The sequence below is a fragment of the Bubalus bubalis genome, chromosome 13, assembly GCF_019923935.1.
Source record: "Bubalus bubalis isolate 160015118507 breed Murrah chromosome 13, NDDB_SH_1, whole genome shotgun sequence".
Taxonomy (NCBI): Eukaryota; Metazoa; Chordata; class Mammalia; order Artiodactyla; family Bovidae; genus Bubalus; species Bubalus bubalis.
The window spans coordinates 64,728,999-64,801,087 of NC_059169.1; the positions used below are offsets into that span (position 1 = coordinate 64,728,999).

General features: G+C 42.0%; 1 protein-coding gene and 1 long non-coding RNA gene across 6 annotated transcripts; one reads left to right on the forward strand and one right to left on the reverse strand.

Annotated features, from left to right (window-relative positions):
• The first annotated feature begins 10,457 nt into the window (after positions 1-10,457).
• On the forward strand, positions 10,458-35,077 carry SERTM1 (serine rich and transmembrane domain containing 1). 5 transcript variants are annotated; one of them, XM_006057539.4, is made up of 4 exons: positions 10,458-10,691; positions 11,929-12,078; positions 12,483-12,548; positions 32,189-35,077. In XM_006057539.4, exon 4 carries the CDS (start codon positions 32,358-32,360, stop codon positions 32,679-32,681), a length of 324 nt encoding a protein of 107 aa, XP_006057601.1. In that variant the 5' UTR covers positions 10,458-10,691; positions 11,929-12,078; positions 12,483-12,548; positions 32,189-32,357; the 3' UTR covers positions 32,682-35,077. The 5 variants fall into 5 exon arrangements, with proteins under 5 accessions (XP_006057601.1, XP_006057600.1, XP_006057603.1 ...); XM_044927365.2 differs by lacking the exon at positions 10,458-10,691 and adding an exon at positions 11,391-11,527; XM_006057538.4 differs by lacking the exon at positions 11,929-12,078.
• Positions 12,441-28,295, reverse strand: LOC123329010. The gene is made up of 2 exons (XR_006544169.2): positions 28,167-28,295; positions 12,441-12,610 (listed from the first exon to the last, which is right to left on the reverse strand). It is a non-coding gene; the product is annotated as an uncharacterized LOC123329010 (long non-coding RNA).
• Positions 35,078-72,089: the final 37,012 nt, after the last annotated feature.

The following is a 72,089-nucleotide window of genomic DNA, read 5'->3' on the forward strand; positions in this document are numbered from 1 at the left end:
TTTCTCCTACCTGCACCCTGATGTGACTCACCGCTATTCTGAGAAGAGTTCTACCCACTAATCTCAGAAGAAGAAAAACACCAAACCCTGAGGTACATTTTAGACTTCGACAAAATAAATAAACCACTATAGAGATAACTTCAGACTTCTGCTTTCATTAAAGCAGTTTCAATGCATTTTCTCTCCCTTGAAACACAGTAGCGTGTGTAAATTCATTCCTTCCTGTGTCAAGTTTCATTAACAGAATCACTTTTTTTTTCTAGAATGTGTACCATTCACTGATTAGATGAGACACATAGACACTTCCTTTTGCACAAGCCATGAGAGGGCACTGTATGTTTCAAGAGATAAAATGAAGGCTGTGGTAATGAATTCAGGAAACCCCAAGGCACAGCTGATGTAATTTCTGAGCAGAACTGCAAAGCGAGCAGACAAGATGGCCATCTTATGCTGCCATGTTAGCTCAGCCCAACTTGCTACGAGAGCTGAAGGGTACCGGAAACCATGCAAAGTCACACTCTGGAGCGGGCAGAAGGCAGATTGTGAAGTGCACGCCGGCTGCCATTCTGGCCGCGCTGCCCCCAGCACTCCACACTTGCTGCCCAGCGGGACATCCCCCCATGGGGAAGTGTCCCGGGACCTCTCACCAACATTTTCTATCATCCCCTCCCCCACCCCACCCTTGTGTCCGATTTTTCTGCCCTATAACTAGCTCATCCCCTCTCAGACCTCTGCTGCTGCTGCTGCTGCTAAGTCGCTTCAGTCATGTTCAACTCTGTGCAACCCCATAGACGGCAGCCTATGAGGCTCCCCCATCCCTGGGATTCTCCAGGGAAGAACATTGGATCTCTAAGTGTTCAAATTTAAGAACGAACTCATTTAATTTGCTCAGGTGCTAATAGCTAATGCAGAGAGAAATACCTCTGGTCCTTCTTTCCCTCCGAGGAATAGAGCACATTTTACACAGGGGCTTCTTATAAACTATTATCTTCTGGCCCAGAGGAAGGGTACTCCTGCTGGGAAACTTCCAGGAAAATAGGAAACCAAAGGACATCTTTGGAGAGGCAGGTCAGTGACTACTGAAGTATAACACTTGACAGTTGTTGACTGGGGCCTGGGTCATAGCATCACTGTAATCTTTAGGATCCTTTGATCATATGGAAAGTCTTATTCTGGTTACCTCAAATAATAGTGGAATTGTTATAAGGATATACATTGAAAAGACAGCACCTGGAATTTCAAGGAACCATGAATAGCTATGGCTAATCAGTTTCATAGAAATGGAAATGTAGTTTGGAAAATGGAAAACAGTTCAAATTCAAGGGTGATCTAAAGCTTGGAGAGCAGGGGTTCATCCATTCCTTCCCCATCATGGGGACTCAGTGCCTCTGACTTTTGCTTCCTTGCAGCTGTCAGCCAACCACCTCTTCCTCCCTTCTGCATGTGCTTTGATTTCTGCTAGCGTATAACTTTTGCTTGTTCATAACTTACTCACAATTTCAGCCTACACACAGTCCCTGCTATCTCATAGCCCCTGGGTGTGTGTTTTTAGCTTCTGTTCTGGGTTCTGATTGACCAACTCACATATTTCCAATTTGAATGTCCTAGAAGGAGAAGTTACCTGGATCAGTTAGCTAGCATTCTCCTTGTTGAGGTAGAGACTTTGTATCAGGAGTCAGCCAAAGCATTCTTAGTTGCTAAGAACCAGTTTGGCTCATTTAAGAAAAAAGTATATATTGAAAGGATATTGGATCAGAGAGAGGTTCAGAAAATGAATAGAAACAAATGGAGGCTGAGAAGCCAAAACAGCAGCCAAGTCATACCTCCAAATTAGCTGAGGGTGGATACTCCTGCCATTCCTGAACAGAAGAAGCCATGACATGTAACTGACACTGGGTGCTGGAAACCAGGTCTCACTGCTTGTCCCCCAGCCCCCCTGGAACCTGGACAGTGTCATGGTCACTTCCAGAAAGCACTCTCCTCATCTCAGTTCTTTTGTGTGACCAAGTTTCAATTCCAGGTCCAAGGGAGGTATATTTGACTGTCCAAGCCTAGCTCACATGCTGTCACCCCAGCTACACTGGTGTTGGGTGGTGATCAGAGGATGGGAAAGCGTATACGGCCTTTCAGGCTTCATCAGTGATAGATGGGCTCTGCCTCTCACAAAGTTTGAAACAGTGGCGCGATGATGGGTGGCTAAGAAAAAAAAATGTGGACATCCATCACGTGAAGACAAAACCAATAAGCTCTGCTCCGGGGCAGCAGAACAGGGCTCCCCACTCAGCAGGGACTGTGGGCAGGTTGAGTACTTTGACTGGCCAGCCCGAGACAATCTCATGACCACAAAAGCACAGGGGATTCTTTCACATGCACTGTTTGAAGCCTCACAAGGCACACTTATATTCAAAGTAGGTATTTATATGTCCATCTGCCCGCTTGAACTGTAAGCATTTTAGAAGACTTTGGCTTTATTTTTTATCTCCCTAGTGCCTGGGGCACTGCTTGGCATATAGCAGATGCTCAAAAATGTCTGTCAAATTTAATAGGACCGTGGTCCAGGAATTTTTCCACAGCATTAGATAACATAAATTTCTTCACACTTTGGGGCAATACTATGATTTAAACAAGCAAATAAACAAAAAGGACTATTGATAGTTCATGAAAGAGCAAAAGAAGTAAGAATTTTTATGGCCCACAGTCTTCTCTGAGTTATCTTAGCTTCTTTACAGGGCCCAGATTTCTGAAATTGCGGCAGATGGAAAGGGGGAACTGCTTGAAAGAAGAGAGATGGAGGCATGAGAGAGAGGACAGAGTTTGAGAAGGAATCATTATAAGAGGGGCAGAAATGAAGGAATTAAGGAAAAGAAGCAGAGTATCTGGGGATATTAGACACAGAACGTACGATTCCTGATAACCTAGAAGGAAATTAGAGAATGGACAAAGTAATTCTGAATGTTGCTTTGATGGTAGCAAGGAAGAAAAGATAGAGCTAATATTTTTAAGCATTTATTATATGCAAGGCAATTGCTAGGAACTCTGTGTGTATGTATATATGTGTATGTGTGTGTGTGCAAGCTCAAACACACATTTAACCCTCACAACAACATAACAATGTGGACACTATTATATTGAGGCTTAGAGAAGTGACTGGCTTAAATCACAGAGGTAATAAATGAGAGCATCAGAATTTAATGACGCTCCATCTGATTCCAAATTCCACACTTTTAAAAAAAAAAAAACATTCGGAGGAGGAGCCAAGATGGCGGAGGAGTAGGACGGGGAGAACACTTTCTCCCCCACAAATTCATCAAAAGAGCATTTAAACGTCAAGTAAATTCCATAAAACAACTTCTGAATGCCGGCAGAGGACGTCAGGCACCCAGAAAAGCAGCCCAACTCTTCGAAAGGAGAGAGAAGAAATACAGCTCCATCCACCAGAACATCGACACAAGCTTCCCTAACCAGGAAACCTTGACAAGCCACCTGTACAAACCCACACACAGCAAGGAAACGCCACAATAAAGAGAACTCCACAAACTGCCAGAATACAGAAAGGACACCCCAAACTCAGCAATTTAAACAAGATGAAGAGACAGAGGAATAGCCAGCAGATAAAGGAACAGGATAAATGCCCACCAAACCAAACAAAAGAGGAAGAGATAGGGAATCTACCTGATAAAGAATTCCGAATAATGATAGTGAAATTGATCCAAAATCTTGAAATTAAAATGGAATCACAGATAAATAGCCTGGAGGCAAGGATTGAGAAGATGCAAGAAAGGTTTAACAAGGACTTAGAAGAAATAAAAAAGAGTCAATATATAATGAATAATGCAATAAGTGAAATTAAAAACACTCTGGAGGCAACAAATAGTAGAATAACAGAGGCAGAAGATAGGATTAGTGAATTAGAATGGTAGAAATAAATGAATCAGAGAGGACAAAAGAAAAACGAATTAAAAGAAATGAGGACAATCTCAGAGACCTCCAGGACAATATTAAACGCTACAACATTCGAATCATAGGGATCCCAGAAGAAGAAGACAAAAAGAAAGACCATGAGAAAATACTTGAGGAGATAATAGTTGAAAACTTCCCTAAAATGGGGAAGGAAATAATCACCCAAGTCCAAGAAACCCAGAGAGTCCCAAACAGGATAAACCCAAGGCGAAACACCCCAAGACACATAGTAATCAAATTAACAAAGATCAAACACAAAGAACAAATATTAAAAGCAGCAAGGGAAAAACAACAAATAACACACAAGGGAATTCCCATAAGGATAACAGCTGATCTTTCAATAGAAACTCTTCAAGCCAGGAGGGAATGGCAAGACATACTTAAAATGATGAAAGAAAATAACCTACAGCCCAGATTATTGTACCCAGCAAGGATCTCATTCAAGTATGAAGGAGAAATCAAAAGCTTTTCAGACAAGCAAAAGCTGAGAGAATTCTGCACCACCAAACCAGCTCTCCAACAAATACTAAAGGATATTCTCTAGACAGGAAACACAAAAATGGTGTATAAATTCGAACCCAAAACAATAAAGTAAATGGCAACGGGGTCATACTTATCAGTAATTACCTTAAATGTAAATGGGTTGAATGCCCCAACCAAAAGACAAAGACTGGCTGAATGGATACAAAAACAAGACCCCTGCATATGTTGTCTACAAGAGACCCACCTCAAAACAGGGGACACATACAGACTGAAAGTGAAGGGCTGGAAAAAGATTTTCCATGCGAATAGGGACCAAAAGAAAGCAGGAGTAGCAATACTCATATCAGATAAAATAGACTTTAAAACAAAGACTGTGAAAAGAGACAAAGATGGACACTACATAATGATCAAAGGATCAATCCAAGAAGAAGATATAACAATTATAAATATATATGCACCCAACACGGGAGCACCACAGTATGTAAGACAAATGCTAACAAGTATGAAAGAAGAAATTAACAATAACATAATAATAGTGGGAGATTTTAATACCCCACTCACACCTATGGATAGATCAACTAAACAGAAAATTAACAAGGAAACACAAACTTTAAACGATACAATAGACCAGTTAGACCTAATTGATATCTATAGGACATTTCATCCCAAAACAATGAATTTCACCTTCTTCTCAAGTGCACATGGAACCTTCTCCAGGATAGATCACATCCTGGGCCATAAAGCTAGCCTTGGTAAATTCAAAAAAATAGAAATCATTCCAAGCATCTTTTCTGACCACAATGCAGTAAGATTAGATCTCAATTACAGGAGAAAAACTATTAAAAAATCCAACATATGGAGGCTGAACAACACGCTGCTGAATAACCAACAAATCACAGAAGAAATCAAAAAAGAAATCAAAATTTGCATAGAAACGAATGAAAATGAAAACACAACAACCCAAAACCTGTGGGACACGGTAAAAGCAGTCCTAAGGGGAAAGTTCATAGCAATACAGGCACACCTCAAGAAACAAGAAAAAAGTCATATAAATAACCTAACTCTACACCTAAAGCAACTAGAAAAGGAAGAAATGAAGAACCCCAGGGTTAGTAGAAGGAAAGAAATCTTAAAACTTAGAGCAGAAATAAATGCAAAAGAAACAAAAGAGACCATAGCAAAAATCAACAAAACCAAAAGCTGGTTCTTTGAAAGGATAAATAAAATTGACAAACCATTAGCCAGACTCATCAAGAAACAAAGGGAGAAAAATCAAATCAATAAAATTAGAAATGAAAATGGAGAGATCACAACAGACAACACAGAAATACAAAGGATCATAAGAGACTACTATCAACAACTATATGCCAATAAAATGGACAACGAGGAAGAAATGGACAAATTCTTAGAAAAGTACAACTTTCCAAAACTCGATCAGGAAGAAATAGACAATCTTAACAGACCCATCACAAGCACGGAAATTGAAACTGTAATCAAAAATCTTCCAGCAAACAAAAGCCCAGGTCCAGACGGCTTCACAGCTGAATTCTACCAAAAATTTAGAGAAGAGCTAACACCTATCCTGCTCAAACTCTTCCAGAAAATTGCAGAGGATGGTAAACTTCCAAACTCATTCTATGAGGCCACCATCACCCTAATACCAAAACCTGACAAAGATCCCACAAAAAAAGAAAACTACAGGCCAATATCACTGATGAACATAGATGCAAAAATCCTTAACAAAATTCTAGCAATCAGAATCCAACAACACATTAAAAAGATCATACACCATGACCAAGTGGGCTTTATCCCAGGGATGCAAGGATTCTTCAATATCCGCAAATCAATCAATGTAATACACCACATTAACAAATTGAAAAATAAAAACCATATGATTATCTCAATAGATGCAGAGAAAGCCTTTGACAAAATTCAACATCCATTTATGATAAAACTCTCCAGAAAGCAGGAATAGAAGGAACATACCTCAACATAATCAAAGCTATATATGACAAACCCACAGCAAACATTATCCTCAATGGTGAAAAACTGAAAGCATTTCCTCTAAAGTCAGGAACAAGACAAGGGTGCCCACTTTCACCATTACTATTCAACATAGTTTTGGAAGTTTTGGCCACAGCAATCAGAACAGAAAAAGAAATAAAAGGAATCCAAATTGGAAAAGAAGAAGTAAAGCTCTCACTGTTTGCAGATGACATGATCCTCTACATAGAAAACCCTAAAGACTCCACCAGAAAATTACTAGAACTAATCAATGACTATAGTAAAGTTGCAGGATATAAAATCAACACACAGAAATCCCTTGCATTCCTATACACTAATAATGAGAAAACAGAAAGAGAAATTAAGGAAACAATTCCATTCACCATTGCAACGGAAAGAATAAAATACTTAGGAATATATCTACCTAAAGAATCTAAAGACCTATATATAGAAAACTATAAAACACTGGTGAAAGAAATCAAAGAGGACACTAACAGATGGAGAAATATACCATGTTCATGGATTGGAAGAATCAATGTAGTGAAAATGAGTATACTACCCAAAGCAATCTATAGATTCAATGCAATCCCTATCAAGCTACCAACAGCATTCTTCACAGAGCTAGAACAAATAATTTCACAATTTGTATGGAAAAACAAAAAACCTCCAATAGCCAAAGCGATCTTGAGAAAGAAGAATGGAACTGGAGGAATCAACCTACCTGACTTCAGGCTCTACTACAAAGCCACAGTTATCAAGACAGTATGGTACTGGCACAAAGACAGAAATATAGATCAATGGAACAAAATAGAAAGCCCAGAGATAAATCCACGCACATATGGACACCTTATCTTCGACAAAGGAGGCAAGAATATACAATGGATTAAAGACAATCTCTTTAACAAGTGGTGCTGGGAACTCTGGTCAACCACTTGTAAAAGAATGAAACTAGAACACTTTCTAACACCATACACAAAAATAAACTCAAAATGGATTAAAGATCTAAACGTAAGGCCAGAAACTATAAAACTCCTAGAGGAGAACATAGGCAAAACACTCTCTGACATACATCACAGCAGGATCCTCTATGACCCACCTCCCAGAATATTGGAAATAAAAGCAAAAATAAACAAATGGGACCTAATTAACCTTAAAAGCTTCTGCACATCAAAGGAAACTATTAGCAAGGTGAAAAGACAGCCTTCAGAATGGGAGAAGATAATAGCAAATGAAGCAACTGACAAACAACTAATCTCGAGAATATACAAGCAACTCCTACAGCTCAACTCCAGAAAAATAAATGACCCAATCAAAAAATGGGCCAAAGAACTAAATAGACATTTCTCCAAAGAAGACATCCAGATGGCTAACAAACACATGAAAAGATGCTCAACATCACTCATTATCAGAGAAATGCAAATCAAAACCACTATGAGGTACCATTTCACACCAGTCAGAATGGCTGCGATCCAAAAGTCTACAAGTAATAAATGCTGGAGAGGGTGTGGAGAAAAGGGAACCCTCTTACACTGTTGGTGGGAATGCAAACTAGTACAGCCACTGTGGAGAACAGTGTGGAGATTCCTTAAAAAACTGGAAATAGACATGCCTTATGATCCAGCAATCCCACTGCTGGGCATACACACTGAGGAAACCAGAAGGGAAAGAGACACGTGTACCCCAATGTTCATCGCAGCACTGTTTATAATAGCCAGGACATGGAAGCAACCTAGATGTCCATCAGCAGATGAATGGATAAGAAAGCTGTGGTACATATACACAATGGAGTATTATTCAGCCATTAAAAAGAATACATTTGAATCAGTTCTAATGAGGTGGATGAAACTGGAGCCTATTATACAGAGTGAAGTAAGCCAGAAAGAAAAACACCAATACAGTATACTAATGCATATATATGGAATTTAGAAAGATGGTAACAATAACCCTGTGTACGAGACAGCAAAAGAGACACTGATGTATAGAACAGTCTTATGGACTCTGTGGGAGAGGGAGAGGGTGGGAAGATTGGGGAGAATGGCATTGAAACATGTAAAATATCATGTATGAAATGAGTTGCCAGTCCAGGTTCAATGCACGATACTGGATACTTGGGGCTGGTGCACTGGGACGACCCAGAGGGATGGAATGGGGAGGGAGGAGGGAGGAGGGTTCAGGATGGGGAACACATGTATACCTGTGGCGGATTAATTTTGATATTTGGCAAATCTAATACAGTTATGTAAAGTTTAAAAATAAATAAAATTAAAAAAAACAAACAAACAAAAAAAAAAACAAAACAAAACAAACAAAAAAAACATTCATCTCTCTCTCTGAATAAGGCAGAAAAGGGTTGGGGGAAAGATAGGGTGATCATGCTTGCTAGAAGCTGGTACTATGTCTCTAAACTGTGCCCACAAACTCCCAGGACCTTGAATGGTGCCTAACCTACTTTTGAAGACAAATTTGACAATTAACATTTTCTAAATCATTTATACATGAAAAATTTTAAAAATTAATAGAAGAGAAGCTTTGCCTCTCACATCAGTTTTGAAACAGTTTTTGGAAATTTGTTACAGCAGCCCTAGGAAACCAAGTTCAGGAAACACCAAGAAAATCCTCACAGATTATTTATTACTTATTTTGTATTGAAATACAATTGGTTTATAACAAAGCAATGATTTCATGGATGTTACTGCTTATGAGGAGGCTAAATAGAAATCTAAGTACCTAATAGAGCAAGTGGTAAGTGGATGCAGGACAATTCATGAAAGCAGCATGTGGATGGTAAAGTTTAGGATACAAAAGCAAGTGTGTTGGGAGAGAAACACGTCTCAGAATATGCCCTCTGGATAGTGCAACTCATTCCAGCATCCTGCTTTTTAGATCTATACGCAAAGAGTCACACAGAAAAGGTGAACATATGGACAAGCTCCCTGGAGAAGGAAATGGGAGAGATAGAGCCTTTGTTCTCTTACCAAAGGGGGGTCGGAGTTAAGCCTGCCACCCCCATCGGCCTCTACCTGGAAAACCACTGAACAAGGGTACAGCTACCATGACCACAGGAGCTGGGCGCTGGTAGGTGGCAGTATCTAGGCAAGTTTACATGGTCACCAAGGCTTGAGCAGCATCTTTTTATATTGGTTTGTGCTCCTGGCCATCTCATCAGGGAGATGACACCAAGGTGAATGCAGCCCGGCAGGCAGAGCAGGGACCGGAGGCCACGCCAGGGACACCTCCCAGGGCTCAGCCCTTCGCAGGCCATAGAGGCCAGAGGGCCACCTGGATTGTTGATTGTCAAAGTGGAAGAGACCTCAGACATCAAATCATCCAAGCCTCTCGCTTTCCAGTTGAAAAAACAGGAATCCAGAATCACTGGGGGAAGGTCACAGGGCTGAGTGGTAGGTAACCGGTGTTAGGCATACCAGTTAAAGGCTCCCTGTATAGAGTTCTTTTAAGATGTGTGACTCTCTGAGCCAGTGGCCCAGTAGGGAATTTCTAGGATTGCCTGTCTCCCTGTCAGTGATGGAAACTGCAATCCTATTCATTTCATCTGATGATCTGGCAAAGGTCTCGGAAGTGGGAAGAAGAGAAACGCTGGAGGAGAGAGGTCTGAGGCGAGGCACATCACAGGACCGGGCGATGCCCCCAACGCAGCTCAGAGCTGGGCTTCCTGTGATGCACCGAGACTCGTGGTTTGGAGTGGGGGCTGCGTGGGATTCACAAAAGAGGGGAAGAGTTGTCAGAAAGTAGATGCTTTTGCCTGAAGAGAAAGGTCCCTAAGTCCCCAGTCGCCTTCCTCAATGCGTGCACACACACACATACCCACACACACGCACAAAAGTTAAGGCCACCACATCTGCCTTCCCCAGATGGGGTTCCCTGCGCAAGAGTCTCCTCCCGCTCCAGGATTTTCCGACGCTGGCGCAAGCTCCTCCCTTGCCGGAGCCTGGCTCCAGTCCTAGCACAGAGTGTCCGCCCGAGCAGCGGCTGGGGGGCGGCGGGGAGTGGGCCCCGCTCGCCGCCATTGGCTGTGCGGCTGCCGGGCGGAGGGAAGCCTCCCGCTGCGCCCGCCGCCAGCCCGTGCGCCCCAGCCGCGCGCAGCACCGGTGCGCTCCACCATTCCCGCCGACCGCTTCTCCTGCGCAGATCGGCGAGACCCGGAGCGCCCGCGAGGAGCTCGACGCAGCCCGTCCCACCCCGAGCTCGGGAGCCGGCAGGGGACATCCGCGCGCCCCGATCCGCAGGTCAGTGAGGGGCTCCCGACGCCGTCCGCGAGCGCAGGCAGAGGAGTGGGAGCCGGGGAGGCGCGGGGTGCCGAGCGCTGGAGGGGGCTTGCCCTGTGCTACCGGCACCCCGACTCCTCTCCTGGGGTGGCCTCGGGTCCCAGAGGCTTCGCTCCCTCCCGACCTCCCTCGCCAACTCTCCCCGGCTCCCAGCGGTTGAGCTCCTTGTTCTGGTCACCCCCGAATGTGTCCACTTCGCGCAGGCGAGCAGCTTCCGCTGCCCGTCTCTGCCTATTCTCCGGGTGACTCCTCGGGGCTACAGTAGGACGCCGTGTCCTTGGTCCCGGGATGACCCGCTTCTATCCCGGACACGGGGCGCCGGGGATGTCTGCCCTCGCGTCTGCGGCTGCAGAGATGGGTTGATTCACCCGCTCAAGTGCAGGCACTTACACACTTTGCGGAGTGTGTCTCGGTGCACGCTCGCCTTTGCGAGAAAGGTTATTCTCGCCTTTGCGGTGTGTGCGGTCACGTTCGTATCTGTTGGGCGCCCACCTGGATTTCTAGGGTCACCCCTCCCTTCCTGAGGACTCGCGGCGCGCACACTGACCGCCCGCGTTGTACCTTACCTGCCTCGCGTGCGTCTTCACCGGTCCCCGGTGGCTCCAAATCCGAGCAAGTTCTACTGGCGCGGAACAGGCTGCCATTCCCCAGCGGCGGTTTTCCGAGTCCTTGTTGTTGGAAAACGCGTCGGCTTCCTCCCCGTTTTCCCTGATCTGGTGAGATGCTGGAATCCCGCGTTTTCCTGACGAGGTCCGTGGACCATGGGCAGACTGTCTGATTTCTAATTGAGGAGGAAGGTGAGTCCTGCGGGGAGCATCGGACTCCTCCATTCACAGACTCGTCTCGTTGAGTCCCAGGCACCCGCTCGCTTTCCACCGCCAGACGCTTGGGGCCCCGCTGTTGCTGGGTTTGGTGCCAGACTCCAGGGATGGGGTCCGTTTCTTACTGTCCTTCATTTCCTCTGCTTGTAAAATTTCCTTTGGAAAATTCTGTGCTGAAGTAAGCACTTGGGTGGTTCTTTGCGGGCGAGAATGGGATCGGACGGCTACAGGACGTCTCACAGCCTTCGCATTTACTTCAGCCCAGACTACAGGTGCCAAGGGCGGGAAACAGGCGGCGATTATGTCCTGAGCATTCCCGGGCCCACCATAGGGACCACGCCCCGAAAGGCCTTTTTTTTTGTTTCCTTTTCCCCCAGGTGCTTTTCACTTAAGATTTTCCAGATTCACTGTCAAGACAGTTGCCTATCAACAGGAAAAGAGGCAAAATAAGTGATACCCTTTTCTTCAAAGGTTTAACCCCCTAATGCATTAAGCCCAATGCATCCTCCTTAAAAAGACAAAAAAAGGTATATTTAACTAGTTTTAGCTTATTTGTGATCTGGCTCCGAGGCATGCTTAAATATATTGGCACTATTTTACTAAGTATAAAGGCATTTTACCCCCACCCTCACCCGCGCACACACATGCACACCCTTTATAATCCGCACACAGTTGATCTATAATGTATTGACAAATGGCCTTTTGAAGTGTTAGTGAGGCTGTCTTGCATCGACACCAGCCCCACAGAGGATGCCCCAGTCACCTTCAAATGCTGGGCATCAGGCATGGGGAACCGTTTGCCAACCTCAGAAGTAGTCTGGGAATAGTGAGTTCCAGAAAATGGGTGGAGTGTTCCATTTCTGTGTTTGGGTTGGAGGCTTATTATTTATTTGGCTTATTTATTTACTATCTTTGATTCCTCTACATAAAGGCAAAGCGCTTTGAAGAGCTCACCACACACACCTTTATGGTTCTCTTTAAAGAAGCCTCACCGAAGGTAAGATCCATTCTGTTCTCTCTGCCGCTGGTTAGTTCAATTCAGCAGATTTTCCTGGATGTCTGTAATGTAAAGAGATACATAATGTGCTGGTGTACATCTGTACATCCACTGGCCTTTTCAGGTCCAGGGTAGCAGACTACTGAGCCACATTCTAGGGCCTCAGCACCTCTGATTCTGACTTGTAGTAGATATCTCTGTGGGATCAAGTGTTCTGAGAAGCTCAGTCTCATGACACAGAATGACTCCTTCAAGAGTTCCCTATGAACAGAACCCATGCTCACCTTTGGAACCAAGACACCGTCATTGTTAAGTCTACACTAAATTTTGGCAACAAAAAAATGAGGGTTCTGAATGGTCAAGCAGCCATATACAATTTAATAGTATATCTAAACATGAAATGGCACAATCTAGCCAAAACAGTGTCTGAATTCACATCAGGAACGAGAGACTGTCATAAATACTTTCTGAGTTTCTAACTTTTAAATTGTCATCTATTAAGTTGTGATGGCATCACTGACTCAATGGACATGAGTCTGAGTAAGCTCCGGGAATTGGTGATGGACAGGGAGGCCTGGCATGCTGCAGTCTGTGGGGTCGCAAACAGTTAGACACGACTCAGAGACTGAACTGAACTGAACTGAAGTTGTAACGGCTTCCCAGGTGGCGTTGCTGCTGCTGCTGCTAAGTCGGTTCAGTCATGTCCAACTCTGTGCGACCCCATAGACGGCAGCCCACAAGGCTCACCCGTCCCTGGGATTCTCCAGGCAAGAACACTGGAGTGGGTTGCCATCACCTTCTCTGAGGTGGCACTAGTGGTAAAGAACTTGCTTGCCAATGCAGAAGACATAAGAGACATGGGTTTGATCTCTGGATCAGGAAGATCCCATGGGCATGGCAACCCACTCCAGTATTCTTGCCTGAGGAGCCTGGTGGGCTACAGTCTGTGGGGTTGCACAGAGGCAGACATAACTGAAGTGACTTAACATACATGCATAAGTTGTGTTAAGATGGGAGATCAAACTCTTCCCTGGTGGCTCAGATGGTAAAGCATCTGCCTACAATGCGGGAAACCCACATTCAACCCCTGAGTCGGGAAGACCCTCTGGAGCAGGAAATGGCAACCCACTTCGGTACTCTTGCCTGGAAAATCCCATGGACGGAGAGCGTGGTAGGCTACAGTCCATGGGGTTGCAAAGAGTTGGACACGACTGAGCGACTTCACTTTCTTTCACTTTTCAGTCAGTCCAGATTTATTATTTGTACAATATTACAGGCTTGATCTTGATGTTGACATTGTTATAGACAATAGTGAACAGGTGTGGAAATTATAAGCCTATAATAGTTGTTAAAAAGTGTAACTTAAGAAGGTAACAGACCTGAATACAGTTTTTGATGGGAAACAAAAGGATAGGTGGCTGTTAAGAACCTATTTCAAACTCACAAAGACAAGAAGTTGACTTCAGTCGCAGTCAAAACACTAAAGATATTCATTCAGGGAACATTTAGAGGACAGATTTGCCCCCTGGGGTAGCCAAGACAGCAGCTTTCCTTTGCCATGGTCATCTAGTACTCATCAGATGTGACTGGCAATTTGCCAACTATTGCCAATCATGCTGGTTTGGTTCTTACTCACTTTCACTTTTCCTGTGACCAGGATTATAGCAGAGGGACTTACTCGTCTCATTTCTTAAACAGAACATTCAGAACATGCTGTAAAATGCAACTGTAACAGAAAGTATAGTCACGTCTTTTTGGGCAGGTTGACTTACTGGCCTCAGCCTGAGAGTCTTAAACTTTGAAATAAAAGGTACATATGAACCACTTTAAAGGCTGTGTTAAGCATATACGTTACAAAAAAGAAGGAAGGGGAGAAAGAGAAAGAGTTCTGGGCTTAATCAGGAATATTTTACTGCATAAGTTATTATTAAATTTTACTTCTATTTCTTAATGAAAATACCTGCATTTTCTGATTAAGATTCATTGTCTTGTACCAACATTCAAATGCAGACATGCACAAAATAGAATGTGAACATACCCATAATATCACCTGCTAACAAAACCATATGTTAGCAATCTGGTACATAACCTCTTATCTCTTTTAGTTTAGTTTGGTTTGGTTTTTGCATGTCACTAAAATTTTGTGTGTGTGCATAGCAGCAATAGCCAGGCTGGTAATCATTTTACAAAAACAGAATCATACTATGCACAATTCTAAAGTTTACTTTTTTACTTTGCCAGACATGTCCAGCGTCTTTCCATGTTAGAAAACATAATTCTTTTGATTATACCAGAATCCCCTATTTGTACAATCTTGCCATCATTTGTTTAACCAATCCTTGACTCATTGGTAGTTCCAGTGTTCAGCTACAGAGTACATATTTGTGCATGCACCCTTTAAATTTGTCTTATTTTTCCCGATAGGGTAAATTCTCAGAATTTATTATTTGTATTATTGACCTATAATGCTGTGCATTTTTTCAGTAAAACAGAAAGGACTCAGTAATTCATCCAACAAGTAGTAGATATTCCCCTGTGATCCAGAGTATCTTCTATATGCCCAACATATTTTTCACACTTAAAAAGATAATTTTTATTGTTACTTAACATCCATAGTGAAAGTACACAAGTCATAAGCACATAATTTATGATTTTTTGTGTTCAATTTGAACACACCCATGCAGATGGAACCCAGGTCAAAAAATAAAATACTTAACAATACCATCCCTCGTGCCTCTCACATGCCTTGGCAACCAATTGATTATTCTAACAATTCCTCATGAGAAAGTCGTTGGTGAGCTTGTTGACCTCAGTTTTCATGATTCAAGTGCTAGATTACGGGCACCATGCCGTTTAGATTGACAGTGTAATATTGATTGATGCTTTTCAGACCTTCAAAGATTCCTTGTCAACAAAGGTGGCCTAGTTCAACTGAAGTTTCCAAAATTCTTCATTCTGTCCTCATCACTTTATCATTTCTATCAAGTTTGATCTTATATTTATCCATTGGACCGTGCCTGGCACATATTTCAATTGGTATCATGAACTAACCTCTGGATAACAAAAGAAATTGACTAACTTGTTTTTCATCTGATTTCCTATTGTTGGCCACCCAGCCCAGCTGAGTTAGTTGGATTTAAAATTGGGAAAGGAGTCCTAGGCTCTCATTTTGTGGCTTCTTTCTTCTGCCTTCTTTTTCCATTAGGAGTATAATCAATAACCTTCAAAATTCAGTTAACTTTCAGAGACATCAGTTTCTTGATATTTAAGGACTTCCAACTCCTTGATTCTATTAAAAAAAATTATCCTTTAATGTATAATTAAATACATATAACTTTCCCTTCACGGAGGAAAGTCAATATTGAGAGTAAACGCAGGAAAGAAGGAATGCATTAGATGCATGAAAAGTGTCTTAAGTTAGTTCAGTGAATGAGGAGAGAAAATATTTGCTCCTTTTGTGCTCCACTGTTTTCATCCCTTTTATTATTTTCTAAGAAGCAGAAGTCTGGATCAGTTTCCTAACACAATACTGCTGGGGAGATCACTGCTCACATTACCATGGCTGCAATCGAGATGAAGTGCTACTCAAAGTACAGTTCACGCACCAGCGCTTGAATTGTTAATTACTCATTCACCAGGAGAGATGGAACTTGAGCCAGAATATAAATCAAATAAGGCATGAAAGCACACTTTTTAGTTTGGATGATTTTTTGGTAGTAAAACCTTCTTGATGAAGGAAGCAGTGCTTTGAAGTTCCTCTTCTCACAAGGACTCATAACCCACCTATTCCTGAGGGAGTAAAGTGGTTATTTGAATAGTAGCACTGATCTCTAAGGTGGGCTTTGCAGTTAAATTGAGAAATTTGTAAAAATGTAAACATTTTCTCTTCCTGTGCTCATTTTCTATTGAAATTGGTTTTTTTTTTTTAGTTTTTTTTTTTTTTTTTTTTTTTTGAGGGGAAAGTGTATTTAACTTTGAGACAGAGTGACTAATAGCACCACAAAACATGGTGTTCCTGTACACAGCTAGTTATAATACCCTTCCCTACAGTGATCAGCGTATTGCCCTTGACCCTTTTTACTTCCACAGATGAGCAGAGAGACAAGGACTGTGATTGTACAAGACTTGGTAATTTTCAAAGAATGGGATTATCATAGACTTTAACTTTACATTTAAAAAAAAACAATGCATCCTGTTTCCATATCCAGTCACATCTTCACTGAGTCACTATGGTAAACTCCCTTTTGATTTTTATTGTGCTCTTCAGAATACATTCATTCCAGCCACTCAACTACGTTCATGATAATATATTTCAGTGTTGACAGCAGATTCCTCCATTATCCTGGTGGACAGGAAACTCAATAAAATCTTTGTTGAATATTGTTGAGAGACACAATTGCTTGATAAAAGTATGGTCCAAGTTTGCTCTGGAGCATGGAACTATTCATTTTATTGCCCTAACTAAAATATTTATAAATTTAGGGCATGTTCATCATTTTTTTTTACTATTGAATAGCTACCCTTTGCCTTATCAGTATGATTTAATACAAGATCATTTATTCCTTCATTCAATAAATATTATTGTGAATCCAAAAGTAGAATAGATAGAAACTACCTCTCCAAGAAGCTTCAAGTTTCTCATTTCTTTTACCCTTTGATTCCTTCATTCCTTCAAATACTTATTGAGCATCTTTATAATAGAGATTGCTGATTGATAGATAGAAAGATTAGTCCTCTATTCTAAGAGTACATAGTCTATCAAAGCAGACGAGTGGGTCAACAAATATAACAAGTATAATAAAATGTGAGAAAGGCTATTGTAGAAAGGTATAGAAAGTATCCTGAGAATACAAAAGAAGGAGCCAGAAACTTGCTTAGAGAAAAATAGGTAGGGATTTATATTACCTGTGAATTACCAGATGAGGCAGATGCAGGAAGGTTTGCAGAGTCTTAAAGAATGAACAGATTGGATTTGGGGTGGAGTTGGGGAGAAGACATACAAATGTAAGAATTCAATATAAGAATTCAAAATATATGGGGACTCTATAATAGTTTGATATGCCTGGAACACCATTCTCAGGGACAAGAGAAAAATGAGACTGGAAAAGTAGCACATGGCTATGTAGCAAGGGACATATAAGGTAGGTAATATAAGGGAGGATTTTTAGAATTTTTAATCAAGATGGTCACTATAAAAATATGCATGTGCATTAGACTCAATCACATATAGTAATATTTTATCACCTTAACTTACATAGTACATGGTTAACAAGTTGTTGAGTGAATCATTGATTGTATCAAAGAATAGTTTTCTTAACCAAAGTCACTACCACTATCCCATTATTTGTATAATGAGTTGTTTTATCCATTAGGGGTCTTGAGTTAGTCTTCATGTCTTTATTGTCTCTACCCTAGTCCCTCTTGAGGGCTTCCCTGATAGCTCAGTTGGTAAAGAATCTGCCTGCAATGCAGGAGACTCTGTTCAATTCCTGGGTCCGAAAGATCTGCTGGAGAAGGAATAGGCTACCCACTCCAGTATTCTTGGGCTTCCCTGGTGGCTCAGCTGGTAAAGAATCCACCTGCAATGTGGGAGACCTGGGTTCAATCCCTGGGTTGGGAAGATCCCCTGGAGAAGGGAAAGGCTACCACTACAGTATTCTGGTCTGGAGAATTCCATGGACTATATAGTCCATGGAGTCGCAAAGAGTTGGACATGACTGAGTGACTTTCACTTTCACTTTGGTCCCTCTTGAAACCATTTGTGCAGGTTAAAGTGACAGCTGGGCAGGACTGTCCATATACAATAGTACCTCTTCATGCACCCTAAAGGAAATCAGCCCTGAATATTCATTGGAAGGACTGATGCTGAAGCTGAAACTCCCAATACTTTGGCCACCTGATGTGAAGAACTGACTCATTGGAAAAGACCCTGATGCTGGGAAAGACTGAAGGCAGGAGAAGGGGATGACAGAGGATGAGATAGTTGGACGGCATCACTGACTCGATGGACATGAGTTTGAATAAGCTCCAGGAGTTGGTGATGGACAGGGAAGCCTGGTGTGCCACTATCCATGGGGTTGCAAAGAATCAGACATGACTGGCCAACTGAACTGAACTGAACTAAATGCTCCAGCTTGTCAGGGAATGTGTGTAGCTGTATCAATAGCTCACTCTCATTCCTTTAAACCTCACTCTTGTATGAAATTAAAGCTAACCAAAAACATGCTTTACAACCTACTTTCTTAGCAGTGCCAAAAGAGAGTTTTAATATAATATATAGTAATTCATGCAGCTCTCCATTATTCAGAATTTGACTGCTTTAAAGTCAGTTTGTTATATACCATTGTAACCTCTGCTGTCATAGTGAGTCAGTCAGTAGAAGGTAGATTATGCTACAGTACAAAATAAGCGAGTCATCTCAGTGGCTTAAAACAACAGAAGTCTACTTATTGTTCACACTAAGTGCTCACACAACCAGAAAGGGGTGAATGCACTGGCTTAGGCCACCCAGGAACCCAGATTGGCAGAAGCTGGCCCAAATCCACAGTTATTGCAGCAGAGGGAAGGCAAATCTCACATGTGAAAGAAAGGTGAAAGTGAAAGTTGCTCAGTTATATCCAACTCTTTGTGACCCCATGGACTATACAGTCCATGGAATTCTCCAGGCCAGAATACTGGAGTGGATGGCCCTTCCCTTCTCCAGAGGATCTTCCCAACCCAGGGATCAAACCCAGGTTTCCTGCATTGCAGGCGGAATCGTTATCAGCTGAGCCACAAGAGAAGCAAATTCACACAGTGATTGGAGCAGAGGGAAGGCATGTGGCAAATCTCACATGTAGTCTTGCATTTTATACCCATAAGTAACACATGTAAAATTTTCCACAAAGTTTACTGATCAAAACAAGTCATGTGGCCACCCTAGTTTCAGAGGGGGTGGAAACACGCAGCCGTACAACATGCCTGGACAGAGGGAAGGACAGCAGAAACATGTAAGCATCACTGATGACCACAGGTCTCAAATGTATTCCTCCTTTATCTTCAACCTCCCCGGAGAGAAGAAATGGAATGAACATAAAATTTGGAGACATGGGGATATAGATTTGAATTCCAGTCTGGCCTCTAAGTGTCTGGGTAACCTTGGGCAAGCTTTTGAATTCTCTGATCCTTAATTTTCTCATTGGTTAAAGCAAGGTAAGGGATAATAATAACTATAGTACAGAGTTGTGAAGATTAAAGAAAATACCCCTGTGCCATACACATACACACATACATATACACACAACTAGTATATGCTTTTATTGAATACATATCAGCTGCTGTCATTCATTGTGCTGCTGTTTTTCCAAACTCGTTTGGACATCCTTTCTCCTATACAAGCACGTCAGATCCAGCTTCCTCTGCCTGTCACATTCTGAAGACCTCCTTTCATTCCACAATGACTTGGGGATCCTTGCACCAACCCCTGCTACTTCTCACCACTCTTCTGGCACGATGTTGCCTCTACATCCAGTGCACATACACTGAAATAAAAAAGCACTCAGATATAAGAGAAATGAGTCATGTGTGAATGTGTGCTTCTGATTAAGGGTATTCCTACAACTTTAATTAAAAAAAAAAAAAACACAAAGCACACAGCCTGAAAGGTAAAGTGGAGAGCTCAACCTTCATAAAGGGCAAAGCCAAAGTCTGATAAATCTTGTATAAAAGATCCTCGTGATTTTCATGAGTAAAGCCATATTTATTTGCACTTTTAAAAGAATGTATAAGTCTTTTATATAGGCCATTAGTGTGGTAGTCTGTTTTCTACAAATAATGACTAATTATTTTTCAGTTTGACCTCTTCCCATTGTTAAAAGTGAAATACATTCTGGGAGCATTTGAGCCTACATTTGCTTATTGCTTCCATATTGTCTTTGACAAATTCTGGTCCTGGGTTGTTATCTCAAATAACAGGTTGCCAGGGACTTGATTTCCTCTACATTTGATAGTCTGCCATGTCATGGTGCTCCATGTTACAAGGAACACATAGACATTGTTTTTGTTAGCCAGACTTTTGAGTGTATTGTGCTGCCTGAGAGAGAAAAAGGAAGGACGAATGAGAGAATATTAAGGCAAGCTCTGCTGCTCTGTTTACACAAAGGATTAGCAGGACCATGGGAAGTTTCTTGAGGGAACATGCTTTCCTGATGAAGGACACACTGTCCTCATTTCTGTCTCCTGCCTTCCCTGGTGAACTTGGGAATCCTGGTAGAAGAGTAATTTCAGAGCCATGAGAGGGCACTTTGTCTCCTTATATGCTTGGTGTTTTATGTGACCTCTGCCTAAAATCTGACTCATCTGGTACTCATCAATTTAGGGTACCTACCTACAGCCTCAGTCATATGATTGCTTATGACTGAAGAAAAGCACTATTAATATCAATGCTCCATATTAAAAAAAAAATTTGCAGCTGCATTTTTCAATGACTAGTTTCATTCTTCAGAGAAGGCAATGGCAGCCCACTCCAGTACTCTTGCCTGAAAAATCCCATGGATGGAGGAGCCTGGTAGGCTGCAGTCCATGGGGTCGCTGAGGGTCGGACACGACTGAGCGACTTCACTTTCACTTTTCACTTTTATGCATTGCAGAAGGAAATGGCAACCCCCTCCAGTGTTCTTGCCTGGAGAATCCCAGGGACGGGGGAGCCTGGTGGGCTGCCGTCTATGGGGTCGCACAGAGTCGGACACGACTGAAGCAACTTAGCAGCAGTAGTAGAAGCAGCCGTTTCATTCTTTAAAAATTGTTTACTGGCTCCTATTTCAAAAGATGCAGACCCTGAACTGTAAGAGAGTTCACGTATTTGGGTTTATTCTTCTTGCCACAATAGTATTAGAACTCACCCAAACCAGAGCGATCAGGGAGGTGGCTGCTAAATTTGAGATGCAGGAAGCATGAGTTCTTTGATCTGCTGAACTTGGAGTTTGAAGACCGATGCTTGATGCCTAAATCAAGTCTCCCGCTTTTGCTGAGTTTATTTGCTTCTGTGTTTCCTGTGGGCCCTGTGTGGAACCTGGACCTCATTGGCTATTGGGAGTCTCAGTGACCTTCCCCAGAGCCTGCCAACATACTAGCCCTCAATAGAAAATGACTCTCTCTTGGATCTTGAGGGCACTATACTAAGTGAAACAAGTCAGACCAAAAAACAAATTCACACAATCTCACTTATATGTAGAATCTAAAGAACACAAAAACAAGCTCATAGAACAAGTTGGTTGGCGGGAGGTGTGTGAAATGTGAGAAGGTGGTCAAAAGGTACAGACTTCCAGTTATAAAATAAGTAAGTCATGGGGATATAACATTTGTCATGTTGACTGTAGTTAATACTACTGCATTGTATATTTAAAGTTGCTAATATCTTAAAAGTTCTCATCGTTAAGAAAAAATTACAACTGTGGGTGGTGGCACATATTACCTTCTTGTAGTGATCCTTTTGCAATATACAAATATCTAATCATTGTTGTACAACCAAAAACTAATACCGTGTTATATGTCAGTTACTACTACTATACTAAAGAATAATGCATGCTCAGTTGCCCAGTCGTGTCTGACTCTTTGTGACCCCATAAACTATAGCCCACCAGGCTCCTCTGTCCATGGGATTTCCCAGGCAAGAATACTGGAAGGCGTTGTCATTTCCTCCTCCAGTGGATCTTCCCTTCCCAAGGGTCAAACCTGCGTCTCCTGCATTGGCAGGCAGATTCTTTACCAATGAACTACCTGGGAAGCTATATGTCAATTATATCTCAATTATTTTAAAAAAGAAAACTACTCTTTCTTAAATCAGGATACCTACAAAGCCCCTCCCTTTGACTGGGTATTTAAAGTGCAGGAAAGATATCCTGGGCTGCCTCTGAGGATGACTGATGGCGTAAGATGAACATCGAACATCTTACATTCATCTGGAGGTCCAGACAGAGATTCAGACCAGTGAGTGGTAGTGGAGTGAAGTCATGAGCAAGGCTGGCTGGCCAGTCACCATTCCTGGTGTTCAGGCAGCCTGTCCTGCCACTATGGATCTAGTTCCCTAGGAGTATCAAACCTCCTCTCTCTCATTCTCTGAGACTTCACTTCCTGTACCTCTGGGCATCATAAGCTGATGGTGCAGCAAATATTTGAACTTCTCCAAAGCCCACTGAAAAGTCAGGCTTAATCAGGCTTATTTATTTAGAAGCTTCTAACATTTTTACTGACTTACTGCATATTATACCAAATATATTTTCTTAATACCCTTGGGGATAAACCATCTTTCCCTAACTTATATGTTAAAGATCACCAATCCTACTGAAAAACTATGAGAATAATAACAATGGACACCTATATATCCTTTAATCAGTTGCTAATATTTTAACACATTTGTTTCATCATCTTTTCTTTCTGTATGTGTGTGTGTACTTATTTTTTTTTTTATTTTGGCTGACCATTTGAGGGTTAGTTGCTGCTATTGTGCTATTTACTTTGTACATGTATTTCCTAATAACCAGAACGTTCTCCTATATCACACTTAGGAAATTTAACATTGCTACAATGCAGTTATCCAATGTACAGTCTATACCCAAATTTCCCCAGTTGTCATAATAATGTCCTTTATAACAAAGCTATTTTTCCTTTTAATGGGTCCAAGGATCTTTCATTGCATTAGAGGATAAATCTCGACATCTGCATCCTACTTTTTCTTCTCCGAGTATTCAGCTGAATACTAAATAATGTAATACAGCCAAAACTGGTTGTAGCCAAAACTTAGCCTGCCTAAGCTGCCAATTACCAAGCATTATTATTTTTAAATACCCGTTTCACTGTGGAAAGCATCATCATACGTTGACTCTCAGCCATGGAGGACTGGAAGAATGAAAGAATGTATTTAGTAGAATCCGTATGTATGAATTATGCTAAGCACTGGGCTAATATCCAGGAGGGTTGGGCAGTGTACACACTATGTAATCAACTAAGGTTCTATTTGTAGTTGAATTATGAGGGGCGATGGTTTATTAATTCAAGTAAATGCTTTGTTGAAAATGTCATCAGATGGAAGACTCTGTGAGTCTGAGTCCTTGCTGGGAAATGAAGGACTTAAAACACACATACTTGTCATATTCCAGTCCATTTCTAAGAAGAGGCTATAAAGCATCTTAGTTTAAACAAATACATGACTATAGTTGTCAACAGAGAAATATAAATAAATCATGGCCTGTTTAATTAATTTGCTAATACTGAAGTTCTTTTCAAACAACCTATATCATCACTTTTTTTTCAAATTGTATCGTACATGTGATTTTTATAGATAAGAGAATGGTTTGTTAGGTTTTGGCATATTCTTAGGTGCAAATTTTAGAAGTGGATATATTAGATAACTTATTTTCTGTCTTCCGTATGCCTCAATTACCAAGATATTTCAATGGAAAATTAAGCTTGGGGTTTAATTTATGAAGTGACTAAAACATTTATTATATATCCATTCTTATAAGCTGAAAATTTACAATACAGATGAAAAATTACAAGATAATGTATACACAAAACAATAATAGACATATGCAGAAGCATATGCCATCAGAAAAGTTCTCACTGAACACATTTGCCTAGATACCTATGGGAGATGGAAGGAAATGTAGAGAAAGAGGGATCAGGTTAGTCACAAACAGAAAAATGTGTATTTAAAAAGGAAAATAACAATAGAAACAAGAGAATAAAGAGTGGCATTGGTCAGGAGTTGTACAAGCTCACTTACTTTCTTCTTATGCTGCATGGTCCCAGTGGCCCATAGTTGCCTACTTCAGAGGAATCTGCTTAAATTTAGGGTGGACTTTATCAAAGCTTATAGAAATCCCACATTTCCAAGCTCTTCCCTGTCTCCTTAGAACAGTTTTAGGGGCACTCAAAGGCCCCTGGAGCCTGAGAGAGTCGACCGGGAATACCTTGTGGTCTACCTATGAAGGTTTAAAAAAGTGACTTAGGGCAATTGCAAAATTAAGTTTACAAGAACAAAATCTTCCCAAATATCATACTCCATAAGGAGACTGTTAGGAGCATTTCCTGATTGGACACAAACTAAACTTAATACAAATTATTTTAATTGTGGAGATAGAATGAAAGGCAATGGGAAAGGAGGAAATGCCATTCTCCAACCAGAGCATGGTTCTCCAACCAGAGCATGGTTGAGAATTTTTTAAAACATGTCTCGTCTTATTAAAAATAAGCAAGCAGGTTTCCCTGGTCGTCCAGTGGTTAAGAATCCACCCTGCAATGCAGGGACCCAGGTTTGATCCCTGGTCTGGGAGGATTCCACATGCCCCAGAGCAACTACGCCCATGCGCCACAACTACTGAGCCTGTGTCCCACAGCCTGCTCACCACAACTAGAGAAAGCCTTCGCACAGCAACTAGACAAAGCCCTTGGGCAGCAAAAATAAAATTTAAAAATGTAAAAAAAAAAAAAAAAAAATAAGGAAGCTTTTTTGTATACTAGTTGCTCCAAGAATTAAAATAGTATATATTTTTCTTAATATTCTTCTAAAAAATTGGAAATGATCAGAGCTGAGTGGAGGAAGGGAGTTGCACCTCAAAGTCCTCATTAAAAATTCTGTAACATTGATTGAAAGGTCGATCTTGGCTTCTTACCATCTTTCTTCACACTGATTCATTTCAACTTTGCCTGTGATATTCAAGTCATTTCTCTGACGGTTTGCTTTTTCTTTAAATCAAGTGTATAGCCAATAATCTTTTTTCCTGCTCCCTGAAAGTGACTATCATGTTCTGCTACTTCTGAGCCAGTTCCTGCTTCCTTCAACCTTTAAGAGGCCACTTTTCTCATTTTGATTTGATTCATTGTGTTAATAACATAGATGGGTCCAATCTTCCCAAAGTGCAGGGTAGACCCCTTCTTGGTCTTTTCTAAACATCATTACAAAATCACAAAAATACTATGCCTAATACTGGTTTTATATTTGACCTTTTTAATCCAGAAAATGGGGGCTTCCCAGGTGGCACAGTAGTAAAGAATACGCCTGCCAATGCAGGAGGTAAAAGAAACTCAGGTTTGAACCCTGGGCAGGAAGAGCCCCTGGAGGAGGAAATGACAACCCATTCCAGTATTCTTGTCTGGAAAATTCCATTGACAAAGGAGCCTGGCAGCCTGTAGTCCATGGGGTCGCAAAGAGTCAGACATGATTGAGATGCATGCATCATGCATCATTGTCCAGAAAATTATCCACTTAAACTTTATTTTTTCTAATGGAGTATCATTTAAAAATAATTATTCTTACTAAGGCAGAGATTTTGGCATAAAAATGTTCACAAGAATGTAGCAAAACTTTATTACAAATAATAGTTTGATTTCCCCAGGAAAACAGTGCTATAGATGCAAGGGAACTCATATCTATAATTGCTTTTGAGGCTATACAAGATAGATGGTCACTTAGGTTCCTATCTCCTTTAGAAATAGTTTCTTGTGTTGTTTATTTTTATTTTTTAATTTCATTCAATCTACACTGTTTTGCATATCAAGAAAGGTATATTCTGAATATTCTGTGAATTATACCTTATGTGGATAACTATTTTTTAAAGAATCACAACAAAATAACTAGCCTAACATAAAAGTATTCTGAAAATAATTTAATTATTTTGCTGAGGAAATATTTTACTGAGCCGGAGGCTAATCCAGAGAGATAAAAGCCATCACCGAGGTAAAAAGAGATAATAAGGGATTGGACTGAATCCAAAGCCACCTAATGACCTACCCTAGAAACTGGTTTTGAAAATAAATCACAGATACTAAGCTGTTACTCCAACACTTCTTTAATTTTCACCAGAGTACTATGAAAAAGTTCTGATTACATTTTCTCATCATTCTTTTGAACTACAGATAAAGAGGACTGTTCATTTTAATTTTTGGCTGCCATTATCCAGTCCAGGGGAGCTTCCCAGGTGGTACTAGTGGTAAAGAACCCGCCTGCCAATGCAAGAGACAGAAGAGATGCAGGTTCCATCCCTGGGCTGGGAAGATCCCCTGGAGGAGGGCATAGCAACCCACTTTAGTATTCTTGCCTGGAGAATTCCATGGACAGAGGAGCCTGGCAGGCTACAGTCCCTAGGGTTGCAAAGAGTTGGACGTGACTCGACTGAAGTGACTTAGCACACATGCATCCAGACCAGACCATGAATTCCAGGACGTTATCCAGAAACTTTATCTCTCCACATTTCTTTTCAGAAATGGCTCTCTAACTCCACATTGAATAGCAGATAGACTCAGTTTTTTTCTTTACTTGGTTTTATTTTTTATTGTGCTGACTCAGGGAATCATAATGAGATTCCACTAATTTTCACACAAAATTCTTCTCCCAAAGCACTGTACTGACTAAGCAGGAGCAGTTCTCAAATAAGCAAATATATGGCAGCCCACTCCAGTATTCTTGCCTGGAGAATCCCATGGACAGAGGAGCCTGGTGGGCTATAGTCCATGAGGTCACAAAGTCAGACAACCGCAGTGACTTAGCATACATGCATGGATGGGCTTAATCAGCTTTGAATAAGATTAGTAGTAATATAATGAACTTTATTTTCATTATTGCAAGCCTAGGGTAAGTGTTTGCCATTGACTGCAAGTGAAGATTTAAATTTACATTTAAATCTTCACTTGCAGTGGGTGGCAAGTATGTATTGTCAGCACCTACCTTCTCTTACCTAGCATGACCTAAAAGGCCACTAGGTGAAGAAAAAGCATTAAGAGAAAAGAAAATCATGCAAATTGTAAAGGAAAGTTCAAGGTCCTATATAAAACATGTTCTTTTCTAAGTAGAACTAGAAACAACTATGCTAAGATATAAGTTCCCCTCCAGATTCTGGAAATGGTAGTTTCTACATGTCCTACAAAGAAAGGGATCAAATATATCATCTAAAACTATTCATTACATTATACGATTACATTTTACATTTGTAGACCTGGAAAGAGCCTTTACCATGCATGTTAATACTGTATCAAATTGTTGCTAATGGTTTGGGAGGCCCACCTTTTGGAGAATGACACAGCAGGGCGTGATATCCATGAACTGTTGATTCAACATCCTAACAGCTAGGGCACTCTTTAAATAATGTCCACAATGGAACAAAGCAGCTTGTCCCAGTTTTCCACAACAACAACAACAAAAAACCTTTCACAGAGTTGCTATTCACATAGAAATGTATTTAAATAAAGGTCAGAAATTCAGAGACTGCTGTGCCAGATTGGAGGCTGACTGTAGGCTGGGTTTAATCCACCACTGTATTGTAGAAGTCAAGACCCTGGCAGAGGCCCCTCCCACAAGCTGGCCGCCCAGGGGTCTTGCAGTGCTTCTGGGAGAGCACTCAGAGATGAGGGCTTATCAAATCTCCTTCCTTTCACTAAGCAGGAAGGTACACATAGCAGAGAGTATGCTTTGCTCCTCCAGAGCTTCACAGTCCTCATAATCACCCCTTGGGAAGGAAAGCTTTCATTCTTTCAGAGGAGTCACAGAGGCTGGGCACTGAGTGACATGCAACGGAGGCCCGCCCCCCTCCACCAGGTCTGCCTTAGCTGTGTGGTTCCTCTGACTCCCCACCCCACCGGACTCACAGTGAGATCACACGCCCATCCTTCCTCGCTTCAGGAGGTGACTGCCGTTTGTAGACTTCTTCCCAGCACGTTTTTCTATTCCAAGAGATAAAGGGATAGCTGGCTAATCATGAACTGAAACATCTCCCCAGATCTTCACTTATAATGCGATCTGTCTCTTCTTCCTTTCTCAAAAAAAAAAAAAAAAAAAAAAAATTCTGAGAATGGGTCAGAGAAAAAAAATGCATCTCAATCCTCACATGGCTTTAGGTGCCACATGAAATGAGAGTCTGCTCTCGCTGCCCCTGGATGGGTCAAGGCTATGCATTTCAGATGAAATCACTTTCTTTTTTCCTTTGAACCTAATCTGTTTGGGAGAAACAGCCCAAGAAGCAGCATCTTGAAACACACTTGTTTGATTTTGTTTCCACAGTACCACCTACAGCCTCATTCACACTGCTCAGTGACTAAACACATACACTCTGGGTCATCCTCAGCATTATACACAGACTCAAAATATTCACCAGAGAGAAAGAAGAGTTATCCATTTTTAAGACATCTATAAGAAAATAAGAAGTGATGTCATCAAGTTAAAATGATTCTAACAGTGTGTACACTCTATTGTTTTGGAGTAGAAGAGTGAAATGAAGTTTGTAGATCTGTCATTTTAAATTAGGTAGTATTCTGAAAGTAATAGTAAATCTAAAATATTGGGGGAAGAATATTTAGAGAAGATATTTAATTGTGAAATGTTGAATAAGGATGCAAGTTGTCATCTGTTCATTTCTACCATTATGTCTCAAGGCCACTTGGAAAGTCAGACACTTTCCCCAAACATTCTCAGCCTCAGTTGCCATAAACTTTTCCATAGACACTTGAGGCTAACAACGGGCTTTTGTCTCAAAGAAGGTGATCTTTAGGAGGTGAAACGTGCTCTTGGAATATTTACATTGTAAATAGTATACCTTGGATTTAGCAACTGGCAGCCAGTTGTGAGCTCTATCATTGAATTGCCAGTGTCTGATTCGGTGCCTCCAACCCCACCTCCAGAAAATGATACAGAGCTGAGTAGCAAAGGTGGTTTTAGAGAACTCAGCCAATTTCAGCTGAATGTATGACCTGTACGTGTCAGTTATTGGACTAGCAGAGACCTGGAAGTCCCTCTAGTCCTTCGAGGGATTGAGAAAGACCTATATCTACTGGTCTTTTACTTGGATGGACTTTTTTTATTTTCAAAGCATGATTTTGGACACAGTGTCACATCCTAACTTAGGAGCTTGTGGAGAGGTAGAAAGGTATCATTGGACAGATGGGAAAACAAATACCAAGACTGAACTGTGAACTTGTCTGAAGTAAGTGGCAGGCAGGAACTAACAGAGTGTTGTCATTTTTTCTTCCTACCACAGTTGAGGAAAGTAAGAACACGGTTCAGGCATGGGTTCCTCTCTGTCCTCTGTTACTGACTAGCTGTGAACCCTGAGTAAATCACAATTTCTTTGTTGATCGGTTTCCTCATCTGCAAAATGGAAATAATAATTCCTGCTCTGCCTCTCCTACAAACTAGTTTGTGTGAAGAACAACACAAAATGCACAGCCCCTACCTTCTTACCGATGCCAGAAAAAGAAGGAGTAAAGTCATTACTACCAAAGGATAGGAAAATTGAGACTGGATGGTATAAAAGGTGAAAGTTCTGGCTTATCTTCTAATTAGATACATTTATTTTTGTCATATCGATGCAAGACAGCATCTTTGTCCTTAGTTTCCTCAGCTAGACTTAGGAGGTCTTATCAGAACATCTTGAATACTTCTTTCCATTCAGTCCACACGATTCTTCCCTATGCACCATGCTGTCTCTGAGTGAAAGTTGCTCAGTCATGTCAGACCCCCATGGACAGTCCATGGAATTCTCCAGGCCAGAATACTGGAGTGGGTAGCCGTTCCCTTCTCCAAGATGATGTCTCTGAGATGCTGCTATTTTCCCTACAGATGAATGGCTAGGGCACTTTTCTGCTGTATAAGGCATGGTATTTCTACCAGATCAGTGGAACAAGTTTGCAGTCCCACTGTGATCCTCTTTTTTTTTCAAAGGATCCTTAGGAGCCTATAGCAGCCTAATGGAATTAAAATCACCAAAGTGTAATGAGGAATGGGAGTCTCATTATTTTAGGAAATACTAAGAGCTTGTCCCATGGCCTCCTCTGAGGAGTCACTGAGATTGTTAGCTGGCTTGACTGCCGCCAGGGCAGCCCTCTCAGAGGGTCCCTCCTTCTTGGGAATCATTAGTGCCGCTCAGCCACAGCCACAGCCACAGCGGCGGCTGTCAGCCCCTCAAGGACTCAGTCACTTAATTAGATTTGAGCAATGGAAGGAAAGGCAAGTTGTCAAGGTAAAATGCAGGCAGAGGTTAGGGAAAGGGAAAGCCAGGGTACAGAGACAGCATTTCACTACATCTGATGCAAGGAAATCTGGAAATTTACAACCAAATGGTTCAATGCCATAAAGAGCTAGGAAGAGCATCTTTGCTGGATTTGAGGAAAGAGAGTCATCCATCAGAGGGATCATTCTCCCTCAGGCTGCTTCCCTCGCCCCCACACGGACTAGGCAGAAGCTGGCTGGGACTTCTCCAGTCATGGACGCGAGGGTGGTAGAGACACACCGCACCCACACCCACACCCATGCCTGGAGCCTGCAGAATCACACACCTTCCCTCCCAGGATGCCCGCCTGGCTCCGTCCACTTTGTTTCTGGCGTTCCTCACAGGGACCACATAAGGAGGGGAACATGGCCAAGAGCATTTCTTTCCCTGTACTCAACACACCCATCACACATATACACACGCACCTCACCCCCACACACACCACACATACACACACACACACACACACCACACATACACTCCCACACACACCAATACACATCACACCCCTCACCCCCACACACACCACACATACACACACACACACATCACACATACACTCCCACACACACCCATACACATCACACCCCTCACCCCCACACACACCACACGTACACCCACACATACACCCATACACCCACACACACACCCATACACATCACACCCCTCACTCCCCCACACACCACACGTACACACACACACACCCCACACATATCACACACATACCACATACACATACACCCCACATACAGATGAACCTCCCCCTGCCACCACACACACACACTGAGCTCATTTTGGCCCAATTTTACAGTTCACAGAGTGCTCCCCTGTCTATTATCTTGATCCCTGCATAACACAGTGTGCAGTTGGGGCAGTACTATACTATTTTACAGATGAGGAAAATGAAGCTCAGAAGCTAGGCAATTTGCCTAGCTTCCCAAAGATGAAGGAGAATTCAGGCCTCAAAATTAAGGCTCTTGACAGCAAACCCAGTACTGTTTCTACTCTTAAGAGGAAATCCAATTTTTATCAATCTAAAGGTTTTTAATTCAATGCCTAAAATATGCAGAACAGAATACAGAGGTAGACCTAAAAGGAAACAAACATGTAGGAATGGCCCCTGATCCCAAAGAGATACACTTTTATAAACAAGTCAGCAAATTATGAGAAGCAAGCTTACACGTGCAGTGATTCTCCAAAGCATGCTAGAAGGAAATACTGGTCAAAAAAAGTTGTGCTAGTGGGCTGGACAGTGCAGGGAATTCATTTTCTGGAGGAGGAAGGTTTGCAGCTAACTTTTGGGGTCCTATTCTCAGAGTAGGCTTGGAGCATCTGTTGAAATCTCAGCAGATGGAACACACCAGAAATGTACTTTCCTTTTTATTTTGGAGAAACCTGGCACCTAGGGTACTATGAGATCAAATAAAAGTGCATTTTTATATCATCATTTGTAACATAAAGTCAGGAACATTACTTGTTCCTGGGAAAGTGATTTCATTTTTTTCCCTCCCTGATGGATTTTATAATTAAGCCATGCTGAAATGAAAACTGGAAATGAGAGTCAATGTGACTTCTTTCTGAATAATGCACTCAGTTGTCTGGGGTTTTTTGTCTTTGTTTCTGCAGTGTCAATGGACACCTGGCACCTGTCGCCTTTGCTTGGAAACTGAGAAGTTCTGTTGTGCTGCAGTGTTTGCTGATGCTATCACAGCAGAAGGAATGCTGATTCTGTCCCTTTTAACCCCTGTGTGAAACTGACTTTCATACACTGTGCATTCTGTGACCTTCGGTAAAGATGTCTGAACCTGACTCTTCCTCTGCATTCTCGGGGAGTGTGGAGAACGGAACTTTCCTCCAGCTGTTTCCCACATCCCTGTCCACATCGGTGGACCCGTCCTCAGGCCACCTGTCAAATGTCTACATCTATGTGTCCATATTCCTCAGCCTGTTAGCCTTTCTGCTCCTGCTTTTAATCATCGCCCTCCAGAGGCTCAAAAATATCATCTCCTCCAGTTCCTCCTACCCGGAGTATCCAAGCGACGCTGGGAGTTCTTTCACCAACTTGGAAGTCTGCAGTATTTCCTCGCAAAGGTCCACTTTTTCGAACCTTTCCTCCTGAAGAAAATGGAAGAATCTTTCAGTGCCGTGGCCGCTGAAGTTTTCCCTCAGGGGAAGTATCACAGGAAGCAGGCACTTCAGGAAAGAAATGCCCATGTTGTTCTTTTTCACCAATTAGACCTGGTTCTCCTCCTCCTTCAGCCCTGATTTCTTTTTCTGTTCATGATGCTTTTTGTTGTGAATGTAGGAGTTGATGCTGACAGAAATGCTTGCATGGTGAGGAATTTCACCCAGACTGCTTGATAACCTGCAGCTGGCTTCTCGGCGGGGCAGGCCACCCTGCTGGACACCTGAGGCTGAACTCACCTGAGGCGGCCTCGCAGAGGAAGCTGGGTCAGGGTCAGGGCTCTGCACTTCTGTTTCTCTTACAAAACCATGAAACCAATGGAGCCAGCAGAAACTGGCAAAGTGAAGTCTGAGCTATGTAGAAGATATTTTACATATTTAAAAGATAAAGTGGAAAACACCAAGTTTTAAAAAAAAATCAGTTTGGATTTCATGTATAACATCTCTACAGCCAGAGGCAAAAATATGCTAAGTGTTTTATTTCATTTCACTTTAACCAATGAAAATCACATTTATTGATGAATTAAGTCATATATGGAGAAGTTCTGGAAGACTTTAACTTTTAATAGCAAGACAAATAAGTGTTATGATGCTGTTTGTAACATATTTCTGCTTTGGGGTGTTTTTTTTTTTCCTACTTATGTTATAGTCTTAATGACTATATGTTTGTGGAATTCTTTGTGATAATTGCTGTTGCTATTCCTAAGACAGGCACCAGAACAGACACTGGAAATTTTTATTTTGTATCTGTAACTTCCATCAGTGGGAATCATACATACGGAAAATACTCATTTAGTTGTATTTTGCACTCCTTGTGGTTGTGAAAGTATGTTCCTTTATTCAGTTTCACAGTCTTCATAAGCTCAGTGCAGAATTATATTGACTCCAAGATGTCAGATGTCTGTTCACTCACATTAGGTTGCAAAACTTAGAAGACTCCATTGCTTAATAGTTATGTTGTTATATACTCTGTGAATGTTACATGTCTCTGATAATTCATTGTTGTGTGTTAGCATAATACTCTACATTAGGATTCCAGGATGTGGATTTATGTTTAAAATTGTAAACACTCACATTGGGTAGGGGGCTGCTATACTGTGGTCAGCCAAGCACAGTTGAACTCGGGGGCTTTGTGCATGAAAGGAAGCACTCTCGAGAGCACAGACATGGAATATGGAGGGACTCAAGTTGCCCCCCAAAAAACTAACAAAGCAAGCAAAGAGCTTTGCTCCTTTGCAGCATCTTAAGAGTAAGAATTTTAATATAATTTTTGAAATCAGTGGTCTACGGTGTAAACATTGAATGTATTCATTCTGCAAAGCCCCTGCATCAGCATGGCCCCATCTGCCCAGGGCAACTAGACACTTCTTATCCAAAATATTTAATAATCTGAAGTGGTGGGGCCTTAAAGCCACCCTTTGGTTTGGTTGCATGGATTCTCCATCCAGAACTGGAGTGGGGTAAAGAATGCACCATTTTTACAGGGCATACCTTTGTCATTCTAAAATGCTGAGAGAGATGTGAATTCACAGTGAGGATCAGATTTTGTTTTTTTTTTTTTTAATCCATAAGCCTCACTGAAATCTGACCATATTGGAAGGTTTATGTATCAAAAATCCCCCCAAACACTATAAGACCTGCACAGAGTTGCAGCCCTAAAATGTATAATGAGTGAAAATTTCCCCTCTGCTGTCATTTAAAGCACAGCAGTGTATTACAATGTTATTATGTAGTATAAATGCTGGACTGGAAAAACTGCTATTTTAGACCATTATTAGCATTCTCAGTGTGTGTGTGTGTCTGTACACAACATAGAATATATAATATATATATATGTATATTCACACCCTTCCCAATTAAGAGTTGTGTGAAAGCTGCACAGGATTACAGAGGCATCTATATCATCACTTTTGCTCTTTGATTAGTCTTGTGCTATTTTGGTTACCAAGGAAAAAAGGACTCGGATGAACTGATTTTAAAAAATAAAGGAGCAAATTTGCCACATGACAGTATAATCTGCGAATGATCTGTTCTAAGGGGGTAACTTTACACTTTCCTTCTGGAAGAGATCTAAAGGCTTCTAGGACTAAAACTAATTTTTTTTTTTTTAAATTTTCAGGCACACCCCTCCCTTCCCCACCTCCCAACCCCCCTCCACGATGGTTCCAGCTCTCAAGGTTAGCGATTGGGAGCAACATTCAAAGACATAAAATAGGGTTTCTCACTCCCAGCTTGTCAGGATAACAGACTCTACAACCTGAGATGAATTTGCGTTAAGAAGTTCAGGAAGGCTGGAAGACTGGTTTATAAATAAAGAAATCAAGCCCACTGGAAGCCTGGCTCTTCTCTTATTGTTTGTTCTCAGTGAGGCAGTCCACAAGCTTCTTTCCTGGGAAGGCTTTTCCTTCAAGTCCTCACTGAAGCAGGATCAAAACGCCAGCCTCTCCCCACCCCTGAAGGGTCCCCTCCCTCTGGGGCAGTGAGTTCCAAAAGTCCCTGATCAGAAGAATCACCTGGATGCTTGGGAACTATTCAGGAAATATTCCCAGGCCACAGTCCAGACCTCAGGAGGGAGCCAGAGAACCGGAATTTTTAACAAGGACCCTGGGTGATGCTCATGGTCAGTGAGACACGCGGTGGCAGAGGAAAGTCAAAGTGTTAATCAGCCGTGTCCAGCGCTTTGAGACCCCATAGAGTATAACCTGCCAGGCGGCTCCTCTGTCCATGGGATTCTCCAGGTAAGAATCCTGGAGTGCATAGCCATGCTCTTCTCCAGGGGATCTTCCTGACCCAGGGATTGAACATGGGTCTCGTGCACTGCAGGCGAATCCTTTACCATCTGAGCCACCACGGAAGCTCAGGGTCACATATATCGCCTGAGCGTATTTGTGGAGACCAGGGAGGTCTTCCCTCTGGACTACTGCCTAAGTAACGGCTGTTTCTCTGAGAGAAGTGTCCCCTTCCCAACACACAGCTCACAGCCCCACCCATGAGGGAGCAGCTGAACTCCAGGCCACCCTCCCCGGTGGAAAACTGCTGTCATCACATTGGGCTCCCGGGAAGAGGGATATGAGAAAAGTACCTGTTTCACAAGCTTGTGTGCCTGTAACAGACTAGGTTAGAGGATGGGGGTCACCAACGAGATTTATAAAATGACAGAAAATGTATTTCACGGTATCCTAACTAGATTATTCCCACAATCCAAAAGAAAGCAATAGCATATGAATGAACCAGTGAATGAAAATGAACCATTCTCCAAGAAAAATGCCAGTGTCTAGACGTGCTGCCTAAGGTCTGCCGTTCCCCCACCCAAGGCTCCCACTTCAAACCAACACCAGGTCCCCTGTCCTTCAGGAAGCCCTCTAGGATCCCTCCTACCTGGCAGAACACACAGAACTCACACTTCAGCACTGCATTTCCCAGGGCCTGAGTAACTCAGGACAGAACAGGGTGCGTGGAGGGGTGGGGGGTGGTTCCAGTGGGTAGTTGGGGGAAGAGTCTGACAGGAGCTCTGGGGCTCCCAGGGCTCTCTTCAGGCTGTCTCCTGAGAGGACAACCGTGCTCTTTCTTCCTGGTCACCAGTGGGCAGCTCTTAGAACCCTCTGTGTGTGTGTGTGTGTGTGTGTGTGTGTGTGTGTGTGTAGCATACACTCACACACAAATCTCCCAGGAACAAACAGCAATTCTCAGTGTTCAAGGTCCACACATCATTTTTCACAGTCTGCTGACTTCACTACAACCCTGCCCTCAACGGTGAGCAGGGTACACTAGTTCTTCCTTATTCATTCTTTGACTTCAAAGCCGTGCCTAAACATCTCTAGTTTGTACGAGACGATTTCTAGTACCACTCCTTTTATTACAGCAGAGCTCACTGATCCCGGTATTCACTCCACACCTGACTATTCAGAGACCTCATCAAACCACTGCAAACACTGACTGCCTTTCTTTATCTTGTCTGTGTGCGCTCAGTTGTGTCTGACTCTTCTCAACCCCATGGACAGTAGCCTGTCCAGGCTCCTCTGTCCATGAAATTTTCCACGCGAGAATACTGGAGGGGGTTGCCACTTCCTCCTCCAGGGGATCTTTCTGACCCAAGGATTGAACCTGCGACTCCTGCAATGGCAGGCAGATTCTTTACCACTAGGGCTTAGATCTGATCCATTCTGAGGGATGGTGTGTGCCCCCCTGAACACTGTAGGGACATCATTATCATCAGGTATTTATTAAATAAACAAATAAGACCATTGGCAGCAGGTATAGCAAAGAGATATAGTTTCTTTCTTCAGGAGGCTTAAAATTTAGTGAAGAAGATACAGAAACAAATAAAAAGCAATATGTATAATCACAATTACTATTAGCACTATGAAGAGAATGAAATGGTAAAATGATAGATAAGAAGGGAAACTCACTTAAGATATGGTGGTCAGGGAGAGCCTTTGTGATGAGATCACATATGAGCATTGAAGCATGCTGGGAAGAGTATTTTTTCAAAGGGAGCAGTATGTGCAAAGGCCCTGTGGCAGGAAAAGTCTCAGCTCCTATGAAGTTGGAGTGGTGGGCAGGGGCAGATTATGCAGGCCTAGAAGGTTATAGGAGCTTCTCAGGTTGCACTAGTGGTAAAGAACTGGACTCTCAATGCAGGAGACTAAGAGCCATGGGTTTGATTCCTGGGTCGGGAAGATCCCCTGGAGGACAGCATAGCAACCCACTCCAGTATTCTTGCCTGGGGAATCCCAAGGACAGAGGAGTTTGGCAGGCTACAGTCCATGGGGTCTCAAAGATTTGGACATGACTGAAGTGATTTAGCAAGCACGCACAGAAGGTTATAGTAGGATTTGAGTTTTATTCAGAGAGCAGGGGGAATCCATTGAAGGGTTTGAAGCTGAAAAGTTAAATCATTGAATTTATGTTTAAGAAAGATTACTCTAGCTGCTTTGTGGAAAACAGACCAAAGATGGACAAAAAGTTCTATTCAGATCCTCCCTGAGTGGGGTATGGGAGTGGGTGGAGAGTAGTTCTTCATGCTACAAATATCTGTTCATCTTCTAGCCATGGAAACAGTCTTAGCTTAGAATGAGTGTTGCCACACAACTCCCTTCCTCCTCCACACTCTCACCTCTCCCCCTCCTCTCTCCCTCTCCTTCTCCCCCCACTTCCCCACTTTCTCAGATTACCCTCCTCCCCACCCTTTCCCTCCAACCCTCTCCTCTTTTGTCTCCGTTTGACCCTTGTCTAAAGTCTTTCATTTTCAGTCCATGTAACTCTTTCTCCAGTATTTTTAACATCATGTGTGACTAATGTTCCAATAAAACTAATACCACAGTAAAGCTGAAGTATGTAAAATTTTGCTCCTTTTAAAATTCTACTGATGAAAGAGTTGTCATGCTTCATCTACTATATGGCTTATTCCTTATGACTCTAGCCTCTGGCAAACAGTTGACATTTTTGGACAGTTTATCCTCAGTTATTCACCTGCCCTGTTTGAATCACTCTATGTGTCATAGAACACAGGCACATGTAGATTCAGGTAGAGGTGGTTCAAATCCGTGAGCCTTAAATATTACCTCTGTGACCTAAAGCAACCTCTCTGAGCCTCCAAGACCTTAATGACATAAAGAGAATAGTTACTTCACTGGTGGCTCAGACAGTAAAGAATTTGCCTGCAATGCAGGAGACCTGGGTTCAATCCCTGGGTCAGGAAGATCCCCTGGAGAAAGGAATGGCTACCCACTCTAGTATTTCAGCCTGGAGAATTTCATGGACAGGGGAGCCTGGCAGGCTACAGTCCATAGGGTTGCAAAGAGTTGGACATGACTGAGCAACTAACACTTATATCACACTTACAGGATGTAAAAATTAAGTAGAAATGGTATATAAATCATCTAACATCACATTGCTTAATATGTGGTGATTAATACTATACATGTAAATATCAGGCAAATATTCTGTAGAACTTTTGGCTCCTAAAAGTTCAAATTTTTCCATTTGTTTCTGCCTACTATCTGCTCTCCCTACCTTCATGAATTTAATTCCACTTCCACTTTCTTTTTTTCCATTTATTTGTCCCTTTCTGTGCTGCTGTCATCTTGCTCCCTCCACTCCCTCCGCTCCCTCTCTAAGTTCCCATGGCCTCAGCGAAGACACGTGAGGGGAAGAACTCATGCTACTGTTTCCCTGAACAGCCCTGTTGACTAACTCCAGCCTATCCCCTTCCCAAGGTCTGCGGGCTCTGGGGTCCTGTATCAGAATGTGAGTGATAATGGTGGAGACACAGGTCGAGGATGAAGCCTGCTGGTGATCAGGAATTTGGGGTTACAGTCAAACTTGCAGTCATCCTAGGAATGTCAGGGTGGGATGAGATGGTACCTGGAGATATCAGGCAACCTGAAGGCCCCTGCATATTTGCCCAGAGAACCAGCACCTCTGGATTCCCAGTATGCTCTGTTTAGCTGCACAGAGTATCACTGGTTCCCAGACTGTCCATATATTTTGAGGAGTCTTTGCACTACTTCTCCCTGGCATTCAAGGATATAAACTTACTGAAGAGCTTTTGCACATTGTGACTTCCAGATTATCATATTTCAAAAAAAGTAGTTTATAGTTTCTTTATAACAAAATCCACTCAACCCCAAAGCTATAGTAACTTCAATAATTCAGAAGCTAATTCAAGATCTCCCAGTGAGCAGAATGATCATCATGAACATTATTTTTTTGCTCTGTAGGTATAAATGCCAGTCTAGGGCAGTTCTGGTTAATAAAATGCCAGATTCATTTGCTTACTACAATGTCATTGTAATAACATTAAGAGTATCTAAACATGCTTACTACTGCCAATAAAAGTAAATTTATTTAGCTCAAGACCATTATTCAAGCAGGAATAATAATAATGACAAATAACGTTCATCGCCAACACACAGTCACTATTGTCATACATGTCACTTTTTAAAGCATCTTATTCACTCCAAACAGTCCTTGCAGTAGATACTATCATTATTCCCATTCTACAGATAAGGAAACTGACAAAGGTCACAAAGCTAGTGAGTGCAGAATCAGGACTTCAACCCAAAAAATCAGTCTCTAAGTTCTGCAACTACTGCTCTTTACTTCTCTCGTCCTTTCATTCAGAAATTGTCATTTTTAATAGATATGTTTAGGAAAACATTTATTCACAAAGGTGGCTAAGGAATAACTATATATCCAAATATTAAACTTCATAATATTCTGCAGGCCAGGATAAATGTGAACCTGCTGAAAATGGAGAGAAGATCACAGGCTATTACTCTCTTACCTAACTATAAACATAGGTCCCACACAAGCTCCTTTCTCATGGATGTGCCCGAGCTGGAGCCAGGAACGCTGAGCAAGGGCCCAGCTACAGAGTGTGGACACAAAGATGTCTCAGCTCCACAGCAGCTGGGAGTGGGGGACACACACACAAGACACACACAGAGCCCCTCCATGGGGCAGACTCATTTCTGATGAAAAGAAGAAGTGTTCGTGCCTTCAGCAAATATTTATTGCTTACCTACTATATGCCAGGATTGTTCTTTGCTCTTAGGGTTTAACAGTAATCAAAATAGACCAAAACTCTTCAGGAGTTCATATTCTAGTGGAAAAGACAGACAATAGCATAATAAATAAGTAAAATACATTGTAGGCCAGATAATTTAAGTGCACAGGAGAAAAAATAAGGAAAAGCAGACAGAAAGAACTGAGCATAATTGAAAGGTAGAAAGGGAGACCTTTGTGAGATGTGATTTGAGTTGTATAGAGCATCTTTTTGGGCTTTCTTTGCCCTAAAATGAAATTGCATCCCAAAGGATGATCATTTGAAGATTACAGTGTAAAAACAGTTATTGAATCTCTATCCTTTCACTCAGAGTCAGCAAACATAAAACCACAAGTCAAAACAGAGTTTTCGCAGATTTACCTGGGAAAGAAAAGAAACAGAAAAAAAAAATCCCTCACACATTGAGTTGACCTCATTTTCCTCTGTCTTCCATCTACTGATTGGGTCTACATGCTCTGCTTATTCACGCAAAGGATACATGAATCAAGATGACTGGTTGGAACATTAAAAATGACATTAACCATTTGCTTTTGCTTTCCAGTTCCAAAGGTTTGGTCATGTTTTTTTTTTCACTTCATAGACTTTGGTGTCTATGCACAACTGGCTGTCATGCCAACCGAGCCTCAGCTAAATGGTCGGGGGGCAGGAACAAATTGAGAATTTACAAAGCTCTACTGGAAGTAAGTAGAATGTACAGCAGACACAGAGGAAGAAGCCTGTTGCAAGTTGAGGACGCCCGAGCCAGCTCTTGGCCGTATGGATGGGCACGGAAGATGACATTCCTGCAGCAGCCACAAGGTCAAAGTCCCGATTGTCAAGAGGGCTTAGTATGTGTGAGGAATCACACAGCCTTCCTTGCTGCTGGCCGACACTGTACCCGCGAGAAGGCAGATCAGCACAGGACCAGCTTCCAAGGTGTTTAGGTCCTCCCCCATGGACTGTATAGCCCATGGGGTTGCAAAGAGTCGGACAAGACTGAGTGACTTTCCTGCTGGTGCAGCATCTTAATTCTTTGTGTCCTGTGACTGAGTAGCACCAGAAGCTCAACAACTTCTGCAGCACTTTTACAGGGTGGAGAGAAAGTGAAAGTGTGAAAATGTTAGTCACTCAGTTCTGTCTGACCCTTTGTGACCCCATGGACTATAGCCCACCAGGCTCCTCTGTCCATGGAATTCTCCAGGCAAGAATACTGGAGTGGGTTGCCATTCCCTTCTCAGTATCTTCCCAACCCGGGGGAGACCTGAACCCAGATATCCTGCATTACAGGTAGATTCTTCATCGTCTGAGCCACCAGGGGAGCTCCATGGGTGAAGAGAGGGAACCTGAGATACAAGATCAAGGACAAGTGGCCACGCATGAGGAGGCCATTTCCCCATCACCTTCCCCTGTACACCTCCATATCTGAGGATTTGAGGGTGGGCTTCCCTCTGGACCCCATGACAACAAAATTGCTAGTTTCGGCTCTATGGGGCAGCGGTGAGAGATGGTCCCCCCCAGTCAGGATGGAAACCATCATCAGGCCTCATCTGCCACGGGAGGCTGGGGCATCCTCCAGTGGCTGGTGGCCCGCTGCAGACCCCTCATAAGCACAAGCAGGGGAATGACATGACCATACCCTTTCCGAGTTTTTTGAAAGTTGGAATAATAACATATATGAAAGTGCTTGCAAACCTTAAAGTCTTTTTTTGTCCCCCAGCCATAGATGGCTTAGTAATGTTTGCAGAATGAACAAGGGAAAGAAAGACAGACCAACCATGCAGGAATAAATTCCCTGTGCTCCCAGGAGGGCAGAATGAGGACCCTGAAACCCATGAGAAGAACTGATCACAATGATTTCATGGGCACCATCCAAAAAAATCAATGGCAATGACCTGAATCAGAGACTCTCTAAGCATCTTTCTGTGTGTCTATTTCATCCTGGAAGCTCTAACAAATAATTTTTTGCTTAGAAAAGCCAGCAGAAAGAAATCAGACTGGGATATATGTAACCACAGTTCAGCTCACTGAGTTTTTGAATTGAGAAGTTTAATAAAGCAGGGCATACCATATGCTGTGAAAATGTTCATGAGGACGTGAGGAAAGAAGCAATAAGCCAAAGAACCCAATAAATTGCTGAACAGGAAAAAGCATCTTATTCGGTTCAGTAAACCTGGCATCTTTGAGACTTTAAACTTCTCTTCTGCTTGTGCTAGGGCAGTTTTCAATCAGCTGTTCCACATAAATATCAGTCTTTCAAGCTTATTTGTACTCTTTGCTTCAGTGATCCTGCAGACAATTTATCCTACACTGTTTATAAGGCTAAGTGAAATCCCCAGTTCTGCCTGAATTCTTTTTCTCCCTCTGGAGATTTTACCGCCTCCTGGTTTGGGTTGCCTCCAACTTGTGAGAATAGTGTATTCCACTGCATCCTTGAGAGTCCCTTGGACAGCAAGGAGATCAAACCAGTCAATCCTAAAGGAAATCAGTCCTGAATATTCATTGGAAGGACTGATGCTGAAGCTGAAACTCCAATACTTTGGCCACCTCATGCAAAGAGTTGACTCATTGGAAAAGATTCTGGGAGGGATTGGGGGCAGGAAGAGAAGGGGATGACAGAGGATGAGATGGTTGGATGGCATCACTGACTCAATGGACAGGAGTTTGAGCAAGCTGTGGAAGTCTGGCATGCTACAGTCCATGGGGTCACAAAGAGTGGGACATGGCTGAGCAACTGAACTGAACTAAACTGAATCCTTTCTCCCCTTTCCTTTGGATGCTGTCCTTCATTAACCACAAAGGTTCCTCTTCTCCAGCAATTCCATTGGCTTCTTCAACTTCCTCTCAGGAACAAGCAGGCTCTCACTCAGGGACGTGTCTGCCATGTACTCAGAATCTGCAACACCTTCTGGCTTGTTCTTCTGCAGTCTGGGCTACTTCAAATTGTCTAACTATAATCCCAGCAAAGCCAGTGTCCTAGAGACATTCATCAGTTCAGTTCAGTCCTGGAGAAGAGAATGGCAAGTCACTTCAGTATTCTTGCCTTGAGAACCCCATGAACCGTATGAAGAGACATTCATATTCTAGTCGATAAAAGCTTCTCCATAGGGTCTGACTTTCAATTATACTGCCATGAGAACGTATAGGAGAAGGAAATTGATTTATGACATCAATATGCATGGTCCAGTCATTTGTGACAGAACTCACTACCTGATATATGAAAAACATTTAGAACAATCAGCTTTGTTTTGGTGGTGGAACGGCTTTTTCTTACTCTTGGTACTACTTCTGTTTCAAAATATGACTAAAATATATGTGCATGCTAAGTCACTTCAGTCATGTCTGACTCTTTGGGACCCCATGGACTGTAGCCTGCCAGGCACTTCTGTCTGTGGGATTCTCCAGGCAAGAATACTGGAGTGGGTTGCCGTTTCCTTCTCCAGGGGATCTTCCCAACCCAGGAATTGAATCCAGGTCTCTTACATCTCCTGCATTGGCAGGCAGGTTTTTTACCACCAGCGCCACCTGGGAAATATATGTAGAAATAGTTAACTCTAATCTTGATACCACTTTTTCCTTCTACATTAATGTCATGTTCAGTATATAAAATTTGACACAATAATTTAGCCAAGGAATGTTATCATGTATTAGGAGTAGCATTTTTTAAGGCTGTCCTGACATTGGAAGGACTGATGCTGAAGCTCCAATACTTTGGCCACCTGATGTGAAGAGCTAACTCATTGGAAAAGACCCTGATGCTGGGAAAGATTGAGGGCAGGAGAAGGGGACAACAGAGGATGAGATGGTTGGATGACATCATCGACTCAATGGACATGAGTTTGAGCAAACTCTGGGACATAGTGAAGGACAGGGAAGCCTGGCGTGCTGCAGTCCATGGGGTCTTGAAGAGTCAGACATGACTTAGTGACTGAACTTCTCCTTAAAATATACTCTCTTATTTCCTGGTCCTAACTTAAGTTCGGAGGAAGAGAGAAAATAGGTAGGTTGTCAAGACCTTTATGTAAAAGATCATATACATCTTTTAGCTTTTCACTTAGATGTCAGCTCTTCCGTGGTCTTCTGTGACCCTCCCAGGCCAGGAGTGGTATCTCTTGTGGGTTTCATACTGTGCCCTGTTAGTAAATACATAGCTCACATCACTGTATTAATTCATCTGTCTCCCCTCACACAAGATACTCTGAGTTTGCACGTTACCCTCACAGCCCACAGCAGCAGACGAGGTTCCCTCCGTAAAGAGTCCACAAATGACTGTCATCTAAGAAAAATAGAATTCAATTTCCCTCATGCTCATCAGTATTTTCACATAGAATTCATTTAAAGTAACAAACTAAATAAAGCTCATTTTAAAGTGTTTATTTATGAGCTACACAACACCTCATAAAATAAGTGAAGACAGGGGGAAAAAACCTTAAATGGTTTTCCCAGTCACTTAACTGCATAAAGCCCAGGTTAGCCTCTTTCCAGTTTTTGCCTTTCTCAATCTGCAGGCTCCCAAGGCTTTGGATCTGTTCCTTCTAGCTTCTCTGGAGGCCAGAGGAGGAGGAAGTACACACTCCACTCCACGCCCTCGCTATGCACTGTGTGCCCCCAGCTTCACTCATTCTCTTTAGGGTCCACTTTCTCTTTGTCAAAGGAAATTCTGTGACTCAGCAGTGTACAATCTGCCTTCTTAAACAAGTAGTCCTTTTTGCTCAAAGCAAACACGATTAACCACTACCTACCACACAACAATTAAGTGAGAAAAACACTGAACAGATCTCTGTATAATCAGAAAATAGCTACTTATAATTCACACATAGCTAGGATTAAAATTTTTTTTCAGAGTGAGATGGCAATTCAGCCACACTTGGCCATGTTGTCATAGTGAATGCTAAACTACAACAAAGAATTCCTCATAAAGGAAGTGTGCTACTCTGATTTCTTTCTCACAGGATAAAGATGCTATTTTACCAAAAATAATTTATACCTTGGCATCTGGTGCAATGAAAATTGGTGAAAATATAAGACTCCAATAAAAATAAGGAAATGAAAGCCTCTGGTTCACACAATATGCAGACTGAGAACTTTGGTGGATTTTAGAAATGTGGGCTTCAGGCTGTGTTCTGAACGCATGGCGATAGGTTTTATAGTTGGTCTGTTCCTAATAGGTGTGAAAAACACACCCTGTGTAAACCCCCTTATTGTTTACTACAATCACAGTATAGCGTTTATACTAAAGTTGTACCTCTTTGCACTTCCTCACAGTAGGAACACAGAAATCTGAAATATTGGTAGCACTGATGATTCTTAAATACAGACTTAGAAGGTCTGCATATTTTAAGTCCCTGTTACATAGGTTCTGTGATTCATTAAACAATTCTTCCTCATAGAAAGTAAATAAGATGCAGACCCTGTCCTCAGGTGGCTCGCAGTCTGCTGGGGGTGGGGATGAGGGCAAGGAATAAGGATAAAGAAGAAACAAACATAAGCTGAATGTCTGCTGTGGGTCAGGCACTGTGTCCGATGTTATATAGAATTTCACCATCGTCACAGTAACTCCATGTGGTTTTGATGACTAGCTCTGTCTGTCAGAGAAAGAAAGAGAGGCTCAGAGAGATCTGTGCCTTAAGATTACCATCCTGGTGGTGGCTGGCTGCAGGGCAAGGTGATAAGAGCTATAGGAGTCAGAGAAGGAGGTGGGCCCAGGTATCTGAGTGGTGATGATATCGTCAAGTGGGATAAGAAAACAAAAGGTGGGAAGAAGGTTTGCAAGGTTGGATATAATGAATCTGTAAGATCCCGATTTTGATGTCTCTGTAGATGAGATCCTTGAGACAGTTGAAAATACGGGTTTGGAGTTGACGGGAATGCCAGGCTGAAGGCATGAATGAGATCCCTAGGGGTTCTGTACAAATTGAGAAGAGAGGAGGCTAACGACTGAACTTTGGGGTTAAAAGGCATATAAAAGGAGATGAATCCACCACGAAGATGAAGCCAGAGTTGTGAGAAACACAAGGAACATGGTGTCGTGGAATAAACACTGTAGAGTAGAAGCAGGTGTCCAAAGAGGGCTGCCTCAACTTTGACTTTCAGGATGAAAGAGCTTGCCTGTGTTATAGGGACAGCAAGAGTCTGATGGAGTGGAGAGGCAGAAGATGGACCAGAAAGGGGACAGTCTTCTCACACTGAATGGCAATATCCATCTAACATGGTTTGTCTTTTCATCCCTTCACCTCCAGACTCAGCAATAGGCTGTGTAAAGTGTCTCAGAAATGTTTGTTGAATGGATGAATGAATGATTTAAATAATTAATACTTAAAAGATCACACAGAAGATGGGAGGAAATGAAATGCAGAGTGCAGATGGTAGGGATCAACCCTGGTCAAGAGGAGGGTCACCTCTTTCTTTCAAACTGGAATCACTAGCACTGGGCATGTTGCTGGAATAAAGAGACACTCAAATGTCTTTGGATGAAATGAAAGGAATTGTATTAAGTGTGCTATCAAAACATAGCTTATCAGAATTCCTTAAGTTCACAGTTAGAAAATTCCATTAAAAATAAGTCTACTAAACTAAATTGAACTTTGATCATCAATAATGATTTTGTAGTAGACGTGCCATTAATGGGGCTTCCCTGATAGCTCAGCTGTTAAACAATCCGCCTGCATGGCAGGAGACTCTGGTTCAATTCCTGGTTCAGGAAGATCCACTGGAGAAGGGATAGGTTACCCACTCCAGTATTCTTGAGCTTCTCCTGTGGCTCAGCTGGTAAAGAAACTGCCTGCAATGCGGGAGACCTGGGTTCGATCCCTGGGTTGGGAAGATCCCCTGGAGAAGGGAAAGGCTACCCATTCCAGTATTCTGGCCTGGAGAATTCCATGGACTGTCCACAGGGCCGCAAAAAGTTGGACATGGCTGAGTGACTTTCACTTTCATATTCATGCCATTAATAAAAGGACCTTCTCTTGATTTTTCACCAAGAATAGAAGAAGCCTTCCTCAGTTGATGGTTTAACGTTATGCTTGAAAGAGGAAACTGATGATTGAACATTGTAGAAATTATTTTCAAATATAAAGAAGATTCTCATGCTGCTGTAACATAGTCTGCATTCATGGATACATTAAAGATGAGATGCTTAAAAATAAGAATGAAATGTGGAAATCTGCTCTTCTAACTTGGTGTTAATCCAAAGGATGAGGATAGAGGCCACAGGAAGAAAAGAGAGAAAATGTTAAGAAATTCTTTTTAAAATATAATCGTACAGGCCTAGAATCCCATTACTGTGTCAAAAGGAATATAAACATGTAGCGAATTCAGAAATCTCTTTGGAGGGCTTACCTTTTCCATTTGTGTCCTCCAAGTGCCATCTAAGGCAACCGGGTAACCCTGCCCCTACCCCAGATAAGAGCACATGCTGCACCACACAGCTCTCTGTCACAGAAACACCAGCCCTCACAGTTCCCTTTGGATCCGAGTTCTCTTCTGCTGGAGAAGGGATAAGCTACCCACTCCAGTGTTCTTGGGCTTCCCTTGTGGCTCAGCTGGTAAAGAATTCGCCTGCAACATGGGGGACCTGGGTTTGATTCCTGGGTTGGGAAGATCCCCTGGAGAAGGGAAAGGCTACCCACTCCGGTATTCTGGCCTGGAGAATTCCATGGACTGTATAGTCCACGGGGTTGCAAAAGAGTCAGACACGACTGAGCGACTTTTACTACTACTACTCTCTGACTTGGAAGTCTGCATTTCCACACACACTGGCTTCTATATTACATATGAAATAGCATTTCTGTTCCTTGGCCAGGATTCTACTGACAGGAATGCAAAGCCAGCCATTTTCAAATGATGTGACTGTTCCCACAGGTTACAGAACACTGGAGAATTGTCACATGGTCCCAAAGCATTCAGTGAATAAACTTGTTTTGCTCTGTTTCCAGTTTCCTAGTCAAGCACCCATTTTCTCCCACCGCACTCCCATCCCAACCAACATTTGGAAAATGTGCGTGTGTGCTTGGTCACTTCAGTTGTGTCCAACTCTTTGTGAGCTTATGGACTGTAGCCCACCATGCTCCTCTGTCTGTGGGATTCTCCAGGTAAGAATACTGGAGTGGGTTGCCATGCCCTCCTCCAGGGGATCTTCCTGACCCAGGGAGTGAACCAGCATCTCCTGTGTCTTCTGCATTGCAGCAGAATTCTTTACCGCTGAGCTACTGGGGAAACCCAACTTGGATAATAAGAGATGAAAAAATAATTTCTTGTCCTTCCATTCCCATTGTCCCTATGTGATCAACCAGAATTTGATAATTGCAATAACTTAGAAAACTACTGTTTTCTTCCATGTCTGATCCAGTCTGTGTTACACTGCCAGATAAATCTCCCAAATATATATTTTATTTATCACTTTGAAGCCCCTGCTCAAGAATCTACAAGGGCTCCTGCTGCATTCTGTATCAAGTCTTAATTCCTTTGTTCACCTTTGAGACCCTAAGAGTTTGGCCCCATTCCAGTTCCAGTTCAGTCGCTCAGTTGTGTCCAACTCTTTGTAACCCCAAGAACCACAGCATGCCAGGCTTCCCTGTCCATCACCAACTGCCGGAGTCTACCCAAACCTATGTTCATTGAGTCGGTGATGCCATCCAACCATCTCATCCTCTGTCGTCCCCTTCTCCTTCTGCCCTCAATCTTTCCCAGCATCAGGGTCTTTTCAAATGAGTCAGCTCTTCACATCACGTGGCCAAAGTATTGGAGTTTTAGCTTCAACATCAGTCCCTTCAATGAACAACCAGGACTGATCTCCTTTAGGATGGACTGGTTGGGTCTCCTTACAGTCCAAGGGACTCTCAAGAGTCTTCTCCAACACCACAGTTTAAAAGCATCAATTCTTCAGTGCTCAGCTGTCTTTATAGTCCAACTCTCACATCCATACATGACCACTGGAAAAACCATAGCCTTGACTAGACAGACCTTTGTTGACAAAGTAATGTCTCTGCTTTTTAACAGGCTGTCTAGGTTGGTCATAACTGTCCTTCCAAGGAGTAAGCGTCTTTTAATTTCATGGCTATAATCACCATCTGCTATAACCATGGCTATAAATCACCATCAGTGATTTTGGAGCCCAGAAAAATAAAGTCAGCCACTATTTCCCCATCTATTTCCCATGAAGTGATGGGACAGGATGCCATAATCTTAGTTTTCTGAATGTTGAGCTTTAAGCCAATTTTTTCACTTTCCTCTTTCATTTTCATCAAGAGGCTCTTTAGTTCTTCTTCACTTTCTGCCATAAGGGTGGTGTCATCTGCATATCTGAAGTTATTGATATGTCTCCCAGCAATCTTGATTCCAGCTTGTGCTTGCTACTTGTTTATACTTCTATCCTCCCAGGGCCCCCTCCTCAAGGACAAAACCATTTTCCTCTCTGCTGTTGGAAGCCTAGCCTGTCCTATCTCCACTCCCCTACCAGTTGATACAACAGAGGGGACGACAGAGGATCCTCCCCTCTCCAACCCCCCAACTCTTTCTCCATTCCCCTCAGGACCAAGTTAAGCTCTGTGTCTTGCAGGGTTGTCCAACTCTTCCAGTCTTCCAGGAAGACTGATGGGCAGTCTTCCTGCCAGGAGCAGACAAAGTCAAGCTAGGTAATCCTGGGAAGGAGGTAGGTACTTAACTATGCTTTGTTTGGAAATATGTCTTAAGTTCCTTTCTATGTTTCCTACATAACTGAGGGAAGAGCAAGGCAAGCAGTCAACGTACACACTTACTCAGCTCTTGATTGTACAGTGTGCCCCTGTCCTTCAGTTCCGAGGCCATGGTGCTTTGAATGTCAGCAGCTGGAGAACCAGTTGCTACATTTTTATTACAAACCCAGTTGTCACATTACATCTTTAGCAAATGCAGATCTATGACTGATTGAGTCAGATAAACTTCTATAACTTCATTCAGTGCTAACTAAAATTTAATGTTTGCCTCTGACAGGTTTCACTGTTTTCTCAGATTGGTGCAGTTGGGGTGGAATCTGTGCTCTATTTTCTTTTTCTTTTTTTTTTAATTTAATTTTTAAATTTTATATTGGAGTATAGTTGATTTATAATGTGTTTCAGGTGTACAGAAAGGTGATTCAGTTATACATATACACATATCCCGGAGAAGGCAATGGCACCCCACTCCAGTACTCTTGCCTGGAAAATCCCATGGATGGAGGAGCCTGGTAGGCTACAGTCCATGGGGTCGCTAAGAGTCGGGTCGCTAAGAGTCGGACACGACTGAGCGACTTCACTTTCACTTTTCACTTTCATGCACTGGAGAAGGAAATGGCAACCCACTCCAGTGTTCTTGCCTGGAGAATCCCAGGGATGGGGTAGCCTGGTGGGCTGCTGTCTATGGGGTCACACAGAGTCGGACACGACTGAAGCGACTTAGCAGCAGCAGCAGCATACACATATCCATTCTTTTTAAGGTTCTTTTTTCCATATGGGTTATTACAAAATATGGAGTAGAGTTTCCTAAACGTGATAAAAAGCTAATAAGAAGTAATGACGGGGGAGTTAAGGTTGTGGAAACATTACGCTTTGGTCATCCCCAGCTCCTTTCTGTCATCTGCGACCTGGGCTAAATTCATGTCCTCATGTTGCCTCAGAGTCTTTCTATGACTTCATTTAGTGCCTGTTTAAACTTCGGACTCATTTAGGAGAGACACAACTGACGTGGAAAGCATTGGGACACCAGACTCTTGGTTTAACTTTCAAGTTACATATCTTCCTTCCTCAGATGCTTACAGAAGATCGAGGCCTTTCGTAGATTCTCCTCAGTCTGTTTCTTCAATCATTTTAAATATTAGAATTAGCAGCAGCAGTAGCAGCAGCAGATTTTTATTCTAAATGTTAATGATACATTAACAGAAGAACCAGAGATAAATAGCATTTATATATTTGGTTTTCTGTTATTATTTATGTCTCTGCCTTCAGAATGAAATCATTTCCTTCCTGCCTCATTAGAAGGCTGAATTTAGGTAACTGAGTATGGTTGTGGACCTAAGCGAGATTTCAAAACAGAAAAAGGATCTCACAGCTGACCGTGCTTGTCTCCATGGTCATTATCAGTCTGTCTTTGTTGAATGCTAGCCCTGTGCACCCAGGAAACTGTATATGCCTCCTTCAAGACCCAGTTCAAATGTCTTTCTGTGAAGTCTCCTCTAGCTTCCCCAAACAGAGCTGGGCCTCTCTTCTTCAAAGTTCAAATGTCTTTCTGTGAAGTCTCCTCTAGCTTCCCCAAACAGAGCTGGGCCTCTCTTCTTCACTTTCCAAATATTTACTCAGTGCCTACTTTCCATTACTCAGCCCTTGATGTTCTTGCCATAACGCACACCCTGGAGTCTGTCGGTCGGTCTCCTCTCAGTTGTCCTGCGCGAGGGTGAGTAGTATTATGTACTTACTTTCATACATGCCTGCGCGATGCCTAGCACAGCTCTGTGGCACACTTTACACCATAAACTACCAGAGGCAATGGTTCCAGAGCAGCTGCTCGAGTTACATCAAAGATAGATGGATGCATTGATTTGTCTGGGCTGAGGTTTTGAAGTGGAAGCTTCTGTTTGGGCTTCTGCCCACGAGCAACAAAGCAATGAAGGGGAAATGGGGCTGAGGGCCTGAGAGTTTGCACCATCAACAGAGACTATCTAAATAGCTCCTGAATTTGCCTTCTATCGCCTTTCAATTATCAAGCCTCTGACTTCTTCAGGCTTTCTCCTGTCTTGGCTGAATTTACTACTAATGAGCTTTGAATTGGTCTCCCTAACTCTATTATAGGATTCTTCTCCTTCCTAGTCTCTAATCCATCTATAACATGACTATGAGCCTAATCTTTCTAAAAACTAATCCAATATTTTTTTTTGCTTAAAATCCTTTTAGTACTTAAAATCTTTCAGTGATATTACACACACACACACGGGCACACATATGCACATGCACACATATATGGCCTTCAGTCTGAAATCCAGATTCCTTGCTGTGATGTTCAAGTCCATCCACGATCCAGCCCTTCTTTTCTTGTCACCATTACCCCTCCACACACACCCTGCTCTCAGTAGCTCTAAGCTAATGGAAGTTCTCTGGAATTTCCAAACTATCATAACTTTATACCTTGTTATATGATGTCCCTCCTTCCTGGAACAAAACCCACTGAATAAATCTTATTCAACTTACTCTAATTCAACTTTTAGGTTATAGCTAAGGTGGCACCTTATTGGAGATGCTTTTGTTAACCATTCCCTGCTGTCTGGCTGAGTTAGGTACCCAATGCACGAGCTGCCACACCACCCGTGCATTCCTCCAACTCCGAATGTCTCACATGATATTGTACTTGTTTGACTTCTCCACGACACTGAATTCCTTGAAGACAGGCATTCTTTCTTATCTGCATCTATACTGCTTCTGTGCATCCTTCTCAGGTCATCTCACTTATTAATAAAAGAACAGTCATTTATTTGTGAACGCATGCACGCACACACACACACACACACACACACACACACTATTTTCCTTATTCAGATTCTGTGCTTTTTGTTTCTCTCCATAACGTCCATCACTTTCTAATATGCTATATAATTTACTAACTTTTATCATCTATTTCACTTGAGGTAAACTGCAGGAGAGCAGGGATTTGAAAGCCTGTATTTTTCTGAATTATCTTCAATTTCCCTGGTTTTATGATTTTTCCATTCTACCTGGTCTAATGTTAAGTTCCTAAGAAATAACCACTCGCATCTTTCTGAGGAAAACTGCTGGGGTCTTTTCGCTCTTGCAGGTGACTACGCATATCACCAATATTCTGTTTTGCTAAAATTTGAAAACCAGGATGCTTGAAACTTTGTTTTGGTTTCTGTTGTCAGAATTTCCAGTCCCTATTCTCAGACTGACTCCTTCTCACGAGGCTATAGAATCCTGTCTCTCCTTCATCATTTTGAAGCAGCTACTTTAGAAGTTGTCTTACCTGCTGCTCAACAAGTTAATAAAGAGAAACATTTTATTCCTCTATTTGTTTTTTCTTTGTTTGGATTTTCTGCTTGTTTCAACATATCTTGTCTGTTTCCTCCACTGTTGGATTCTGAGAGTATAGGACAGTGCCTGATGGAAAGCATGTGTCTATGAAGTATTTGCTGATTAACTGAATTTGTATCTTCAGCATTTACTATGACACCTGGCACATAATAAACCCTCCATACATGTTAACTGAATAAACTAACAAAGTATTGGAAGAAACAGGCATGCAGAATTACATCAAGAATTTCATCAAGGAAGTAGAAGAAAATGCCTTTCTAAATTACTTCTTTCTCATATTCGACATCTAATCAGTCACCAAGTAGTCAGTTCACTTCTTAAAAACCCTCCTAGTATTTCTTTCCTTCCCTGCCACTTCCACTACTTAATTTATGTCCCACCATCTCCACCTCCTGAACTATTAGTCCCAGGCCTTCAGTCTTGGTCTCCTCCAATCCAGTCTCCTGCTAATGACACTGCTAAAATGTGTCTAGGTAGGAGTACCACTCCCCTGACTTGCAAGTCCCATTGTCTGAGGGATGGAGTTTAGATTCCTTTGCCAGAACAAGGCTCTTCCTGACCTGCTCTCCTTCTGCTCTGCTTCCACCCACCCCACAGATGCTCTGCACTCCTGTCATATTCAAACTACTACAGTTCCTCACAAAGTTCTCTTTTGTGTTTGTATCTGTGTCTCTGTTCTCTTTGCTTGAAACAGCCCTCATTTACTTTGAGGGCTGAGGAACTGTTCCTCATTTACCTGAGGAACTGTTGTTTCTCTTCCAAAATTTAGCTTAAATGTCACTTTTTCTTTGACCCAAGTAAAATCTGTTGCTCCTTTATATGCATGTCAAAGCCCTCATCACCCTTTACAATGTCATCATCTGCTCATGTCTGTCTTCCTCCCTCCCAGGATGATGTCCTCTGCATCTTTGTATATCCGGAGCTCAAGTCTATGGTTGGCATACAGTAAGGGGCTAATATTTTTTATCACAAAGACTTACACATGAAGCCAAATGAATCAAAGCCCTGCTTTGTGGAAATCAGTTAATTTTGAGTCTTTCTGAAACGCATCTTGTGTATTTCAAATTCTAATGACAATGAGGGATTCTTAGTTGAAACTTCCTCTGTGGGTTTCATGGCAAAGGTCAATGCTTTTAAAGGATTTTCCTGGGTTAAATTTTATGTTTTTATACTGAAAGTGAAAGTCGCTCAGTCATGTCCGACTCTGCCACCCCATGGACTATACAGTCCATGGAATTCTCCAGGCCAGAATACTGGAGTGGGTCGCCTTTCCCTTCTCCAGGGGATCTTCCCAACCCAGAGATCAAACCTAGGTCTCCCACATTGCAGGTGGATTCTTTACTAGCTGAGCCACAAGACAAGCCCAATACTTAAGTAGGCAGCCTATCCCTTCTCCAGCGAATCTTCCCGACCCAGTAATCAAACTGGGGTCTCCTGCATTGCAGGTGGATTCTTCACCAACTGAGCCAGCAGGGAAGCCCATGTTTTTATTCTAAAAGGCCCTTTTCAAGGCAAAGTTTCCCACCTACATTATATAACTTATAGAAAGCCAGGTTTGTTTTTTGCTGCTTATATTTTTTTCCCCTCTGGCAATTCTCCTGAGATGTCCTTGGGGCTGGGCAACTGCTATCCTGAAGGTAAAGGTGAGAATTTGAGTGTGGGATTTTTCTAGATTATAAGAAGGTAGGCTTAGGGATTTTTATAAGCCTCTCAGAGGTGAATGAACCTAGAACCTATTATACAAAGTGAAGTGAGTCAGAAAGAGAAAGATATATATCGTATTCTAACACATATATATGGAATCTAGAAAAATGGTTCTGAAGAATTTATTTACAGGGCAGCAATGGAGAAACAGACATAGAGAACAGACTTATGGACATGGGGAAAGGGGATGAGAGGGTGAGATGTATGGAAAGAGTAACATGGAAACTTACATTACCATATGTAAAATAGATAGCCAACAGAAATTTGTTGTATGGCTCAGGAAACTCAAATAGGGGCTCTGTATCAACCTAGAGGGGTGGGATGGGGAGGGAGATGGGAGGGAAGTTCAAAAGGGAGGGGATATGTGTATACATATGGCTGATTCATGTTGAGGTTCAACAAAAAAACAACAAAATTCTGTAAAGCAATTATTCTTCAATAAAAAAATAAATAAATAAAAAAGCTGACATTAACATGAAGAGTTATTGCCCCCATCCCTCATGCTAGTTTATAGCATAAATTATACTTTTGGAAGTCTCTGCAACTGTTATTGCCTCTTCTTCCTGCTTAAAAAGCAAAATAGAAAATAATGAAAAATGCAATTAGCTTAAAGATAATTTACCAACAGAGAGTTGATAATATTAAGAAAACAAGGTCGAATTAGACTGTTTTGTCCCAAGAGTTCTCTGTGAATGCACAGTCAAGGAAAAAGATAAAGTTATATTCAGGAGGGAAATGAGATTGAAATGCAAACAAGATTGAAATGCAGAAGGGAGAGGATTGGGTGCTGGAGTGAAAGGGCAAGACAAGGACGCTGATGGGCAGTGAGGATGGTGGCTTGAAGCTCAAGAAAATAAAGCAGAGCAGAGTCAGCGAGACTTGGTTACTCAGGAAAATAAGCCACGACTAGTACACACTGCAGGTTCAGGGACACGTCACACGTCACGCCTTATTCTCAACTAATGGCACAACCTCAGTGCTTCCAGAGCAAATCCAAAACATCTGACATTGAAATATAGTTGATACAGCCCCTGAATTATATTTCTGAAAAGGAATCACATTATCAATAACAGATTTCAGCAAGACTGAAAAACTTTGAAAGCACAGCTATTCTGAGTCCTAAAAACTTGACTTTGCAGAGACAACACGAAAATGATCTTCAACTTCAGATGTTTAAAAAGGTAATGCTTTGTGGGTTAAGGACTACTTGAGCAGAAATAAGAATACTTGGCAGAAGGAGTTTCAACATTGTCTGAATAGAAACTGTGAGTTTCGACTGAGCACTTTCATTAGTGAAGTACTCAACCCTGTCCGCTGTGGAAATTCTCTGGAGTGGGCGGGCTTTCTCACCCCAGGCACAGGCTTCCTAGGTTTGGGCACTACAGGCCACCGTCGCCATCTGTGAGAAAGCTGAATTGGAAGATGGTGACTCTAATTTACTCATGTGGCAGTTTGCCTGGAGGTTTCTGCTCCAAATGGTCTACCAGTTTCTCTTCCAGGAAGAAACAAAAGCAGCTAATCCACCACTCCTGGGCTTGACTGGAATATCAGAATCTATGGACACGCTGGGAGTTTACTTTCCAGGAATAAGAGTGTGGTTTCAGAAATGTGAATATTTTAGGAGCACCATAACAGATATCTCAGGATGTTTTTTTTGCCTGGCGAAACATGCAACTTTCTATGAAAAATATATCAGGCCCAAGCCTTCCACTTTCTCACACAAGGACATCTGGCTTTTTGAGAAGTTATGTCACTCTTTACAGAAGAATCTATGGCATAAAGAGCCCAGTACTCTCTGAGGAGTTTTTCATTCTGAGAACACACGCAGAACTGTCCAGTTCTCTCCTCTCACAAATACCTAAAACTGTGCCGTCCAGTGGAGTGGCCACAAGCCCCTGAAATGGGCTGTCTGAAATGTACAGTACATCCCAGATTTCTATGGCTTAGTACCAAAAAATGTAAAATATCTCATTAATAATTAATACTTGTTAATATGGTAATATTATATATATTATATATATTATAATCTAACATATTATATTAGATTAAATGAAAAATTGCTAAAATTGGTTTTACCCACTTCTTTTTTTAACCTGCCTACTAGAAAATTGGCTTCCCAGTTGGTGCTAGTGGTAAAAAATCTGCCTGCCAATGCAAGAGAGGCAAGAAATTCAAGTTTGATCTCTAGGTCGGGAAGATCCCCTGGAGCAGGAAGTGGCAGCCCACTCCAGTATTCTTGCCTGGAAAATTCCGTGGGTAGATGAGCCTGGTGGGTTACAGTCCATGGGGTCGTAAAGAGTCAGACAAGACTGATCAATTGGGCCCACATAATAGAAAATTAAAACTATGTATGTGTTACGCATTATATTCCTACTAGTGGTAGAGAAACTGCCTGCTGATGCAGGAGACTTAAGAGATGCAAGTTTGATCCCTGGGTCTGGAAGATCCCCTGGAGCAGGCCATGGCAATCTACTCCAGGATTCTTGTCCGGAGAATCCCATGGACAGAGGAGCCTGGTGGGCTGCAGTCCATAGGGTCGCAAAGAGTCGGACATGACTGAATTGACAGCACACAGGTTTCCACAGGTGTCTCAGGAGGGAAGGTCTGGTTCTACAGCTGTGGCCCTCGGACCAGCAGCATCGGCATCCCCTCAGAACCTGTGAGATGTGCTCATCTCAGGTCCCATCTTTGACCTACTGAATGAGACACTCGGAGGGTGGGGCCCAGTCATCTCTGTTGTAACAAGCCCTCCAGCATGGTTCTGATGCACTCTTGATTTTGTGCTGCATGCTCAGTTGCATCTGACTGTCTGCAACCCCATGGACTGTAGCCTGCCAGTCTCCTCTGCCCATGGAATTTTCCAGGCAAGAAATTCAGAGTGGGTTGCCACTTCCTACTCCAGGGGATCTTTCCAACCCAGGGATTGAACCCACATCTCCTGTGTCTCCTGCATTGGCAAGTGGATTCTTTACCATTGTGCCAACTGGGAAACCCGCACTCTCGATGTTAGAATTTACATCTCATTTAGCATTTGCCTGTTCTGTGCATTGCAATTAGTTATCCCTCCCATTTAGCAAGTGGAGAAACTATGTAATAAAGAAATTAAGAAACTCACCCAAATCACATAACCTTTAAGGGGTAAAACAATCAGGCTTTCAATTCCTGAGTTGATACTAGGGTTGATATTCTTAATTAGATGTCAAAATCCATAAGAAAAATGAAATCCAAAAGAAAAATGAAAAGAAAAGAAATAGGAGATCTAGACTGTTAAGTTTTTTGGAGTCATCAACTTGAAAGTCTAAGAAACTCTTTTTTTTCTTTTTTCCCGCTCAGTCATGTCCAACTCTTTGCGACCCCATGGACTGTAGCCCACCAGGCTCCTCCATCCATGGGATTCTCCAGGCAAGAATACTGGAGTGGGTTGCCATTTCCTTCTCCAGGGGATCTTCTCTTGTCTTCCACAAAAATGCATTTTTATGCAAGACTGATATAATTTCATGATGCCATTCAACCTCTTGAGGGTCCTGCCTGCATCAAGTTTATAACCCCTCATCCAGAGCCCCAAACTGGATGATGACTCATTCCTGGTAATGACCTGGTCCCCTTTATAGGAATAGGGTTCTGCCTGTATAATGCTTCCTACTAATGTACATGGAAGGAAAAATTTGGTCTTAAATGTTTTGATAAAAACTGTTTCTTCTATTGGCTTAACTAGGAACAAAATGCTCCTTGGTGGCTTATAACCCCAACTGCCTTTTAGCAGAGGGAGTAGCAGATACCGATCTGATCTTGAAATCTTAAAGTGGCTGGGTCTTAGGGACAGAGGGCCACAGGCCTTAGTCACATTGGCTGTAATGTCAGAGTTTTGCTACAAAACAAATAAAGGACCTTACTTGTAGTGCCTTTCTCATTTGAAGATAATGTTAATAGCAGGAATTTCTACCTGTGATAGCTTTGAGAGCAAATCAGGCTGAAAAAATTAACATATAATGAACGTGCCTTTGTGTTAGCAGCACAGAGGCTATTTGCAGAGCCTGAAGCTGTTTGATAAGCGTAGCACAGCTCATTTTTAACCTGACCTGAAATGTTTATAATTTTTTCCCAGACAATTGTGATCAAATGCTTGGGAATGGTGGTGAATGAGGGGAGGTTGGTCTCTTTTTATCAACCTACAAAAATAGAGCTGAACATTTATTCTTTCATAAAAGGGAAAAATAGGTTGTCTTGAACTGTATTGGCAAATCCTTATTGTTTCTTTAAAAGTGTGCTTCTACATTTCAGAAGATAGGAAAGCATTAAGGTTAAATACATACCTCTGTTCATTTGGCATTTATTTAATGTCTTGAAGTAACAGGCAGTCACTGATATAAATGGGTTGAGCTCTGAAAGTTTGTACTTGGGAAATTTGTTCATAAAAATTATAAATAATACACACACACACACACTTGTGTGCTCAGTCGTATTTGACTCTTTGCAGCCCCATGGACTGTAGCCTGCCAGGCTCCTTTGTCCATGGAATTTTCCAGACAAGAATACTGGAGTGGGTTGCCATTTCCTACTCCAGGGGATCTTCCCAACCCAGGGATCGAACCAGCAACTCTCGCGTTGTCAGGTGGATTTTTTACCACTAGCGCTACTTCCAGCAATATATATATATATAGGCTTTGTTTTTTCCTAACTACATGAAAGATTAGCTAAAATATATGCCTTTGGAATCATCCTGCAAAACCTAACCACTATTCATGGCACTATTTCCATGGGACTATACAATTAATCTTAGAAACCTATCTAAATCTAGCAAAAAGAGAGACTCTAACTATATTCTGTGACTCTGTAAAACAGATTAGAGACTCTTCATTTGATGGGTTCTGGTGGAAGCACTTTTTCCTTTCCTCTGTCAGCTCGTTTTATAAGTGGGAAGGAATTCGCCCCTTGGTGGTGATCACATAGAAGCCTGAAATATTTGTAAATCAGGTGTTAATATTTTATAGATTGCTTATGCATTCTTCCCCTCCCCCACCACGAGATTTTAAAAAACATCTTTATATCTCCCCAAACATCTAGGGCATTAGCCTGCATCTAGGAGAAAATTCCCCAAGTTTGTTGAATAATTATTAAAGATATTGATTCTTTAGTGACAATTGGACAAGAGTGAACGACAGTCTTGCAAGTTCCTGTCATAGAATCATAAGCAACAGGGTTTATCTTCCAATGTAAGTGCTCCAATATAGGATTTACTTTAAAGTGGCTTCCAATAGTACCAATAAATTTCTAACAAAATAGTCCCTGAGTTGAAATTTCTGTGCCTAGTTTCTGCAAACACCACACCCTATAGACACACACCACACACACACACAAACACACACCACACACAAACACCCCACTTATCACACTTAATGTTCCAGTTAAACCAGTCTTGTCATTCCCCAGACACAATTTTCACTGCCCCTCCCCCTTTGCCTTTATTTACGATTTTCTTTCGGCCCTACTGCCTAAAAGGGATTCTTTTTCTTTCTATATTGCCTTAAATCCAACACTCCCACCTTATAGCAATATGAGAAATAACTATTCTGCCTTTCTTTCCTGAGATATATTGAGAATCTGAGGACTGTGATCTTTCTTGTCTTAAAAAACAAAAACAGAAAATAAATTAAAAACATTTCTGTCTGAACTCCCCTGCCTAAATAATTAGCACCTCCTTTTGCCTTATCTCCAATTTTCCATTCCTCACAGTTCAAAACCTTATTATATAACCTCTTGTTCAAATACTTCTAAATTGTAAGTTCCTGGGCTGAAATCTCTTCCTAAACTTCTTATACTTCTCCATGTATTAGTCCACTCCTGGGATTGTTTACCACATTTATGCATTCATTTACCTAATTCACTCATTCAGCGAGCACCTATGAAACATGAAAGAGATATTTTGATGATATTTGGGGGTTATTGTGCCTAGGACAGGACTATTTCACATTATCTATAAAATGGAAAGCTTGTCGCTATAAAATCAAACAAAAAATAACTGCTAAATGGTGTTTGCCAATATCCTGACATAATTATCCTGGTTCTGCCTCAGTTTAACATAATCCCCTTATGTCTAGTGGAGATCTCAGCGTGTGTCAGCTAACAGGCCTAGTGGGGAAAAACATGGACCCTGAGGAACAAGAGTGTAGATTTCATGCCTGAAAGCTTCAACTATTCACTGTGAAATATGGTTCAGTGTTAACCTACTGAGAAAGAAGATGGCAGTAGGGAGCTTGGGATTAAGGAAAATTGAATAATCCCTAGGAAGAAAGTAAGAGACTGTTTCCTAGAGAAGCATGAAAAGATTGCTTTGAGGGTCTCACTGAGATACGGGGACCAAAAAACATGCAGTAACAACAACCTGTGGTTTCTTCCGCTAGCATTCAGTACCTAGGGGCAGGGACAGAAAAGACCAAGTCTACATTTAGCCAAGGTCAGGACTTGGAGGGCAGATGCCGCTAGAGGAGATAGCTGGAAAGAGACTTGTAGTCAGAGGAGGGAAAGAAGCAATGAGGGGAAGAGGAGCTGGAGGGACTGGAGAACTCGGTGGGACAAGGTGGGTGAAAGTTGGACCACTAAAGAGGTGTGGGTAGAGATTATTTTTATATTGGAGAGTCCAGCTCCAGAAATAAAGCTGTTCTTGGTGAAAATGTGGTTGAGAAGACAGGTTGCTCATGGAGAACGGAAGTTCAAATTTTGTAAATTAAGAAGATGAAGTTGAAGCTAGATGGATTTCTCACCAGATGTGAATGCTGTCTGTAACTATGGCAGAAGCCCTGGAAGTCATGACTCCTATGAGTCAGATGCCAAAATCTTCAGTAAATGAAGGCTTATGGGATGGAGAGAGTGGTAGAGCCACCTGGCCATGAAACCCAAAGAAGAGCTATTAGAAAAATGCAAAAGGGAATTTTGCCTATTAGTGAAGTTTGATTGGTTTATATAATCATTTGTTTTATTCTATGAAACTGCTTATTTTTCCCACTTAAGAAGTTAGAAAACATACATGTGGCAGATAAGCATGCCAACTTAAGAAGCCACCCAACTCTACAAGGACTGAGTCATTAGCTACTGAAGTTGCTGACCTTTAATACACCCTGAAAGGAGCTCAGGGTGGAGATTAGGATTGAGACACTCTGTGCTCTGGGAAAACTAGCAGAACAGGCCTTCTGATAGTTTGATATTTTTCAAGAGAGTGTTTTATGAACCCAAACTCCTGTATCTTCCCATACTTAGAAAAACTAAGAGGTCTGTTTCCTCCTGACTTCATGACCAGCAACAAACTTCTACCAGGATGTGTGCTTGGTTGCCCTTATTCTCTTAACCAAACTCTCATACATATTGACCTCCCCTGTTTACCTCCTGGAACAGTTCTTCAGAATTCTCTGAGGGGCTGTCTCCCCAGCTATAGTCTTCAGAAAGACACTAAATAAACTCGACTCATAGCTTTTACGTTTTTTAATTTTTGGCTGTGCTGGGTTTTCATTGCTGGGCAAACTTTTCTCTTGTGGTGAGTGGGGGCTACTTTTTCTAGTTGCAGAGCGTGGGCTTCTCATGGCAGTGGTGTGGAGAAGTGCGTGCTTCTCTTGCTATGGAGCATGGGCTCTAAGGCGTGTGGGATTCAGTAGTTGTGGCATGCAGACTTAGTTGCCACATGACATGTGGAATCCTCCCAGACCAGGAATGGAACCCATAGCTCCTACTGGCAGGTGGCCTCCCCACTATTTCCCCCAACAGAGAAGTCCCTGTGTGTTTTTTTTTTAAGTTGACAAGTATTATTGTTGTCCAATCACTCAGTCGTGTCTGACTCTTTGTGACCCCAGGGACTGTAGCCCGTCAAGCTCCTCTGTCTATGGGATTTCCCAGGCAAGAATACTACAGTGGGTTGCCATTTCCTTCTCCAGGAGTGGCAACAGTGGTAAAGAATCCGCCTGCCAATGAAGGAGACACAAGAGACTCGGGTTTGATCCCTAGGTTGGGAAGATGCCCTGGAGAAGGAAATGGCAACCCACTCCAGTATTCTTGCCTGGAAAATTCCATGGACAGAAGAGCTTAGAGGGCTACAGTCCATGGGGACACAACTGACTGAATACATTGCCTGACAAGTATGTCAAAAGTATACAAATTCAGAAATAAATACTGAGAAAAAACTTAGTTTGTTTTTTTTTTTAATGAGAGGCAATTTATCAGCCATCATGAATTTCCTGTCTCATTTAAAAATATCACAAACTGACATTCTGCTAATGCATTATGCCTGATCAAATTCATATTTTGCTTTATCTAAGCTTCAGGTAGCATTTAAGTGTTGTACTGGGCAACTTGTTTACAAGGATTAATCCAAAGTTTAAATATTTTAATGACAAGATGTGAGGATGTTCTCTTTCTGCATCACTTCTCACCCAATTTAGGATAAAAAGTATAAATCTTTTTGCAGCAAACAAATCTCCCTCAAGAATCAGAGCCTGATTTCAAAACTGAGAAAAAGTCATAGTAATTCTTTTAAACTTAAAACAGAAGGATAGTATGGGAACTCAAAGTGATAATGTTAAATGCTAGACATAAATTTTTATTTATTTATCAACTATATGAGGAATTGGGCTTCCCTTGTAGCTCAGTCGGTAAAGAATCTGCTTGCAATGCAGGAGACATAGGTTCGATTCCTGGGTAGGGAAGATTCCCTGGAGAAGGAAACAGCAACCCACTCCAGTGTTCTTGCCTGGAGAATCCCATGGACAGAGGAGCCTGGCAGGCTACAGTCCATGGGGTTGAAAGAGTTGGACATGACTTATTGACTGAACCACCACATGAGGAATTATAATCTACTGGTTAGAATTTCATATAGTAAAGTGAAGTGAAGTCACTCAGTTGTGTCCGACTTTTTGCGACCCCATGAACTGTAGCCTACCAGGCTCCTCCCTCCATGGGATTCTCTAGGCAAGAGTACTGGAGTGGGTTGCCTATTTCATTATAAGTGATCTCTATAATATTGTGAGAGAGTCCATAGAGAGGGCTGTCACCTCCACCATCTATGCTCCTTTAAATTCTCAAGAATATCACTGAGTGAAAGGGAAAGTTGCTCAGTTGTGTCTCACTCTGTGACCCCATGGACTGTATAGGCCAGAATACCGGAGTGGGTAGCCTTTCCCTTCGCCAGGGGATCTTCCCAACCCAGGGATTGAACCCATGTCTTGTGCATTGCAGGCAGATTCTTTATCAGCTGAGCCACAAGGGAAGCCCACTGGACTTAACCCAAATAATAATCAGTTTACTATTGAGAATTGTTCCTCTCAGCTAAGAATATAAAATAAGAAATAATCTGGAAAGATCAAGGCATATAGTTACAATTCCAAGTGCATAAGGCACAAACAAATTTTTCTTCCAACTGTTTCCTTAAATTCTTGTGGATTTTTATTGCATGGAACTTAACTAAATGGCAGGAATTTGCAGAGATTACCTGTCCAAGTGTCTTTAAAAAAAAAAAAAAGCAATGAAGAAAGGAAGGAAAACAGAGAAAGGTAGTGAACTCCCTTAATATCAAGTCAGGTATTTTGGTTAGGGCTGAGCAAGTCTGGATGGGAATGGAACCAGAGAAAAGAAGGGGTTACAAGTCTATGAGGTTGAAATGATGACCTGGTCCTGGCTGGTGCTCTCAGTTTCAACAGGACTATCTTGATAGTCCTGTGAGCTTCTTGTTAGTCCCTTGAACTATTCAAGAATGCCTAGAAGGTTGACTTGCCAAGTGATAAGCTTGGACTCCTATGTCTCAGCCCAACTCTATACCCCCTCCCCTAGGCAAACTTGCCACCTCATCCATCACACACCAGAAGAGTCATCACTATAACATCATGACACACATTAGTTATGTGCTATGCATACTAAATTTAAAATCTATTTTAGGCCTCATCCCCATTATCATCAAATGGGGTGATGTTGGTGTGGATTCCCCTTGTATCTTCACCATCTTTGAGAAGGTTGGGGTTTACTTGAAGGTGAAGCCACAGAAGTCTTCATCTTTGCCTCTTCTGCTGATCCCCCATGTGTGTGCAATGAAGTGAACCATGAGAAACATAAGAACTCTCTCAAGGTCATCAGGAATGCCATGTGAACCACCAACCATTTGACCCTCCTGACTAAGATCATCCATAAAACTTTCACATCACAGAGGAACTCACAATCACAGTCCATGTCATCAAAGCTACCCAGAGACAATGGTGGCCCCAATGGCAAACCACAGTGTGAGGCTCATGGTGCTGTCGAGAGCATACTTCTTGCAACCTCTGCTACCACCAAGAGTCTGTTCTGGATCTGACCTGCCCTTTAGAGAAAAACCTGCTAAATTTGACAACATCAAGGATGTGGTGTAGCAGGACTCCTAAAGAGCATCTTGGGTGCCACTGAGGACTAGACTGTCTCCTGTGATTTTAACAGAGTTGCCCACTTCTCCACCTTGATGCAGGGCTTGGCACTGCCCTCATGACCCTTTTGTTAAGTTTATTTGTGGGTATGAATTTGGCTACAGCAATCATGTGGTAGACCTCAAGGTCCATGTGGTTCCAAGGAGAAAGAAATCCTTGGAAAACAAGCATAACAGCCTTGAGGTAGAGAGAAATTCTCAGTTGCTAAGAAGGCAAGGACTCTCTACCCCACCATGCTGAGAAACTAACATCTGCAACAGATTGCCCATCCCAAGCCCCTGAAGAACCCTACCTTTTCATGTTCCATCAGCACAATCAGTACCATACACTGCACCAAGAGGAAAGAAATCTACATGAGTTCCCCGCTTAGAACCAGATCCAAGCTCTTTAGTACGTTAATTCTCTTCCTAAACTGAGCGCTCAGATTACTTCTCTGTGCTCACCTCCATCATTCATCCAACCCAATAGCCTATACTTCAGTCATACTGGCCTATTTGCTGCATTTTATCAACTGTTTTAGTGAATACTATTTCCTTGTCTTGAGTGTTCTTTCTATGATCTCTGTCTACCTGATAAATGATAGATAATCTTGAGCTAATTGATGTAACAGTGTGTCAAAAAGGAAGTCAAAAAGAGCTGTGTGGGAATGTCTTGACAATGAAGAGCTAGCAGTATATTATTGTTCAGATCAGATCAGATCAGTCGCTCAGTCATGTCCGACTCTTTGCGACCCCATGAATTGCAGCACGCCAGGCCTCCCTGTCTGTTACCAACTCCCGGAGTCACTCAGACTCATGTCCATCGAGTCAGTGATGCCATCCAGCCATCTCATCCTCTGTCATCCCCTTCTCCTCCTGCCCCCAATCCCTCCCAGCATCAGAGTCTTTTCCAATGAGTCAACTCTTCGCATGAGGTGGCCAAAGTACTGGAGTTTCAGCTTCAGCATCATTCCTTCCAAAGAAATCCCAGGGCTGATCTCCTTCAGAATGGACTGGTTGGATCTCCTTGCAGTCCAAGGGACTCTCAAGAGTCTTCTCCAACACCACAGTTCAAAAGCATCAATTCTTTGGCGCTCAGCCTTCTTCACAGTCCAACTCTCACATCCATACATGACCACGGGAAAAACCATAGCCTTGACTAGACGGACCTTTGTTGGCAAAGTAATGTCTCTGCTTTTCAATATGCTATCTAGGTTGGTCATAACTTTCCTTCCAAGGAGTAAGCGTCTTTTAATTTCATGGCTGCAGTCACCATCTGCAGTGATTTTGGAGCCCAGAAAGACAAAGTCTGACACTGTTTCCACTGTTTCCCCATCTATTTCCCATGAAGTGATGGGACTGGATGCCATGATCTTCGTTTTCTGAATGTTGAGCTTTAAGCCAACTTTTTCACTCTCCTCTTTCACTTTCATCAAGAGGCTTTTTAGTTCCTCTTCACTTTCTGCCATAAGGGTGGTGTCATCTGCATATCTGAGGTTATTGAGATTTTTCCCGGCAATCTTGATTCCAGCTTGTGTTTCTTCCAGTCCAGCGTTTCTCATGATGTAGTCTGCATATAAGTTAAATAAACAGGGTGACAATATATAGCCTTGACGGACTCCTTTTCCTATTTGGAACCAGTCTGTTGCTCCATGTCCAGTTCTAACTGTTGCTTCCTGACCTGCATACAAATTTCTCAAGAGGCAGATCAGGTGGTCTGGTATTCCCATCTCTTTCAGAATTTTCCACAGTTTATTGTGATCCACACAGTCAAAGGCTTTGGCATAGTCAATAAAGCAGAAATAGATGTTTTTCTGGAACTCTCTTGCTTTTTCCATGATCCAGCGGATGTTGGCAATTTGATCTCTGGTTCCTCTGCCTTTTCTAAAACCAGCTTGAACATCAGGAAGTTCACAGTTCACATATTGCTGAAGCCTGGCTTGGAGAATTTTGAGCATTACTTTACTAGCGTGTGAGATGAGTGCAATTGTGCGGTAGTTTGAGCATTCTTTGGCATTGCCTTTCTTTGGGATTGGAATGAAAACGGACCTTTTCCAGTCCTGTGGCCACTGCTGAGTTTTCCAAATTTGCTGGCATATTGAGTGCAGCACTTTCACAGCATCATCTTTCAGGATTTGGAATAGCTCAACTGGAATTCCATCACCTCCACTAGCTTTGTTCATAGTGATGCTTTCTAAGGCCCACTTGACTTCACATTCCAGGATGTCTGGCTCTAGGTCAGTGATCACACCATCGTGATTATCTGGGTCATGAAGATGTTTTTTGTATAGTTCTTCTGTGTATTGTTGCCATCTCTTCTTAATATCTTCTGCTTCTGTTAGGTCCATACCACTTCTGTCCTTTATCGAGCCCATCTTTGCATTAAATGTTCCTTTGGTATCTCTGATTTTCTTGAAGAGATCTCTAGTCTTTCCCATTCTGTTGTTTTCCTCTATTTCTTTGCATTGATCGCTGAAGAAGGCTTTCTTATCTCTTCTTGCTTATCCTTTGGAACTCTGCATTCAGATGTTTATATCTTTCCTTTTCTTCTTTGCTTTTCGCTTCTCTTCTTTTCACAGCTATTTGTAGGGCCTCCCCAGACAGCCATTTTGCTTTTTTGCATTTCTTTTCCATGGGGATGGTCTTGATCCCTGTCATTCATGATTGTTGGTTGTGAAATAGCTAGACATATGATGTTACTGAAGAGGCATAACTCAAATATCACCTCTTCTTCATTTCCCCTATCCCCATTCCCCACCTCCTAATAAAATATCTCCCTGCTAGAATTATTTCCTCCTCTATTTAAATGATAAATCTAAGCCATCACTTGGAGTTCCTTCATTCCTAAGGTTCTAAAAAAGAAATGAAGTTTCTTCACTTCTAAGGTTTACTGAGGATTCCATTCCATCCAGCTGCTTCTCTGAGTCCTTATAAGATCATATTAATCCTTCCCTCTTTATTGGAGTCTTTCAGTCTAGCTACTGGATTGACCAAAAGGTTCCTTTGAGTAACATCGCATAGAAAAACCCAAAGGAACCTTTTGGCCAATCCAATACAAATGTGCACAGATGCCCCCACCCTGAATCACTTGACCTTAGTGCCCTTTTAGCTGACATCATTATTTCTAAACTTTCTCACTCAGCAATTCTGGCAGGGAATACACCGGCTGGTATGTCCTCTGTTTTGTTATTAAGGTATTTCTCCACAGCCCCTTTCAGCATCCTCTATCACCCCTTCCACTGTTATCCCAGTTCCTTCAAGTTTATCTAAGCAAAAATAAATTGAAATTCCAACTGTAATTACTTTAATTTCTATTTGGCATAGGTGATCATCCAGCTCTTGAGATGCTCTCCTCCCCATCTTCATCTTTCAGGACACCAGAACACCCTTGTGTTCTCCTAGTTTTCCAAGCACACCCTTCAGACTCTCACCTGGATTTCTCCCTCTTCCTCCTCCTTCACCCTACATACATTCTTGACTCTCATCTCTTTAATAGATATTTTATTTTCACAAGTTTAACCACCATTCTTGTATGGAACAGTCTCATATGTAAGTCTTGATCTTTCTACCAAGTTCTGCTTCTGACTTCTATCTGCCTGTGGGATTCTTCCACTTATGAAGTGAAGTGAAGTGAAAGTCACTCAGCCCTGTCTGACTCTTTGCGACCCCATGGACTATACATTCCATGGCATTCTCCAGGCCAGAATACTGGAGTGGGTAGCCTTTTCCTTCTCCAGGGGATCTTCCCAACCCAGGGATCAAACCCAGGTCTCCTGCCTTGCTGGCAGATTCTTTACCAGCTGAGCCACAAGGGAAGCCCAAGAATACTGGAGTGGGTAGCCTATCCCTTCTCTAGTGGATCTTCCTGACCCAGGAATCAAACTGGGGTCTCCTGCATTGCAGGTGGATTCTTTACCAACTGATCTATCTACTTATGGATACCACCAACACCTGGGATGACATCTCTACAGCTACTTTTCATTATTTCTTTTCCAAAGACACCTTTGTGTCTATGTCTTACATTTCCCTTCCAGAAGAACCACAATAGAATCATGACCAAGAGACAAAGATCTCTGCCACTTTTAAAGGCTTCCAAGAGACTCCCCTGGTGGTCCAGCAGTTAAGACTCTGTTTCCACTGCAGGGGCCATGGATTTGTTCCCTGGTCAGGGAACTAAGATCCCAAGTGCCACATGGCATGGCCCCCCAAAAAAAGAAATTACAGGCTTTCAAAAATGATAATTTTCTAAGTTTCTCTGGTAAACAAACTTTATAAACCATGCTACAGAGAACTGAAGAAAAACGATGATCCTTTTACATCTTAAGGTAGATAGAGTTCTATATATTAAGGCTATAGATCAAAAAAGGCTCATTTTACAAAGAAAATCCCTTCTAAGGAAGCACATAAAGAGGCTTAGATAGATTCTTTAAAAGACAAGACAGGCTTAAGAGTACTTATCTCAGAGGGATCATTTATGTAAGATATAAGGCAAAAAGAGATCTCAGAAAAATAAGATGCTGTATGAATGCAAAGACTGTTTCATTCTAATTATATTAATTTAATCCATTTACTTCATGGGGATCATGCCCTAAAGATTTCAAAAGATTTAGTCACCTTTCTCTGTTACAGATTTGCTTCAAATCTTTATCTCTTCAGCTGTCTACCTTTTTGTCTAGAGGATTTTGGTACAAAATGTTTTCATTAGAAGAAATATTTGACCAACCCTTTAAACTCTGAACAAAATAACATCTATTCTGGATTGCAGGCAGGTCTTTGAATAATAAATCTTTCTGTAGTTAAAAATGGATAATTAAGGTCTGTTTCAGGCACTTGATTTTAGAGAAAGGAAGCTCAGTAATTAAAGTGAGAATGAAAAAAATGAAAATGAAAACTGATCAGGAGTGAATAACAATTTTCCATTTCCATTTAAAGGAATCTCTCAGGCACTAAGTTTTATTCATGTTGCCCCAGAGGCTACTCAAACTATTTATCTGCTTTCCAAATAGTCTCAGATTTTGAGTAAAGGAAATGTAAGCTATGTTATTTTGGTTCTATAAGATAAACAGGAATGAAAGGCAATTCTAAAGTTTATGTCGCAGTGGAGGTTGAGAAAGAGGGAAATGAGCAAAGACGTGTTGACCAGGAGTAACTGGCCAATCCCCTCTGCCCTGTCCCTCCCCACAGTGGCCTCTTTCTGGGAGAATCCCAGTCGGACAAGGTCACAAACCAGTTTTAAGGTTGCTATGTCTTCAAAGCCCATCTGCCTTTCAACAGCTTCCTGCTGTACGTCTCCAGGACAGACTGTTCTACTTGAGGACCAATGACCTCACTAACCTCAAACAAGGATTCCTTTCATCCACTCTAGGGCACAGCAGTCAAGTGTGTTCAACACCATCGTGGCTTTCAGGTCAGCCCTAACAACAGGGAAGAAGAACCAAACTCCTGGGAGAGAACCCCAAAACATCTGAACCATCCTCTCCAAGAAAATCAAAATCTCACAGAAACTATCAGGAGAGAACCACAAGAGGAAAATAAAGCTCATTTCTCTTTTCAAGACTAATAACACTGACATTTCCAATGATAATCCACAGCATTCACACCAAACTAAAGTGATTCATTATCTCACTTGTCACCTTTATAAAAGTTTAAGTTCTCCTTGAGATGACTGGAGAACAGCTTAGCACAAATCAAACAAACTAAAACAAAACCAGTAAATGCTCATTATCAGTTGAAGGAGTTTAATTTTTAACATAACCTCTATTCCTCAAATTCTGTTTAATGAAGAAACTAAAGTATTAAAGACATCAATCCACACAGGTAAGGCTTCGGACCTTACAAAAGATCTAAAGATAATGAAAAAAAGCCTATTATTAAAGGTTCCATGTGGGACAGTAGGGGAGTCTCATGCTGCTGCTGTCGGCCCTAGGTGGGCTGGCTCTAAACAGCATTCAATTACATGTCTGTGTGTTCAATCTGTCTGCTTATCTTGAATACTCTTTGTTAACTGCTGTATTTATATCAGAGCTTTCCATGTGGCACCAGTGGTAAAGAACCCACTAGCCAATGCAAGAGACATAGAGACGTGGTTTCAATCCCTGGTTCGGGAAGATCCCCTGGAGGAGGGCATGGCAACCCACTCCAGTATTCTTGCCTGGAGAATCTCATGGACAGAGGAGCTTGGCAGGCTACAGTCCATAGGGTCACAAAGATCAGACATGACTGAGTGACTTAGCTCACTCATACATATTTATATTTAATTTTTTTCAGATAGTTTTGAGTGGTGTACAGAGCTATAGCTGTCTTTCCAAATGACTTTTGTATAATAGAAAGATTGTGTCCAAAGCATTGGATAGTTTGTTCCACTCTTTTTCACCATGCATGCACAAACTTAATTGGATTAATATACTTGAAGTTTCTCATACATTTTTTAAACATCTGAGCATTATAAATTACTGACCAGAATAGTGTGACAAAGTATAAGGCACAATTCTTGATGTCACAGGGGGCAGGAAGGTGAGCCCAAGTTTCTGTGGGTCAGCACCAGCTGGGACCCTGGCAAGGTGACACATGGTTCTGAATGGTAGCTGCACCACTCCAGCAACTAGAGGCTGCAGGTCCTGAGAGCTGCATTGA

Bases quoted from the DNA above. Each gene is read 5' to 3' on its own strand.
- SERTM1 (XM_006057539.4), top strand. From the start codon at position 32,358: ATGTCTGAACCTGACTCTTCCTCTGCATTCTCGGGGAGTGTGGAGAAC.